Source organism: Crotalus tigris, unplaced genomic scaffold (genome assembly GCF_016545835.1).
Source record: "Crotalus tigris isolate CLP2741 ecotype Arizona unplaced genomic scaffold, ASM1654583v1 scf7180000017585.4430047, whole genome shotgun sequence".
In the NCBI taxonomy this organism is placed as follows: Eukaryota; Metazoa; Chordata; class Lepidosauria; order Squamata; family Viperidae; genus Crotalus; species Crotalus tigris.
In genome coordinates this window covers 3,934,430-3,995,246 of record NW_024096493.1, presented here as the reverse complement: position 1 = coordinate 3,995,246, position 60,817 = coordinate 3,934,430, and the positions used below count along the sequence as shown (strand labels likewise).

The 60,817-nt window shown below is 38.6% G+C and overlaps 1 protein-coding gene across 1 annotated transcript; it reads right to left on the bottom strand.

Annotated features, from left to right (window-relative positions):
- Positions 1-16,838: 16,838 nt before the first annotated feature.
- On the bottom strand, positions 16,839-59,476 carry ALDH1A1 (aldehyde dehydrogenase 1 family member A1). Its single transcript, XM_039361585.1, has 13 exons — positions 59,319-59,476; positions 43,996-44,100; positions 40,028-40,168; positions 38,265-38,394; positions 35,145-35,206; positions 32,553-32,681; positions 28,738-28,851; positions 27,134-27,236; positions 26,866-27,050; positions 23,977-24,141; positions 20,538-20,695; positions 17,956-18,030; positions 16,839-17,306 (listed from the first exon to the last, which is right to left on the bottom strand). The coding sequence occupies exons 1-13, from the start codon at positions 59,376-59,378 to the stop codon at positions 17,234-17,236; spliced, it is 1,500 nt and encodes a 499-aa protein (XP_039217519.1). The 5' UTR covers positions 59,379-59,476; the 3' UTR covers positions 16,839-17,233.
- Between the last annotated feature and the right edge of the window lie 1,341 nt (positions 59,477-60,817).

Sequence of the window (60,817 nt, the reverse complement as noted above, 5' to 3'; positions counted from 1 at the left end):
CCTGATTTATTTAGGACATGGATACCCAAACTGTATGTCTCCCTGAATCTTGGCTTCTGGAGCCATGCCAAAAGTCACATCCAATTGATCCATTCCATTCCATTCTATTCACCTCTTTATGCCTCCCACCTCACTGACTCCAGGTAGCATATACATTTAATAAATAAGAAAAAATAAATATACAGTATATAGAAATATATATAAATATGTCAGAATGGAAATTTAAGTACACAGAATGTGGGTAATTGTGTTTAGCATATTTAATGATAATGATATTTACTTTTCATTCTGGCCTCACAGTCCCTATTATTTATCCCAGACATGACACTAAAAGGGCAAAACAGATTCTGCACCTGTGATTTAGGCTGAAGCTCATTCCTTTCTTACATTACACTGTTCTTGTATACAATATTCCAATATTCTTCATAAGCATATAAATGTCAGTGTAGGCATAAAATGGTATTTTATGATAATAACACTTTTTGTTATTTTGGAGGATATTTTTGTTTTGAAATGTGGCATATAATCCTTCATATAAGAAAGACAATATAAATCTAATAGATAAAGGAATAACTCCACATACCACCTTTATCCATTTCTACATTAAAAATACAGTAGCTAAAATTTCTAGTGCTTCCTTCTCAGCTAATGACATCTTGTCTTGACAGAGGTGCAGATAGAAACCTACATTTTTTATTTTGAATTGATTTTACTTCAGTTATTCATCTTTATATAATTGTATACATTTGCTTTTCCAAAGCTAAAATAGTTTTGCTCAAATTAAATGAACTTCCATTAAACAACCAAACCTCCTCCCTTAGTTCTGATTTTCAAAGTTCATTCAAAGGAAAGACTCAGTTGGGTTTCTGATCTAAAGATAGAAGAGCAAATTGAAACTTTCAATTGGTTTTATTACTGATTGCGTTCTGAGGATGCTAACCTCACCCTGAAACCCCTCCACATATAATCTCTGGTGCATTCTAGTCCTCATGAACTTATTCCACAAAGAACCACAAGAGGATTTAGGAAGGGCTTTGGTTAGGAATTCACATTTGTGCACTGGGTTTTAAAAATTAACAATTCTCTTCCCAAAACCATTTCAGATAAAAACAAAGGAGAGAAGGAGTCGAAGAAGAAGTCACCTCAACAGCAGGAAGAAAGATCTGCTGTAGCCAATGGAAACCTTCCCCCTCCCTGCAAAGGACGAGGGGGTGGCCCTGCACCCGCTCCCCAAATAGCAGTGACACGAGCACCAGCACCTCGAGGCAAAAGCATAAATGGACATCCTGGAAATTCACCTGGTAGAGCTTTTCAGCCAAGGATGCCAGGACCACATCTAAATTACCAATAAGAAAAACTTCCCAGCAATATGTTTCCATATTTGTAATGCTGCAATTAAAAATGAGTAATTATCTAATAATAACCAGCAGGAAGAACCAGTAGGAATATTCAAGGTGGCTCCGCTAAGATTGCTAAATGAACCATCACAGAATGTATCAGAAGAGATCTGCTGGATCAAGCCAGGGAGAGATCTAGTCTAGCTTTTTGAGTCATGGTCTGAATGCATTTGGGGAGCTCACAAGCCTGATCTGGAAGGTGATAATTTCTGTTTATTGCTGCTTCTCAGCAACAGTATTTAAACAATTGTTTTTCAAATTTGACAATTTTAAGATGTGTAGACTTCCACTCCCAGAAGTCCCCACCTAGGATGGGGACCAAATACCTATTGTGAACATGATTCTTCAATTGGACTGGGGTCTCCCTAGATTGGGCTTCCATGGATCTTTAAGCTCCAACATGGGAAACATTATGTACACCACTATATCTATGCCATATATAGTTTTATCCAGTTCTATCGTGTGTCCCTTTCCCCTCTTCATTCCATGCAAGGAACCCAAATGAGTTCATAGGAAAACCGTATATTCATTTTGTTGTTCCCTTTTTGCTCATTTTCTAGATCTATGATTTGTCTGTTTGTATGCAGTGCACAGAAGGGAAACTCCCAAGTGTTGCCTCCCCAGATTTGTGTAAGGGCAATAGTCTATGAATAGGCCTATTTTCAGTTCTCTTTCTAATGATCTCCTGGATGGGATTTGCCACTGGTAGAGAAGTTCCCTGTTGGGTTGATATTTTTATTTCAAGAATTCATCATGTCTGCAAGATCCCTTTCCCACTCAGTCACTGCCAGTTTGGATTCCACTATGACCATTTTTTAAATGACTGTTCAAAATTATGATGGCATTGACTTATCACCAGTTCTTGCACTTATGACTATTGCAGTATACCCCTATAATCTGGTTGTTTGATAACTGGCATGTTTTTATGATAGTTGCAGTATCCTGGGCCATGTAATTGCTATTTGTGACCTTCCTAGCTGGCTTTTGACAAGCAAAGTCAATAGGGAAAGCTGGATTTGCTTTAACAACTGCAAGATTCATTTAACTGTTTCACTTACCAACTATGAGAAAATCAGGGGGAATTCACTTTACGGCCACCTTGCTTAACAACACAAATTCTGGTCTCAATTGCGGTTGTAATGGAGGACTACCTACATTGGTAAGGTCACCGTGCTTGCAACCCTGTGGATCAATTTATAAAACACTTGTCTGTATTTGCCATTTTGAAGTCTGGTCACACAGTTTAGAGTGATTCTTTCAGCATTCTTTATAACCCATTTTGATTTTATAGCCCCAAACAGCTTGGTCTCCAGAAACTTGATCTCTTCACTGCCCACCCCAATGCTAGCTCATGTATCTTAAAATATCCAAGTTGTGTAGTGTTGGTGGTTCCACTGGAAGACTGATGAAGAGGAATCAGATAACGATATGTATCTTTTCCTATTAGTGCACGGGGCATAGAACTCTCCATAGGTTTATATTATCAAGTAATGATTCAGTGTATAGTGCAGAATTAAGCAAGCATTCATTTCAGTCACTAAAGGGTTATACTTGGGCCATATTTTGTTTCTGCCCTGCACCTATGCAGAATAGGGTGATCTTTTCCATCTTTGTTTCAATTAACCTTGAGAAGCAGATAGTTCTCGACTTTGTCTCATCACCACTTGGTACAAACAGACTTCTTACCCTTCATGGTCTCATTCTTATCAGAAATCTTCAGCCTTAAACCTTGATCATCTCATTCTAGAAGGAGGGCAAAGCATTCCAAGACAAGATAGCTTGTCCTCTCCTCTTTTGTAAACTTCAGTGAGATGAGACCATTGCAAAGCTGGTATGCTTAATTATGGATCAGAACCTATGCAGACATTACTTGGCTGGCGAACTGTTGAGTTGTAAACTTTCATCCATACAAACAAAAGTGTCTGAACCTGGAAGTTGGAAGAAGGTGGAAAAGGGTTAGTTTCTGGTGTGTGGTGCATCAGCAACTAACCCTTTCGCACCTTCTCCTGACTTCTGGGACTTTCAAGATTGGATTTATGGGCACTACTGTCTTTCCCCAAAAGTAAGGCCTACTCTGAAAATAAGCCCTAGCTTAATTTTTGGGGGTGAGCCTAATATAAGCCTTACCCCCAAAATAAGCCCCAGTTTTGGGGTGAAGCGCACACCTAAAAATCAAGCTAGGGCGGGAGGGTGGAGCTGCCCTACCCACTCTGCATCCGCTTACCTTGCAGCCTCACCGGCCCACTTATTCTGAGGCGTCTTCTGCAGCCATTTCTCAGTCACAGGCCTTTCCGGAAGGCCTCTGCAGCCATGAACCGATCTATGGATTGAATCCACAGCTTGGTACTTGGCTGCAGAGGCCTTCCGGAAAGGCCTGTCTACGAAATAAAGGCCGGAATGCAGATGCAGAATGAAGCTGCTCCTTCAGCTGCAGAAGTGGACTTGCTGGTGAGCATAAAAGACACTCCCCGAAAATAAGACCTGGTGCCTCTTTTGGAGGCAAAAAAAAAAAAAAAAAAGACCCAGTCTTATTTTCAGGGAAACACGGAATCAGGTTTTACCAGGATGTTGCCATGTCTGTAAGGTAAGAACTGTACTGCACATATTTTTTTATGCTTGCTGGACTGGCAAACAAAACAGGCTTACGAACATAACCTATTCATACGTAGAGCATTGTCTTTATAAACTAGTCAAAAACCTCCATGAGATGAAACTTCAATGATGTCCTAACTAGGAGGGTACTGAGTGTTTGTTGGCTTTCAAAGTGTCTGCTTGCCGTCATCTTTCTGGGGTTCCCTGACTTGAAAAAGCGGCACAAAGCCGTTCTTTCTTTGTTTTCTCATTTTTTTAAACATGGTTCGTGCAGCAAACAGAAACAGCACTCTGCATTTTTAGAAACAATCTGGATGGTGCATGACTACTTGAGTCTGAAATACATGCAAACCAAGCTTACCAAAAAAAGGATAAAGACTTTTTATTTTGCTTTTCAGAGAATTGGCTTCAAAACTAGGTTTATGAACAGAGAGGATTTTTGACTCCTGAAGTTCCTTTCTTCCAACTATCATCTCCTGCACTATACTGAATCCAGAAAATCCTCCCAAGTTTCGAAAGGAAAAAAAAAGGGGGGGGGGCAGTAGAAAAAGAAAAATTGGAACCCATGTCAATTTCATAAAAACTTTGCAAAATATTGTTAGTCTTTCAAGATACCGTATATGCCGGCATATAAGGCGACTTCCACGAGCGCTGAAATTGGCGCCAAAGACGGGGGTCGTCTTATACGCCAAGTCGTCTTATACGTCGGAAATACTGGTAGTTTCCAGTGTATAAGACGACGTTCTAGGAATGCGGCTCGGCGATAAAGACAGGGGTCGTCTTATACGCCGGGTCGCCTTGTACGCCGGCATATACGGTAGATCAGGCTGGGTAACCTGTACAGTACAGTAGTACTTTTAATGTACAGTTACAGTATTATAATATAACTTTGCAAGGTTGAATGTGTTCTCTCTCCATCCCTTTATCTCCATGTGAAGTAGGGAAGAGCTTGTCTGTTTACTCACATTACTTTCTTGGCTTCAACTCAGGCTACTTTTATCTGGCGGGTGTCTTGGTAGTAGCTTTTCCTTCTGTCCATCAAGGCCATTCCTTCTTCCCTTCATACCAGCCCTTCGGTTCCTTTTCACAATATCTCTATGTGCAGGCAACAGGAGCTAACTATATCTTCTCTCCCCAGAATTTTCTGCCTGTAGAGACAACTGTAACTTGATAAACTGCCCAGGAAATACAATTACTGAGCAAAGGAAAGCTGTTATTATCTAAGGCATAAATTATCTAACAAATTAAAAATGAATGGGTCACAGGGGAGAGCTTCTTGTGTAATCAGAGGCATTCTATACAGCTAAGAACTCGCCACAATGAGATTCTCACTTTCTTGCATTGTTATCTTCTGCAATATCAGGATAAGGATTCCCCTATTTTCTTTTTCTTTTAAAATAATCTGTACATGCATGCCCAGGAAAGAGGCTTTTCAATGAATGGGGATCACACCACCAAAGTGGATTGCTGCAATCTGCTCTTGAAGGGGCAGACCTTGAAGATGGTGCTAATGGCGTAACTGTCTTCAAGGAAGTGTCACATAGATAAGATAACCTTTATTGTCATTTTTTTTACTGTGGGCACAACGGCACACATCAAAAATGAAATTTAGTTGCCTACTCTCAAAGTGAAACACATACGTGACGCACACCTAAACATACTATGAACAACATATGTATAGACCCACATCGCTACATATACATAGCAAATAAATATTAAATACTGTCCATCTTGAATATATAACAGAAGAAGGAAGCTTGAGAGTTCACAAGGTTAATGCTGTATGGAATGAAACTCTGGCTGAATCTGGATGTTCTGCAAGGAAAACAGGTCGTGAAGAGGATGTGTAGTGTCTCAGATAATCTTACGGACCCTGCTCAAGCAACACTTCTGTGCCATGTCCTGGATGGGAGGGAGGGAGCTGCCAATGATCTTTTCGGCCATCCTCACCACTCTCTGCACCACCTTCCTGTCTGAAGCAGTGATGCTTCCAAACCAGACTGTGATGCTGTATGACCGGATGCTCTCGATCATCCCCTGTAGAAAGTAGTCAGGACAAGGGAAGGAAGATGTGCTTTTCTCATGTGATGCAGAAAATGCAGGCACTGCTTAGCCCGCTTCACCAGTTTCTCACTGTTGAGCGACCAAACCAGCCTATTCGTTAGCTGCATACCCAGGAATTTGATGCTGGTAACCAACTGCACAAGTGAATCATTAATGCACAGAGAAGTGTGGATGTGCCTGCCTTTTCTGAAATCGACAATGATCTCTTTGTTTTTTCCGGTATTTAAAACTAGGCTGTTTTCCTTACACCAGTTCACCAACTCCTCAACCTCCTTCCACCTTGTCATCCTGAATAAGGCTGATTCTGAATCAGCTGTACTGGTTACCAATGACTTTCTTGATCCAGTTCAAGGTGCTTAAGTGGGTTGTGCATAGATTAGTTTTAAACAGGTTTTAAGAATTAAGCCTAAAAGGAGCCATATTTGGCCTTCAGAATATTCATTGTATGAAAATTAGAAAGGAGTTAAAAATCCAGAAATAGGAGTGGATGGCATACAGTTTTTTTTTTAAAAAAATTAATAGCAAATGAACACATAAAAATAAGAAAGTTTGTTTTGGTCTGAAAAATTATTTTTTCTTCCTTGTCCTTTTGATTTAATTCAGAAATAAAAAATAACACATATAAAAGTATTCTTAGAAATTAAGAAAATCAGGGGATTCATGTTTTATTGAGACTTTGTTCTGTATGTAATAGAAGCATGATACCAGCAGAGGGCAGAGCTCTCTTGCTATGGCTCAAGAAAACTTAAACCTTTTAATAAAATGTGTTGGTCAAAAAAATCTGCTTCTGATTTTATGCCAACTTAGACTAATACAACTATCACTAATACAACTATATTGTTTTTAATAAATGTACAACTCTTGCTGTCTGCTGATGTGCCTGCAGGCCAACGCAGGAGGGTATGGGATAGGTTCAATTTTTTTTTTTTAATGGCATTGAGCCACTCCTCTCCAGCCTACCACCAATGTGTCTTAAAACAGTGGTTGTCAACATAGCAACTTTAAGAAGTGTGGACTTTGACTTCCAGATTTCCCCAGCAGCATGCTGCAAGGAGAATTTTGGGAGCTGAAGTCCACAAGACTTAAAGTTCTTATGGTTAAGAAACACTGTCTTAAATCACTAAGTGCCTAGCTCTTCATCTCACACTATTCACCAGTATATAGCACAGTACATTATTCACCAATATACAATGCGGTATAAGGAAGCCAGGATTTTTTCTTCAATATTCTTGGGACAAGCTATTTCAACCTGGGTTCATATAATTGCTTTGGGAACAAACAAACAGATCAAGGGCCAAAGACCCCTCCCCCGCCAAAAGACAGTATTCCCAGAGACCCTTTTAAGAGAGTTCTGCAACCCTGGGCCACAGTTGTGGCCTATCTGGAACTGGGCTGCGCAAGTAGCAGGTGAGTGTGCTCATGCACGCACCTCCACTTTCACAGAACCGCCCCCTCTGCTCCACTCCCGGCGGCCACCGTCAGTCTGCAAAGGTGGAAAGGTTGGGAACCACTGCCCTAAAGGTCATCACCAAACTGCATTACAATGAAGAAAAATAAGGAAAGTCATTATGCACATAAGGAATAAAATAGTTACGAATGAAGGCAAATACACGTATCCCAGGATAATGTCGCAGGATCCAATCTCGGTCGGTTTAATCTTCTGAATTTTTGGACTCATGCTGGAGTGTGTCTTTGGAGAATTTCTTTTTATCAGAATGTGTGGGTTAACACATTCCCTACACATTACAGTAGAAAGAAGTTCCCTGAGGATGGGCTCCAGCACAAATCTGAAAGCTCAGAAGACTAAACCTCTAGTGCTGGTGACTGACCGAGATTGGATCCTGCAATAAAATAGTTCTTTTACTGTAATGGGGAATATCTGTCGCTCGGGCATAGGATGAGGGCAAAGGTTCATTCTCCCAGCTTGTGGCTTGGTTTCTGAATGTTTTGTTACCAGGCTAGGTAGTGAAATGCTGAAGATGTTACTTAGCCTGGTAATGAAATGTTCAAAAACCAAGCCACAAGCTTGGAGAACGAACCTTCACCCTCACAGTTCTTTTACCTTGAGTTGATTTAATTTAATCTGTTCATTCGCTGCTTTGGTTTACAGTCGTCCAGTGATCATCTGTCAGTTTGCAGTTGAGGTAGGGTAAGTGTAGTGAAGTCTGGAGAGATGCTAATGAAAATACGGACTGCAGATGCAAATGGTTGCAGACTGCAGAGAAGCAATGATACCATTAAGGATTAGCCTGAACATTAGTTATTCCCTGGGTGAAATAGTTTCCTGGTGAATTTAAACCCCTAAAAAAAATTCTTCTCACTCTGTTATTTCCTTTTTCTGTCTAGTTATTTCTTCCTTTGGCAATTTTCTCATTTTTTCTCTTTCTTTTGCTTCCCACTTCCATCACTCATTCTTTCCATCTTCTTTTCTTTTTCTGGTCCTCCTTTTTTGCTTTGTCTGCTGGAAGAAGAAATGTCTCTATATAAGTATTTCTTAACTGTTGCAAGAGTGGCTTGTGTAGTATAGAGTGAGGCATGGGAATTTAATTAATTTCTTTGCACAATGTTTTACAGGTTGTTTTTAATTCCAATAGATATTTTTATTAGGGAGAAAGAAATTTCCAAGGCTGGTTCCATTGATTGGGTTTAGCTAGGATTGGCAACATTCAACTGAAAAGTTGGGAAGTGGTCATTGCACAGAATTTTTGTCTGTGTTTAAAAAAAATATGTCTTGAGGGTGGAGGGATATTCTTAAATGCATAATTCATAACAGCAACCGAATCCCTATCACTATGTAATGAATTAAAATTAAACAGTTTTTTTCTGTTTATGGATACAATGCCTGAAACAATGGAGATGTTTAGTTTTAAATATTTAATTTATTCCTGGATTTTTTTTCAGTTCACAGGTTCTTATGTCTGCAAAATCTCACATTTTGGCCTTCTATTTTGTCATACATTTGCCAGGTGTCTGGTTCAGTGTTGTGATTAAATGTGTCACCTTCAAAATAAATAATTTTAGGTCCATCCAAAGTTTACTGTTTTAAGAAGTGTGAGGCTGAGGAGTTTAAAGCAAGAGAAACACTATGCATTTTTCTTGTCTGCCATTTTTTTCCTCAGATCGCTTTAACCAGTGCAGTGTCAAATAATTTTAGGGAATTCCTGTGAAGACAAAGTTAAAGTCTATGTTTATTGGCCATAGAGTAGTATTTATAGAATGGGTTCTTTAGATATCAATGGCTAAAGACTTGTCATCTGGAGCTTGTCATCTGGAGAACTGACAGTCCAGGTACAAGACCCAAGCTCCCTGCAACAAGGTGAGCTTCTGTTACTTGTTCCAGCTCCTGCCCACCTAGCAATTCAAAGGTATGCAAAGGTGGGTAGATTAATAGGTATCATTTTGGTAGGAAGGTAACCTTTGGGGTATAGCCATGCTGGCCACATGACCACAGAAAGGTCTTTGGACAACGCTCGGTCAAGAAACGGCGATGAGCACTGTGCCCTAGACTTGAACAAAAACTGACAGAGAAATCTTTACTTTTTTATATTCATTCAAATCTCCAAAAGCCTGCATTCAAGAGAAGCCCAGAAATCTAGGCTGGCCATCTGGTCAAAGGGTTTTTCCCCATTGCTGAATTAAAGTAACCTGTGTAAAGTTAGTTAGACCATTGCTCATACCTAGCTGCCTATATTGCTTCTGTCTTGTCAGAGAGAGACTGGCCAAGTCAGGTGGAGGAGTTAAATGGGAAATTAGCCTGGAATCCTTACATACAAAAGGGCAAAATTTGACCCTTCTTTGAATGTTCTTGAACCTTATCTAATCTGGCCCAGCTGCAGACTGTCAGTTTGGGAAGTTTCCAGTGAAATAGGCATGAGCTAATAAGATTCTTCATGTGTTGATCTGGTTGTTCATACCTGACATATCTCTAGTTACAGCTGGAAGACCTAACAGATTTTATATATTTTGACTAACTTCCAGCAGAACGTGCTGCATTCCAAATTACAAAATACCAATCCTATTTTTTTAAATATCACCACTATGATGGTGGCCTTCGTAATGTCTCTTCTACCATCCCCAACTATTATTACAAGATTCTCTCTGCTGTAAGAGTATGGTGAGATTTGAGACTCTACCCTTGAAGAATACCATGGTTTATGCAGGGAGGTTGAAGGTCAGACAACTGTGCATCTTTGGTTGAGTTGCCCACTATATATTACCTGGTATACAGAGTTGATTTCTTTTCTTGTTAGCAGATGCTTGGGTGGGCACCAATTAGAAACATGTATTCTTTATTAAGGGAGCTGCCTAGCAAAATCTCTGGGAAACTCAAAATTTTGCTCTATTGCAATGTCTGTTAGAAGTTGTTGAATCTGATCTAAGAACAAATTTCAACATACAAAGATTTATGAAGTTGGATGGCTGACAAAAGATGTGTGCTTTCATAAGATTGTTTTCAAATCTGGAGGTGATAAGGGCATGAATTACTGTAAGCAGGGCCTGCAGATTCAGGAATGGGTGCAACTGGCACACAAGGCAAAGTTCTACAAAGGCCCTCTTAGCCACAACTGCTATTTGCTCATCAAGCACAAGTAAGTCTATCAAGATCCTCAGATGGAACACTGGGTCTGTCGGGGAGGGCAGCTCCACCCAGCACCAAGGATGGATGGTTTTGGAATCCTTGGGACACTCAGTCTTACCTCACAGCCTCCAGGCACCAGAATAAGATATTTGTGGTGTTGCCTCAAAGCTCAGATACCCTGAGTTTGGCGTGGAGCTGATATAAACTTTATCCCTGAATTTAAGCCAGATATCTTTTTACATTTGCAATGGGGCTTCTTTGCCCACCTGAAAATACGAATCACCAATTCAGTCAAAGTAAAAAGCATTTATTTAGGGCTGGGTGGTGAAATCTTTTTTTTTATAAACATTTTATTAATTTTCTAGTTTTACAGTTATAAGCACTTAATAAACAATGTGTTGTCCTGGGTCCATTAGTAATTCAGTGGTACATAATAATTTCTTCAATCTAGGCCCAATATTACACCATCCAATGCTTCCTCTCTTCTTCCGGTAGTACACATTTTCCCACATTAGGCAAATACAATTCTTATTGTTGTTACTACATATACAATTGAATATCAACATCTTTGTTCCATTTTCCTAGTAATATCAATAATGTCGGTTTAAAATATCTTTTCTAACCAAAATATATATTAATTGCAAATAAATCTTTTTTATAGGATACAGAAACAAATGATACAAACACTTGGTATATGTGGTACTTCAGAAAGGAAGTTATCAAACAATAAAAGACAGGGATTACGTGTGAGACTTGGACAATAAAAAACATTGTTTTGAGACAATGGTCCACAAGTGGCAAATGTACGGATTGTGCTACTCTTTCCCAGCTGGGTTTGTATCTTTGTTAAAATTTACAAGTGTATTCAAGGACTTTCAGAAAACACTCTCTATTGTTTGATGCTGAAAAGACAAGTTCTCAAATACCAAAAGAAATGGCTTTGGTTAAAAAGAGAAAAACACGTTTTCCTGAAGTTTTCTTTTTAAATAAATGCCTAAACTATTACGTTAAAAGTCCTAATATCATTTTTAAATGCTAATAAAGAAGACAAAAATTCCAGGTAATAATGGCATCACTTAGTTTGCTAGAGTTAAGATATATAATTGCATATCATCAGCCTACTGAGATACCTCATTGATGGTGACAGATAAACTCACTCAGTGGCCACATGTAGAGGTTGAAACAGAGAGAAAACACCATACCCTATGGCACCTCATCTAGTAAAGGATTATCACCAACTGGAATTGACCTTGAAGGACAGAGCAGAACAACACCATGCCACCTACTCCCAAGTCTCTGATCTGATCTATAAGGGCCAGGATATATGCACTAGCCCAGTGATGGTGAACCTTTTAGAGACTGAGTGTTCCAAAACTGCTCCATCCCCTGCCCTGCCCCTACCCCACTTGCCCGCAGAGCCACTCACCACCTCCAGGGCCCACTGCAGATCGCCCAGGCAGCCCAGCAGCACCATTGTGGCCACGCCCTCTGCCCACACCCCGCAGCATCAACTGTGCGTGATGGGGTGTGCGGGCAGAGTCTTGTCTACTTGTCTACACGTCCTTGGCTGCGCTGCTCCACGTGGGCCATGCTCGGGGGGCGACTATCCTCCAGGGGGGCTGCTGGTGAGGAGGGGGTCACGGGAGGAGGCAAGGCTGGGGCAAAAGCACGTGTGCCCACAGAGAGGGCTCCGAATGCCACCTCTGGCACCCATGCCATAGGTTCACCACCACTGCACTAGCCCATCCCTTCCCATGCCAGAGGTCATTCATAAGCACAACCAATGCCATTTCCATCCCATAGCGGGTCTCAATCATGACAGAAAAAGATCCATATAACCTGCCTCCTCCAAAGCCTTCTAAAGCTATTGTCCAACCACCTTCCCTACCACCTTTCCCAAATAAAGGGAGATAAGATACTGGACAAAAAATGTTTTGTACAATGGGATATAGCAAAGGCGTTTTAAGGAAGGGGCAAAATTTGTCCTCTTTCAGAGGTAAAGGACCAATTTGCAGGAAAGATTGAAGTCAACATAAAAGGCTCCTTAGGCTTCAGTTTAGTTCAGTGATGACCAATAGGGCTGAGGAATCTGCAGCCTTCCTAAAATGCTGAACTACAACTCCCAGCAGCCTTCAGCATTGTCCATTTTGAATTTCATCCACCCTATTAATCCTGAAACTTTGCTTTCAAATTCAGGAAGGGAACTAGAAGGGAACTAGAAGGAAAGAGTCTTGAAGAAACTCTAACATCCACTTATCAACCTTAACTCTAACTTACATAATTGTGTCAGACATTAGAATACAAGTATGTTAAGGAAACACTTGCCTTATATTATCAACATTTCAGCATTTTGATGTACTTTTGACTTGCTGGAGATACTGTTGTTGAGAAGTACCACAATCACATTTTCATCATCACAGAAGCTTTGGTAATGTCACACACACAATAAACTGAGAGTTTTACAATTAAGACTTGAAAAACAAGCAAATGATCTGCTGATATTTTATACTAGGTGTGATGGTTGGGTTCAAATGTTACAGTCAACCAAAACAAAACAAAGCATCTTTAATTTATGATAACTTCTTCCTAAGTGAATATTTGCCAGCAGGGATAAGAGTATGCTTGGAAGGTTTTCTCTCTCAAAATAGCTTAAAGATATGCACAAATTGAAAATTATCAATAGACACCATATGGCTACAATGTATTTACTATGTCATCCGAAATTATTTGGAAATATATTTCTGTTCAGCTTTGCAATTTTTTTCTCGGATGGTTAGGCACTGTATAGATTGCTAGCCATGTTGCCTTTCAGAAGATTTTTGTGTTAAGCGTTTAGCAAAATTCTCTATTTGTATCTCATGCTAATGTCTGACTAATCTTGCAGTAACTGCCAGGTTGCTGATTTTCTGCATTCAGGCATATTGCAAATGGTCTTTAGCAACAGTAAACATGATTAATCTTAGGCTGCTCTAGAATCAAGAGTTTGCAAAAGGTGTATCTATTTGTTTTGGCAAGATTTGTGGGCAAATTCAGCACATTGGATTAACACAGAGCTGGGCTTGGCTCCAATGGAAAAAAATGTATGCTTAGATGGCATTTAGTGTATGTTTGTTTATAGGTATTAATGGCTAATGTTATATTACCTCTTTTAATGCTTGAAATATTTTGTGATATTTGATTTTTTTGGATTCAGACCAATCTATCATATTGCATAATAAGCCATAGTAGATACCTGCCTTTTAACAGTTTTGAACTCTTCAATGTTCTCTACCTTTTCATACTTATTTTTATGTCAGTGTGTATTATAGTGGATAAGGTAATGGCCCAGCACTGAAAAAACATGGATTTCAGTCTACCTTAGTGTTTCTCAATTTTGGCAACTTTAAGATGTATGGATTGGCTGGAGAATTCTGGGAGTTGAAGTTCACACAAAATAAAGTTTCCAAAGATGAGAAACACTGTTCTACCTTCAGTCAAGAAAGCTCAGTCCAGGATCACTTGGTCCAGATACTTTCTCAGCCCAGTCTCCCTGAGTTCTTGCTGTAGGGCACGGGTGTCAAACTCGCCGTGTCATGTGACATGTCGCGACTTTTTTCGCATTGCCGGAGCTGGGTGGGTGCGTGATGCATGATGCAACCGGCCTGCAGGCCAGCAGCTTGACACCCCTGCTATAGGGGAAAATAGCAGAGGACACCTTAAGATCCTGAATAAAGACAGGATATAAATCAAATACAGTATTTTCAGCTTTATTCTATCATATATTGTTGAATCCTTACTTTACTCCTTGCCTTGTCTATGTACAAACTGAAATATTATTCTACAGCAGACATGTCAAACACAAAGCCCGGGGGCTGGATGCTGCCCTTGAAGTGTTTCATGTGGCCCGCTAAGCCATCCTGGAAACAGTGAGGGAACGGCTGCCTTGGCCCTGGCCCAGGCCAGCCAGGAGCCAATGTGGTGGCCATTTTGGCACTTGCCCTGGTGGACCATGCTTTGGCACTTGCCCCAGTCCCATCCCCTTCTTCCAGAGACCCTCAGATCTGTCCCACTCCTGCCCAGGCCCCCATAGGCGTGAATGATGTAGAATTGGCCACACCCACATAATACCCACACCCACTCCATCCATGCCCACCCAGTAGGCTGCACCCACTCTGGCCACACCCACCCACCCCAGGGCAACCGCAATGCTGATGCGGCCCTCAATGAAATTGAGTTTGACACCCCTGTTCTATAGTATCTCAGCAGGGGCAAAAACCATTTCAGGAGATGTTATGGCTGTTAACAATACAAGAGTCTTGCCTAAAATAGGTGCAAGATTTTTTTTCCACATAAACCCGAGCTATTTCTACAGGTTGAGGTACTTTGATATAGATATGGTAATTAAATTGGTTAAACAAGTAAGTAAGTAACCAATCTATAGTGTCAGCCTGATGAATCTGAGGGCTGTTCCTCTTGTGGAGCTAGAAGTAAAATGGGTAGGGATGCCAAGCAATCTTCCATTTGGAAAACAATGGCCCACAAATGAATGTTTTCTCCATTCCCAAAACAAGGGAAAGAAAAGAGATTTTCTAGACTGAGGAGTGGGAGATTTTGGAGTTGTATGTGACATTAAGGCTGATGTACAAATAATAGTTGTATGGAGGTGCATGGAGAAACTGAAGTGGAGAAAAAGATACAGAGGTACTGGATGCATTTCATGATGTAATGAATGCTTTTATAAGTAATGATAAAAAAATACTGTGCTGATAAAACAGAATGTCAAGCTCCTTTCAAAAGTACAGTTTTTTTTAAAAAAAGACATAATGATTTCCATCAAACATATATTTTGTTTCTGCCATTGCATCACCAAGGCTGTAGTCCAAAAAGACTTTTTTTTGTAAGAATTAAAAATGGAGGCATTTTCATTCTTTTTTGTGCATTCTATTGTGAGCTCCCAGAACTGACTGACATTTTTCTAATTTACATGACACTCTGCTCCTGGCCCTTCCATTTGCAATAAGATCATATTTACCGAATTATAGTGTTGCTTTTAAGCACCCGTGTCAGCCTTCCAAGGGTACTTTAGACCAGGAATCCAATGTCATGTAGATCAGCTTTATTGTAAAGGTCTAGTAGCAGAATCTTGCAAGTCTGAATGTGCCTTCCCTCCCTCCCTTTATCTTAATGAGAACTAGGGAAGGGCTTGTCTGAGATGTTGACTACATTCCTGCATTTGACTCAGTCTTCTTTAATCCCACTGTTGTCTGAGTTTTACCTCTTCCTCCTGTCCATCAAAGCCATTTCCTCTTTCCTCTATGTCCTGAGGATTTGTAAGCAGTAATAAATGTCTGGTTCTAAGACATTCTTTTATCTCAGGGAAATCTGTGGCCCTCTTGTTCTTGTTGGATTATCACAATAGAGTCCAATTATTTATTTTTCATATCTTATTTTTTTATTTTTATGAATAACTCAAAGCAACATACAAATCCAACACACCCTCCTTCTCCTATTTTCCCCACAACCACCAGCCTGTGAGGTGAGATGACTGAGAGAGAATGACTGGCCCAAGGTCATCCAGCTGGCTTTCTTGGCTGAGGTGGTATTTGAATTCATGTTCTCCCACTTTCTCCCCTGGTGACTTAACCACTAGAGCACGGGTGTCAAACACGATCGCGTCACGAGACGTATTTTTTGTCTTTGTGGAGCTGGAGTGGGCGTGGCCTGTGTGTGATGCATCTGGCCCGTGGGCCGCCAGTTTGACACCCCTGCACTAGAGCAAATCAGTGGTTTGTAATTAAAATTAGAGTTAAAGAACAAGAGTGCCACACGTTTTCCTTTACTTCCAACAGATTTTTATTATCTGTATCAGATGGTTATCTTAATTGAAGGGTTGTGGTGATGGTTAGGATCAGTAGTAAGGGACTCCCAACTGTAATTATATATCCAGCCTTTCTTTCATGCAGCTCAAAATGATAAGTCCATCTGAATTCAGAAAAACTGGCATCTCTTTTGCTTTAGGATTCAATAAAGGACAAATGTAGCTTGAGACAGCTCCATGGAATTCTTTTAAAAATTAAACCACTCTTCTGTTTGCGTTTGCTGATATGTACCAATTGCAGTTGGAAAAAAGAGAGAAAGGTTTATAAAGTGTACATCCAGGATAGTTCTGTAATATGAGCAGATTCAAATACAGCAGGAACCAGAAGATTGATATCAAGAGGAAACCATTAGCAAAACAAACTGTTTATTTGATAGCCACATATCAGTGCTTTTGTGAAGATCATACAAAAGAACAGGAAACTAACACCTCTAGAATACAATTTTTGTAAATGTATATTTTAACCATTTATTTTGCACAGCACTACAAACTATTTAAATGGGCAAATAAAATTTGAATAAGGTCCATAAATTGTTAATTTGATTCAGGCATTATGATTCCCCCCTCCCTTTTTTTCCTAACTGAAACCATTTCAAATTTTCTAAATTACGATTCATAACTGTTAAAGATAGATAAAAAAAGGAAATCAAAATTAAACAGAGAAAATAGCCTGCTACAAAGCGTTTCACAACACAACTGGCTTTTGCAGTTTGGCCTAGCAATTGACATGGCTCTGTAGCGCCATTATGAATTCTTCTGTGGAATTTTGATTGTGACTGTCTTGACTTCTGTATATTCGTGAAGACCGTATTCACCCCTTAAAAAAAGAGAAGAGAAACATCATAAGAATAGTTCTTGAAATAATGTTTGTATCCAGACTGTCCTGTATTTTTTCCTATGGGCTGCAAATACTGCAAGAAGGTAAAATTGTCTGATGGTTTATTTGATCCTGATACTATTTTGGGAGGGGGGATATTATTAGGTAAAAATGAGACCAAGCTTTCCTGGAGCCTGTGGACAAGTTGCTTGATTCTTTGATGCTGAATAGAGCATCAGAAAGACTCACTTGCTATTAGTTTACAAGAGCAGACAATGAACCTGAACACCAGAGGAAGAACAGTAAAAATGCCATTTATTTTTTCCCAGCAACCTCTGAATAAAAAATGAAATCATTTCTACTAAAACATGGTTCATGAATATCACAGAATAAAAAGATGTGATGGATCATCACATAAAGTGATGATCGCTTCCTTGTATTTCTTTCTGATAAATGCAATGGAACAGTTAAAAACTATATAGTGTGAAGACAAGTTTCCTGAAAACAAGACTGTACAGTAACAGTCCCATTGTTTTAATACAAAGAAACCTACAACTGACTTATGAATGCTAGTGTTTCTCTGTGTGTCATACGGGTGCAAACGGATCTTTCAATCTGAAGCAAAGCCGGGTGACTATACAGTACTTACAGCTCACGTCCATTTCCTGACATTTTGAATCCCCCAAAAGGACTCTGAGCAGACACCGCACTATAGCAGTTAACCCTGAAGAAAAAGAAGAAAAGATAAAGGCAACTTATACAAAGGGTAGAATGATAAGTAGAATGGCCAGCTTAATTTAGTCATAAGAGATTGCCCTTTGTAAAGAAACTCTGGTCCCACTTCTCCCAAGCTAGCATTTGTAACTTTTAAAAATGTTTACGCAACATAGCAGTGACTCAGCATGTTTGTCCTAATACTTATGTTACAAAATATCTGTAGAGAGTAAGGAAGATGACCTTGGTGAAATTATGTAGCGTTGTTGCCTAGGCAAAGGGGCTAAGCATTTTCAAAGCCCAGAATGTCCAGATAATGGTCTCCTTATTTCACTGAATTGTATCAAAGCAGAGGAGGTACAGCGCAAACACAATTGTGCTGTACAATTGCAAGATGTTATTGTTATAGCCACTCTCAATAAAAGCAGTTTTAGCTCTTGGTGTACCTGGTGGAGCTGATAGTATCTTTTTAGTTTGGTGCCTTTGAATCACTCTTGACTCTTGGTGACTGCCTGGACAAGTGCCTGCAGTTTTTATGGCAAGCTTTTGGGAGTGGTATGCCACGGCCTGCTTTGTAGGGTGTGAGAAAGGGACTGGCCCAAGTCACCCAGCTGGCTTTGTGTCTAAAATGGGACTAGAACTCCCAGTGTCTAGCTTAATGCCTTAACCACTGCACCAACCTGGCTCTCATTGACAACAGCTTACAACAAAATATCCCTTATTACAAATTTCCTTATATGCTCATCTGGTTTCAACTTTCGTTTTTTCAGCCTTAAATAGAAACTTAACCATATGCCATTTCGACATCAGTCTGAAATATTTTTAAAATCTGTGACAAAAAAACCCCTTGAATCTAACACATTTTTGAATTGATAGAAGTGCCTGGTCTTAAAAGTCTCAATTGTGACCCACTCTCTGGTGAACATGTCTCATTCCTTGTCCTGACCCTGGAGAGGGACTCATAAGACAGGTGTTTGTTACAGGTGAAGGAATGTAGCTCTGTGATTGTATTAGGTATTGGCTTCTACTTTCAGCATTGCCATTTATGTTGGGTATCTCTAATTCTCCCCCCTTTTTTTATGGTCCACCTTTTGTTCCTCTGGTAAAAATTGCTGAACTATGTCTTTGGGTCTTTGCTTATGTCACTTGTATATTTCTTTGGATTTTTTTTCTGATTTTGATTTAGAAATTCATAAAAATGTATTGCCTCAGTGGTTGGCAGTATGGGGGGATTGACTATTAAGATACACAAATCTTACCATCCGTGGCCTCATGTGTTTGGAGTGTCCCAGTGCACATATGTGCCTATTTGCCAGAAATGAGTCTCCAGGCTCATTTCAGCTTCCACATCTCTCCAAAGCCTAAATTTTTATTTTATCTGTTTTTATCAAAACTATATTTGTAGGATTATATTTTTTCCAAATAAAGGGAATCGTTGTCTTTTATTCCATTTCTCTTTGAAATTTTTATTCATACTTTCTGCTAATGTTTACTATCTCTGAACATAAGCCAAGCATTTGTAACAAACACCAGAAACAAACTCATAAATTATTTGATCCACAAATTGCTTTGGTTCTCTCCTCCAAACAATCCACTATAAATCATCTTGAGATCTATCAATAGATTTATTGATGTTTTACTCACCTTTGCTCTGCGCCTCGGGTGGGCAAAGTTCAGTGTGTACTTATTAGGAATGATAGAAGGCACTTGTTATTTTAGTGGTTTATTTTATTTATTGTACCCTATGTGTTTTCTACAATGTTCTAGATGGCTCCCAATAGAAAAAATGTTGGAAAACATGGAACTCTAACATAATAAACAGCAATAGGGAAGCCCAAAATGCCCAGAGCTAATTACTTAGGGGACTGTGTTAGCTTAGAGCAGTAATTTTAAGATGTACAGATTTCAACTCTTAGAATTCGCCAGCCGGCATCCTGGCTGATGAATTCTGGGATTTGAACTCCAGACATCTTAGTTGCTAAAGTTGAGAAACACTGGTCTAGAGCAGTGGTTCTCAACCTGTGGGTCGGGACCCCATTTGGGGTCGAACGACCATTTCACGGGGGTCGCCAAACAATGCAGTCCGCCATTTTTTCCCCCTTTTCCTTAGCTGTGCTACTCTCTTTTATTCTATTGGCTTTTGAAAGCCAATAGAATAGATTCTCTTGAATAGAGTCTAATTCTATTGGCTTTCAAAAGCCAATAGGAATTGTCCAGGCTGTCTCTGTCCTGCTGAGCCTGCCAAAAGTCCCATTCTGCAAACGGTGCTGCACCAGTTGAGTAGTCCTCGACTTATGATTGGTTGAGTAGTCCTCGACTTACGACCGGTTGGGGGTCGCGGCATTAAAAAGGTTGAGAACCACTGCTCTAGAGTAAAAGATAAATTGTAATGTATTCCCACTACGTGACTTATGGCACTGGTGATGTGAGAAAGGACCAACTTTGCAGAGGCTTTAAAATTACTGAATTCCCTTCCAAGTACAATTTGGCTCAAAGAAGAGCACCAAGAATACATACCAGACAGTACCAGCTTGAAGTGCAGCTGCAAATGTCAGTGCTTTATCAATGTCTTTAGTAAATACTGCAGCTGCTAGACCATAGTGAGTATTGTTTGCTCTCTTGATAACTTCCTCAATAGTTTTGAATTTCATGATTTGCTGGACAGGCCCAAATATCTGTGTCAATGTAAAGGTAACAATAATTGTGGAGGTCAAAATCAGAAGGGAAAAAATGAGCAGTTCAGTACATTATTTAGGATTTTAGATTCCGCTCAAGCATATTTTTCGCTAGTCTATAAAAAACATTCCCTTTGATATTGGTTTAGCTGATACTGTCTTGTTCATTGTTACTGTATTTTTTATCTTTTGGCTTTGACATTTTGAGCCACCCAGGATTGTGTTGTACCTGTACAGTGCCTAAATCTAATATATATATATATATATAAAAAGAAGCATTCACAATGGTGATAAAATGGTAATTAAAAAAAACTTTGGTTAAAAAAAAATAATAGAGAAGTCTCAATTGTTGTTACCATCCAATTGCAGTCAAGTATATAGTTAATTTAAATAACTTATATGGCTCTTTCCAACTCCAGGATTCATACACCTAAATTCCCTCTACCTAAAAGACAACGTAAGAGAGAACATGGGATGGCGCACAGGGATTGACTCAGTGAAAAAACAATGACACAACCTATTTCCACACATGTAACTTTCTCTTATGCTCACTCTTCAGTCTGTTCCACTGCTCTTCTAAACATTTGTGAAGGATTAGATTTTAAAACGCATTTTAAATGTGCATATACTGTATGTATTTAAATATGTATTGCACTTTGCTTAGATATAAATGCACACAAAATGAAAACAGTAAATCCTGTATTTACCCCTAAAATGATGCAATTAAAACAATTAGTACCTGACTGTGAGCTAAAGAATTACATTAGAACGTTGAAGAAATGCAAAAGCTGAAGTTATAAATTTGGAAAATAAAGTCAATTCACCTCAGAACTCAGATCAGATCGGAGGTCTTATGAGGCCCCAATTTAAGCTGGACTTTTGTGAAATATGAATTTTGCAATATATTAAGAAACATAAGGAAGAAAATACGAAAGAAATAAATGCTCATTGCTTCTTTACCTGAGGGGAAAAAAAACCATTCTTGGGATGCCATAGCCAGATACAGTTCTATCTGGGAGGCTTCCAGAGCAATTTTTCTGCCTTACAAACTAGAATGGGATTTAAATGATCTTGGGGATTTGTTTGTTTTGGTCTCACTTTTCTTCCAGTTTAGATTTCTAGAATTTGTTCACAAGCTCTTTAGTCTTGTGGTGGCTTGTTTTTCCTCTGAACAGTAGACCAGGTCTGTGAGCGGGACACGAATAAGAACAAAAGGCAAGTCTGCATCTGTCCTAATGAAATCTACTGATTTTAATTTTTTTTCATTAAAACAATTAAAATTATAATCTTGATCATTTCTTACACTTGTTTCTAAGGTTTTGGGGATTTTAAAATCTTCACAGCTTATTGCACAATGTTCTTTTTTCATTCTGCTTGCTTGGGCTATTATTAGAAAAAAAAACATTTCAATCAGACTCAGATTTTGGGTTCTTAAGGAGGCATTAGCTAAGAATATTGCCCTCCAATCAAAAAATATCTTTGACCAGAACTTGGAAATTAAGGGCAGATATATATGTAAATATGTTGATTCTATGGATGAGCCTCAGAGATAGTTAAAAAAACAAAAAAGGCAAGGTGACTAAATGAAGCTCCACCCTTTTTTTAACAAGGGTGAAAAGAGGTGGGGTCTGATTGGATGATGCAGTTTCCATCTTGATCTTTTTTTTTTAAATCTCCCCAATCCCCAGGGATATCTCCAGAAAAATGGAGCAATGATTTCACTGGTTCCTCTAAACTGTACCTCTTCAAGGGGCAAAGAAGCCATCCATTAGGGCTCAGAGCTACTAGCAAGTGACACAAGTTAAGTTAAAAGTGTTTTTTTTTTTTTTTGCCCTCAAGATCCATAACTCATCTAACCCCATCCTCATTTGGGCAACATTTCTTGCTAAATGTTATTATTGCAACTGAGTAGGTCTAAGTCTCTATTGAGCTAGATACCTATTCTCTTTCCTTTAATATGGAGTGTGGTGTAGGGAAATCTGGTGCAATATAGGTAGTCCTAGACTTACAACCACAAAATTGCCTTTGCTAAGCAAAATAGTTGTTTGGTGAGTTTTGCCCCATTTTATAACCTCACGGAGGTTAAGTGAATCACTGCAGTTGTCAAGTTAGTAACATGGTTGTTAAATGAATCTAGCTTCCCCGTTGACTACTTGTCAGAAGATTGTGAAAGGTGATCACATGATCCCGGGATACGGCAACTGTCATAAATCCATGCTAGTTGCCAAGCGCCCAAATTTTGATCACTTAACCATGAGGATGCTTGTAATGGTTGTACATGTGAAAAATGGTCATAAGTCACTTTTTCCAGTGCCGTTGTAACTTTGAATGGTTGCTAAATGAATAATTGTACATTGAGGACCACCTTTACAGTGAGACATTTCTAATCCACAATTGGTCATCTAATTCCATAGTGAAAATGACCCTGTGGTCAGCTTGCAGGAGCTCAGTACCAGTTTTTTGGTACTAGAAGTTCTGGTGTTAGTATTTCCCACAGAAATGTTCTGCCCCATTGATTCTGTGAAATAACACCTGTTATTCCAGCCTTGGAGAAGAATCTTAGGCTTATCCGGCTGGATCACATTTCTTTGAAATAAATTAATTTGATGCAGCAGTGACAGCTTTGAAGTAGAATAGGAAGGTCATGATTTAACTCTCAGTCAGCTACACATCTCATGTGATGATCTTTAGCCAGTCATTCTATCTCCATCTAACATACCACATGGGATTGTGATGAGGTTAACATGGGGATGAGGAGAATCATGCACCCACCCGGCTTCCTTGGAGTGACAGTGAGATAAAAATGGTTTATGCCTTTCTGAAGCTACTTCTGCCAAAATCAGCCAGGATTCTAAGTTTCTCAAAAGAAATTCAGGGGGAAAAAATTCCAAGGTGTACACCTCTTTTTCTTTGGAACCACTGGTCTAGGACAGGGGTGGGCAACTATGTCCCCTTTATGTCATGTGGACTTCAACTTCTAGAATTCCTGAGCCAGCATGGCTGACCCTGAAATTCTGGAAGTTGAAACCCCGAGATCTTAAAGGGGACCATAGTTGCCCACCCCTGGGCTAGGAAGAGACTTCATGATTGCTGAAAGCATCTGTTGGCACTGGATAACTCTGAGTAACTAATTAGCTACAATACATGTAATTCAGCTCTGGCTGAAAAAAAAAATCTGTTTGCATACCCTTTAATCCTGCACATTTGCTTATTTAAAAAAGTACATTGTGCTCAGCTGCATACAGTTGCACCGGAATGCCCAGTGTACTGCATCAACTCACCTCCTCTTTGGCGATGCGCATGTCATCCTTAACATCAGAGAAAACTGTAGGCTGAATGAAGAAGCCTTTGTCTCCCACAGGGCCTCCTCCACATTCCAGCTTGGCGCCTTCTTTTTTCCCACTCTCAATTAATGAAAGTATTTTATCATACTGCTCCTTATCAATCTAAATAGAAATATTGCACTGATAAGTCACTTCCCAGCCACTTCTGGGGCTTTAGGATTACAAAGCAGGAACAAATGCTTATATGGGGGGAGATGAAGCAACAACTTGCTACTGAGATATTGGCTTTGGGCCAGCACTTTTCATGAAGTTCAGTAATTAGGATTTAATGAACAGAAGGTTTTTTTTTTGTTTTGTTTTTGTTATTTATTTATTTTTTTGGAAAATCCCTATTGCACTTCAAATGTTCTCATGGACTGGGTCCTTCTTAGATTCTTCTTATATTAATTCCTCTCAAATTATTTTAATTTGGTAGGCTACTTTCTGAAGCACATTGCAGTAATCCAGTTGTGAGATGACTAGGGACTGAACGACTGAGCGTCATGTGAAGGCCTACTTCAAATGATCATGAATGCCAGATGGAAACTGCTTGATAAAACATTTGGAAATTGTTTGACTCATGAATAATTGAATATGGAAAGAAGGCTCACACCAATATCACACATTTTCATAATCTGCTCTTTCCAGGAATATCAATCTGAGGAGTTATTTGTACATAACTCTCCATGAAGCCACCAGCATGTTGACCAGAATTCCTGAGTCAGCATGGCTGGTTCAGGAATTCTGGGTGTTGAAGTCCACAAGTTATAAAAGAGCCGTTACCTACTTCTGATGTAGACCATACTTAAGTACAGGCAATTCTTGGCTTGCACACACAGTTGGGACTGGAACTTCTCTTGCTAAGGGATGCAGTGGTTAAATGAGTCACACACAAGTTTTTTTGCCCCGGCTGTTAATGAAATCATCCTGGCTGTTAATGAAATCACATGTTCATTAAGCAAATCCAGCCCCCCCCACTGACTTTGCTTGTTGGAAGCAAATGGGGGTCATGTGGCCCTGAGATGCTGCAACTGTCATTAATGCACACTGATTGCTAAGGACTTGACTTTTGATTATGTGACCATGGGGATGCTGTGAGGGTCATAAGAATGAGATTGTAAGTCACTTTTAGCACTGTCTTTATGACATTCACACGGTCATTAAATGAATGGTTATATGTCGAGAACTGCCTGAATAGATTCATCTTTTTCATCATTCTTTACAAGGGGTTACCCAAAGTGAATTAAATTCCCCGAGTTCTCAGACTGAATCGAAAGTCAATGTTCCAAATGTCTGGAAGGTGCCAGGTTGAGGAAGGCCGTGACAATGGCGGGAAATTTGCTGTTCTCAATACGGATCCCAATCCTGCCTCAGTTCCTTCCGTTTCAAGGCACTGTTAGCCACCTGACTTACATATAAGGGAAAGTGACAGAGCCCAACAGATTGTATATACTTTTAACTAGTTTGGAGGTGGCTGATAGATTGAAAGCAGGTTCCACCTCCCCTCTCCTCCGCTGTCTGCTCCCATTCGCCCATCTATTTTTAACTAATATTGATGTATTTTCTCTGTTTTCTTTTTCTTGGTTTATTTTATTGCCCTATAATTTAATTTTCATTCTGTTTACACTTCCTTTCTATTTCCTCATTTTTTATTATTATTTTAGGCCACCTAGAGCAGGGGTCCCCAACACCTGGTCCATGGACCAATACCGGGCCGCGGCATGCCAGCAACCGGTCCGCACAAACAAACAAATCCCCATCTGTGGGATGCAGGCAGTACATGAAACCACGCCCCCTCTGGTCTGCAGAAAAACTTCTCTCCATGTAACTGGTCCCTGGTGCCCAAAACGTTGGGAGCCTCTGACCTAGAGCATCCCTTTGCATGATGAATGGCAAATAAAATTTAATAATAATAATAATAGCAACTTATTCTTGGACAGTGTCCAAATTAAGGGGGAAATGCTACTTTAATATTCATAGGTTAAGGGCAACTTGTAAGTATCTCATTCATGGGCTGGAGGTCAGGTGAAGGCAACAAAATGGCATATACATATGTAAGTGGGGAAAGGCTCATTGGTTTATTTCAGAGAGGACAGGCCAAATATTACTATTTCCACATTCCTAAAATAAAGTTTCCAGCTCCCTAGTCACTGAAAAATATACATTCTGCATAAAATATTTTCAACAAGGGCTGACTACATATTTGTGAAGTTAAGCCCTTGCAGCTTTTTAAAGAGTTGTCGAAGTTTCTAAGTAAAAATCCTGGTTAACTGACAGAAGTAACCGAGCTTCTGTCATCCTGTCAGAAACAGAGTAATAGATAATGGCATTGCTACCATCCTACTTTTAATAGGCAGACTGGTTCAGAATAACCATCTGTCAGGAAAATGTTCTTTGTGAAGACAATCTGTGCCTGTTTGTCAAAGAATCACACAAAGGGTGGGACTCTGTGCCCGGTAGGGTTAGGTTGAGCAATTGGTTCTCAAATCTAGCTAGGTTCAGTTGCCTGAAGGCAGCTAGAGCAAGTTCAGCAGGTGTGCAGAAGAAAACAGAAAGCTGGAGCCTCAGAGAACCAGGAAATTGAGACAGCCTCAAAGAGGCAGGTAAGTGTTATGTGAAAATCAAATGAGGAATTGAATTGCATTTGGCAATGTTTTCATATACAAAGACCATTCAAAGGGAAGGAGCTAATCACACTGGAGAGCCGTACTAAACTTTTATAAAAGCACTTTGGCAAGCAATAAGGCTTCAATTAAGCTGCCAGGAATCTCGCATTTGGGCTGATTCTTGACTCTGGTGACTCTGATTAAAAAAACCTCCATGATATTGTGATTAATTAAAACTTACCTGAGGACCTTGATTTACTCCAGGAGACAGAGGATTTCCAAGGACGCTCTTCTTGGCTCTTTCCACACTCCTACGCACAAATTCGTCGTAGATCTTCTCTTCCACAAAAATCCTAGATCCAGCTATACAGCATTGTCCCTGATGGTAGAACACGCCAATGTGTCCGAATTCCACAGCACTATCCACTGCAAAGAAAAGTATTCCTATTATATCTTGATTAATGTTTACTTTTAAAGGATAGTAAATCCTGAAGAAATGGTCCACTCACAGTCAGCATCTGCAAAAATGATATTGGGGCTTTTCCCCCCAAGTTCCAGAGTGACCCTTTTCAGATTACTTTTTCCAGCAGCTTGTTTGATCATTTGGCCCACCTGAAGGGAATACAAATGAAACATTGAGACAGGAAACAAATGGAAATTGAAATGTAATTGACTTCTGCTCTTTTTTTGGCACTAGTTGCACTTACTTTGACCACATCCCTTCAGACCCTAGCTCCATAATTTGGTCATGAGCTTTTGTACTGTGGCCGTGGCCATTTTTGGTTCTGGCCATGGTCATGGTTGGCACATGGCTCCTAACATAATGCCCTTAAAGCAGGGGTGAACAACTATGGCACCTTTATGACCCGTGGACTTCAACTCCCAGAATTCCTGAGCCAACACTGTCATAAAGTTGACATAGTTGCTCACCCCTGCCCTAAAGTGACAAAGCCACTTGGGGGAAAGAAAGTTTCTTATTCCTCACTGACATCCTTTGAATCACTGTCAGCCATCTCGGAAAGGAAAGGAAAGGAAAGGAAAGGAAAGGAGAAAAGAAAGGAAAGGAAAGGAAAGACACTAAATAGAGCTGCACTCTTTCAAGAGAAAGTGCCAAATTCAATCTTAGTTCACTTGAAAGAAATAGGAGATTGTGAATCACAATACTGCCTTGAACAGATAATTCACGGCTTGAGAAGCAAATATTCTGTTTTATAAAAAGGCATCTTCCTATGAGCTATACTTTTTTTAATGTGGAGTGTGTCCAACAAGACAGAATATAAGAATATATATTCTCTGAATGTCTTTTAAAATACTAAAAATGCGAATCCTGGGCATTATGCTAACAGATAAAAGAAAAAACGAACACCAGGATATAATAAACCAGCCTGTTTAATATAAACAAGCCTGTGGTTAAAAAGAGTTACTAAGCTTTCGTCCGGCCAAAAAACTGCCGGCATCATCAGAGTTAGAATAGCAGGAGATTGGGAAGGCAGCTCATGTAGCCTCCTGCCTCTGCGCCCAGCTTCTTGAGCGTGTCATCGGCCCGTTGATTGTGTTAATCCTTATCACACCGAGTTGTTCCGCATCAGGCAAACTGTCTTTGACTACACTGGTTGTTTTACGATCCTCAAGTGCTCTTTTTTAGACCTTTTCTGAATGTCTAAATAAGATTTTCAGATAAAATGAATGAAAATGCAGAATGTGTTTTTTTTTGCATGAACCCAACACTGACTATCTTTTGCAAATAGTGCTGCTGTTCTTCAGATTGACTATTATTTGCCAAAACTCTTGGGGTTTTTTTGGAGGGGATATATTTTATCTACATTTATTTATAAAATTTGTCATTATTTTTTCATAACTCAAAATAATTTGGGGAGCTAAGTTATAGTAAAAAAAGTTGTCGAATTCCAGCAAATTCAAAATAAGATTTAAATACTGCATAGAAAACAAGCATTTGAGATGGCTGTAATCAAAAAATATTTACAGATATATTGTTTAATCCAGTTGAAAATGAAAAAGTCAACACAATTAGACACAAATTAGATGGTAAAGATTTGTCAGAATTGGAATTTAAGCTTTTCTATTTCAGTTCTTCACAATATTAGGAAACTACCTCAGTTGAGCCTGTGAATGACACTTTATCTACATCCATGTGATTGGAAATGGCTGCTCCAGCAGTAGGACCATATCCTGGCACAATATTTACCACTCCTGGTGGAAATCCTGCCTGGAAGGAGAGAATAAAATATTGTCACCTTTCAGTACATTTCCCCCAATTTCTTATATTTTTATTCTTGCTCAAGACCAGGCTCATACATCATTTCAGTTCATGAGTGTTTAAGACAGTGGTTCTCAACCTTTCTAATGCTGCGACCCCATAATACAGTTCCCCATGTTGTGGTGACCCCCAACCACTTATACATCACCGGGTGCCAGGGGCGTGGCCAAAGAAAAGGGGGAAAAATGGTGGACAGCCTTGTTTGGCGACCCCCGTGAAATGGTCGTTCGACCCCAAATGGGGTCCCGACCCACAGGTTGAGAACCACTGGTTTAAGATATTGTGTGATCTCAGCAAACTGTGGTTGAGCAGAAGAATCCAGACAATTGTGGCATTCGCAACATTTGTGACTTAGCACAATGTGTGAGTTTAGTCAAAGAAGCTTAGAAGAGTGAAGAAGGGTCATATTGCCATCTGATATTAAGTTTTCATTCCACTAAGCCTGTTTTTATTGACTAATCGGTTGATCTGCAGTACCAGGGCAAATACACTGAGTGTGGCTACTGTGCTGTTAAGAACTAACAATTCCCTTTGCCTGATTTACAGATGGTCTTCTTTTTCGATACCATGATGATATTAATGCTCATCAAAGAAAGCCATTCTGTAGCTTGCCTGGCAAATACTGTTGTGCTTAAGAACTCAACTGGATACTAGAATGACCAAATCTCTTACTATTATATACCAATCCAAGTGATATTGGCCCCAAGATAAGATTTGGAATACACAAAGACTGTAACGTGTATACTCTTATCAGGATGGATATATCTTCTACGTACCATGGGCATATTAATATAGGGAATCCTTGACTTATGATCACAACTGAGCCCAAAATTTCTATTGCTAAGTGGAAAAGTTGTTAAGTGAGTTTTGCCCCATTTCCTGCCACAGTGCTTGAGCAAAAGGTTGGACTAGAAGATCTACCAGTATCCTTCCGACTCTATTATTCTGTTATTTTGAATTGCTATAGTGGTTAAGTAACACACTTGCAAAGCCAATCTTTCCCATTAATTTTGCTAACCAGAAGATCGCAGGTGATCACATGACCTCGGGACACTGTAGCCATCATAAATATAGGCCAGTTGCCAAGTGTCCAAATTTTGATTATGTGTCCATGGGGATACTGCAATAGTCATGTGAAAAATGGTCATAAATCACTTTTTTCAATGCTGTTGTAACTTTGAACAGTAACTAAACGAAATGAAACTAAACTAAACTAAACAAACTAAATGAAAGCTTGTAAGTAACCTGTATGTTAATGGTTCTCCCACAAATTTCCTTTTCTTCAAGAATGGTACTGTTACGAATGATTCATTATCACCTATTTTTCCATCACTTAACTTTTGTCGACCATTCTCCATAATTCTGAATTAACCTCTGGTTCACATTGGCTATTCAACAAGCAAGCCAGTTGCTGATATGGCATTAAAAGGTGACACTTCTCAACAGAAACTACATTGGTATTCTGCTCTAGTCTTGCTATCTCAAATTACTGATGATACATGACAATGATGCCAAGAAATTAATTGCATGTGGGGCAATCTAAGATGGGGGCTGCCCAACGTGGAGCCAAGACAAAACCAAGTTCTCAAGTAGAAGCACTCATAGACAGAGAGAGAGAGAGAACCAGGCTGTCAGCCATTTGAGGTATGCCTAATCAAGAAGCAGACACTATTCAGGAATGCTACTTTATTGTTGTAAGGCAGGGTTTTTCAAACTTGGCAACATTAAGAGGTGTGGACTTCAATTCTCAGAGTAGCTGGCTGGGAAATTCTGGAAGTTGAAGTCCACACCTCTTAAAGTTGCCAAATTTGAAAAACACTGTTGTAGCTATACCAATGGAATCTTGAAAGCTTGCCCAACTTTCTTCATCCTGTTTTAAAGGAAATTACTCTGAAGGTTTTTTTCCCCTCCTCATGCTTCCTTCTGTCTCTGGGGTGTGTAATCTCCTGACTAAATGCTTCTTTAGGGGCTCACCGCTTAGCACAGGGGTTCTCAACCTTGGCAACTTTAAGTCATAAAGTTGCCAAGGTTGAGAACCCTTGGCTTAGCAGGTCTTTCACACTTTCTCCAAGTAAACTTTACATTCTGTTAAAGCAGTTCTTTGACCATGCCAAGTCCTGATAGTGACCCTAATTTCTGCATTACAAAACTAAATCCAAAGCTTAGAAGGCTTCCAAAAAGAAGAAAATTAATATATTAATGGACCAAGAAACGAGAGGATATTCAAATATGGGCTACCTCACCTTCAAAACAGCACAAATCACTTTACAGAAAGGCTTTGACTTATGATCACAACTGGGAATGTAATTTCATTGCTAAGCAATCAAGTCATTAAGGGAAGAGCTCCTGATTGTATTACTCCCCCCATTCTACAATTAAGTAAATCGCCACAGCCATTAAATGAATTCAGCTTCCCCCATTGACTTTGCTTTTTGGAAGTAGGTTGGGAAGATCACAAATGGTGATCATAAATGGCCATCATGGGACCTTAGGACCTCATGCAAGAGTCACAAATATATGCAGATTGCCAACCCTCTGAATCACAATAATATGATGTTGGAGATGCTGCAAGAGTCACAAGTGTGAGTCCTGGTTGTAAGTCATTTGTCGAAACTTCCAATAACTAAACAAAAAGTTATAAGTTATAGACTTCCTGTATTATTTCAAGATTATATAGAAGTGTACGGGCAATAAAACTCTCTGAGAAATACTTCTGACCCTCAATCTTCGCAGAATACTAGCTGCCCTTTTCTATGTTACTTATGGTTAGCTGCATTTGTGCATCTGGTTCAAGGCCTGCTGTGCAGGACTCCCTCCTCCCAATATTAAACTTGCTTTAAAAATAACCTCAATTTGTAGAAGAGAATCTAGTCAGATTTCTTTCGGTCTGTGCCACTCTGACATGCAATCTCATGAGATCCTGGGAAGAAACAGAAAGCTTGTAGAATTGGGCAGCCTTGGCGGACTTCTTGCAATTACTTTGCCTGCCAGGGCATTATGCAAGATTGTGCACTGAAAGCCAAAGCCTGAAATGTTGCCCACCCCGATGTAGGCTCAGCCCTATTCATTTGATTCAAGTGGCTTCTAAGTAAGGAGGGTTTGAATTACAACTTCATAACAGGTGGAATTTCACCCTGGGCACACCTAGCCTGACACTTGACAGTTTCATATAGCTCATGTTCACTTGTTGGGTAAGGCAAATATTTCAGTGAGAAACTTAAATTAAAACATCAAGTTGAATTATCAGGTTTCATCACCGAAATGCTCATGTGAAACATCAAAACCACCCTTCCCATCCCCTTCCTTGCCCTTCCCTTTGCTTTTTCTGAGCCAGCTCTTCTTTTTTGTTTTGTTTTTTTTGCCTCCCCAAAGCGTGAGGTTTGCCAAGATGTTCTGTTTGCTAAGCTGCTAATGATTTGTTTTCTGAACCATTTAGGCTGGAAAAGCATGTGAGCTTCTAGCCCTTGATCTGCTTCAGTGGTTTGCAATACAATACAATAGCCCAAGACAAGGCCAGGCATGCTGTGAGCCTCTCTGACACAAAGCAGACTAGCCCTCACTATTTATATGCATCAAAATGTAAAGATCACATTTACATCAATTTCCCTTCTTCAAGACCTGCACACAGTAGTTTTGCTATGGCAACTCACCTCTTTAATTAAAGCACCCATGTGAACAGCAGTCAGTGGAGTTTGCTCGGCTGGCTTGACGACCACCGTGTTTCCGCAACAAAGAGCTGGGGCAATCTTCCAAATGAACATAACCAGTGGGAAGTTCCACTACAAAGGCACCGTAAGAAGCCATGACCAACAAATCATTACAACAAGTTTATATTTCCTACTTGTACTTTGTAAACGTCCACCATCCATCAGAAAACAGCCACCAGTTTTAGACTGAGGTTTGATTAATATGCTTCCATTGAGTCCAAGAAGATACAGCCAACCAACTTGGGGCTCCTTTCAGGGACTGGCACTAGATACAAGTCTCTGCTGGCGTGTTGCCAAAGAGCAGAGATTTTTTTGAAGAGATTCAGAAACCATGAGTGCTGTAATTAGTGAAGGTTATAAACTTTTATTAGACTAGATTACATCAAAGCCTAAACTATTAGAACCAAGATTTATGGCTTTTGTTTACTTTCTGTCCTCAGCAAATCCTGGTGAGAATTCAGAGTGACCCTGTCAGAGATTAACCAGAAGCACCTTCCAATATTCCAGATGTTCAAAGGGCACTTATCTAGCTATGGGATATTCAAGTTATGTTCTCATCTATCTATTCAATGTATGCTCTCCCCCTATTCTTTTTCAAAGCAGGAGATACATTTTAGCAAATGGTTAACAGAGACAATTAGATGATCAACCCTACATTCCCAAACCATTCCATGGTACTAAGAGTTATGTCTGGAGGTGACACAGTAGGTATGAAAGCTCCAGAGGAAAGTTTCAGACACTGGCAGAAGTTCTCTACATCAGAGGTTCCCAACCTTTTGGGCACCAGGGACTGGTTCCGTGGAGAAAGAGCGCATGGTTTTGTGTGCTGCCTGCATCCCAAGGATGGGGCTTTGTTTGTTTGTTTTGTTGCTGACATGCCATAGTCCGGTATCAGTCCACGGACTGGGGGTTGGGGACCCCTGCTCTACATAAAAGGTAGAAAGATTCTATGCTACTAACATCCTCCTTGACATTCTTACATCTTCAGGCACTTTCCACCATATTTAATCTGTGAATCTAACCTGAGCTAGAGCTTTTATGAAGAAAATGTTCTGATTTTTAAACATATTTCCTCAAATCTACTTTGTACCATTTTCTCAGCATTAAGTGCAAAGATACACATACACACAAACACAATATCTCAAGTATAGCTATTTCAGGGAAATGGTGGAGCAAGCCACATGGTGGTCAATATCGCTAACACAGTTTCACTCACCATCTGTAGTAATGAAAATTAAATATATGAAAGTCAATTTTAACAATGATTGGGTGAACAAAAAGCAGAGCAACACCCATGCTAATGGTGAGCATCATTCATTGGGAAACTACTGGAGACTTTTTCCCTTTTCCCTGGGGAAACTTGATGAAATAAAATCATCAACTAGGTTCCCCATCCTACAAAAACAGAACACAACACATTTGTATACAGTTCTATTAATGACTAGTATACTGTAGACATGAGTGAAAAAGTATGGAGAATGTACTTCAATTTCCTGATAGGCTTCCCAATTTGTTGTTGACTGCTGTATCAGTTTTATTTAGCTTTCTGGATTTTTTGGGATTGAAGCTCCCAGAACTTCCATTGGTCAAATTAGCTGGGAATATTCTGTTAATTTCTTTTAGCCAAGCAGACATCCTTGTACACTATAAATTTGCTACATCCTTCCTTTTAGGCTGTTTCATTGGCTGAAGCACAAAAGTTCCTGTTTGAAGCACTTTTATTCAGATACGATAACACACTTGGTTGTATATTCTTCTCTTAGATCTCAGAAGGCTGAGTTCTGCTAATGTGCAATCAGTTTGAATTGTTTTCGTGGCCACCAGCAATCTTATCAATATCCCTCCAGATGATGCATTGGTTTCTGTTGTATTTTCAGTTTTATAAATGCTTGTTTTTAAACCCAAATGGTGATTTGGGGGAATCGTATGCCACTTAGAATTAGCTGATTGGAGCAGTCTATATACTCAGAAAATAAACAAACAACAAGCAAACAAGCAAACTAGATTTCCTCAGCAGGTGGCTTCGGGAATGTGCAAACATGCACTAATTCTTAAACGAATTAGTTTAAACGAAGAAACATCTGACTTGAAGTATGAATATACACTCAATCTCCAATCTAGAGAAATTGCCAGCATCTCTTAAGTTCAATTCACAGGACAAAGCAGGCTGTTGGGAGTTAAAGTAAGTAGGCATATATGTATTTTTGGGTATAAGCAGCTAATTCAAGGGTACCCAACCAGGTGGCCTGGATGTGTATTCCTCAGAGCCCCAAAATTATAAGCAAATGACAAGTTTTAATGAGATAAAAGGGAAAAAGCTATTAAATATTGAGGAGTTCAGTTTATGTATTTACTGACAAAAAATTAATTCAAGTTAAATTAAAATTATATTAAATCTATTAAACTGATGCGTATTGTTCCATCGGTTGTTAGTTAAAGCCTCTGGGACATGAAAAGCCTATCCATGAATGGTAATTTATGTGAAACGAAAGACATAACTCATTTTGTTTATTATATACTGTACAAGATACTTACAGGAATGATTTGACCGCAGACTCCGACAGGTTCATGTCTAGTAAACGTGAAGTAGTTTCCATCTAGGTAAAAAAATAAGAAAACATAGAAGATACAGCAAGAATAAAAGAAAATCTGCCTTGTTAATCTGCAATTGCTGTAGGTTGTTGCAGCTGTAGCCTGTCGCTACAGTATAATAAAGGGGTCTTCAAACTTGGCCCTTTTATGACTTGTAGACTTCAACTCCCAGAATTCCTCAGCCAGGAAGTGCCTGCCTGAGGAATTCTGAGAGTTGAAGCCCACAAGTCATAAAAGGGCCAAGTTTGAAGACTCCTGGTGTAATACAAGCAAATAAAATGCAAATGTGCCTAGATTCAATAATATCCAAATATCACACAGTGGGGTAGTAAGCTAGTTAACCTCCCTTTAACTGTGTCACAGAAGAAAGGCATTTCAGCAACTCTACTTTTCCATAAATGTATAGGGTAAAATTTTGGAAGTCTTAAACCATCTTTTTCGGAAATATTTTAAATCTACACAAACTAGCTCTACCTTCTCTCTTGGTGTTGCACTGTGACTGTTCTTGTTACCACCAATGATCTTCTAAGGCAGTGATCCCCAACTCCCGGGCCATAGCCTGGTACTTTTGTGTGAAGCCAGAAAAGTTGTTCTAGGGGATGCCTAGGGGATGCCTTGAGTGGTTTTGTCCTCTACTCTAATTCTGGTAGGTGAGAGAAATAGGGGTCTGAGTACCTGAATTGCTTAAAAAGTATCAGAAAAAATGGGCTCTGTCATGTCAACTCCTGATGCTATGGAATTAACTTGTGGGACTAGGTTAGGATAATCAGTTTTTCTCTTCTAACTGACCAAATTCACAAAGAATAAATAAAATCAAATTCTTTTTAAAAAAAATAAAATGAAAAAAGAATGCAAAAACATCGTCAGTTTTCACAGATTGCAATTTAAAAGGATCTCACTTAAAAAAAATCAATAGAAAATATAAACTGATAATGGAAAGTCTGCTGCAGAGAGATTCTCAGTATATAATAAGCAACTGTTGAGCTGGTTCAGAGAATATAAATACCCGAGAAGCTTAAATAGCAACATATATAGGAAAATTAAGATTAAAATTCTAATTATAGTTTATATATCTGTTCTTGTTTACCTACTCATCCAAGACAATCAGAAGCAAAATCCTCTCATTGCTTCCCTGGATTTTTCCCAGCTTCTTTAATCAGGGCTCAAGAGCACTATGATATTCCTTTCCTTTATTTAATTGTGGTAGCCAGCTTCTTCCTTTGTTCTTAAAAAGCATAAAATTGCTAGCTGGCAGAAATGGAGGTGCTTCAGAACAATCTCTATATATCTGTCGTATGTTTGCAGCTATACAGGTAATCCTCACTTACTGACTGCAATTAGGACTTGCTAAGTGACAAAATCATGAAGTGCACAATTGCATGACTACTCCTGCCTTACAATGCCAGCTCATCAGTTTTGGTTGTAGCCATTAAACAAGTGACATGACACAAGGAAAGGCTGCTGGAATTGGGTATGTCTAGTTTAATGAAGAGAAGGACGAGGGGGGACATGATAGCAGTATTCCAATATCTCAGGGGTTGCCACAAAGCAGAGGGAGTCAAGCTATTTTCCAAGGCGCCTGAAGGCAGGACAAGAAGCAACAGATGGAAACTAATCAAGAAGAGAAGCAACCTAGAACTAAGGAGAAACTTCCCGACAGTTAGAACAATTAACCAGTGGAACAACCTGCCTCCAGAAGTGGTGAATGCTCCAACATTGGAAATTTTTAAGAAGAGACTGGACAGCCATTTGTCTGAAATGGTATAGGGTTTCTTGCCTGAGCAGGGGGTTGGACTAGATGACCTCCAAGGTCTCTTCCAACTTTATTATTATTATTATTATATGAGCACAGCTTGTGACTTCCTGCTGCCTTCTGCATTGTCTTTGCTTGTTGGAAGCTGGTTGTGAAGGTTGTAACTGGTGGTCACATGACTGCAGGATGTAGTGATTATTGTAATGGCAGTTGCCAAGTGCTGAATCACAACCATGTGACTACAGGGATGCTCCAATAGCCATAACTTTGAAGACCATTTGTAAATTTACTTGTTAAGCATTTCTGTAATTCAGATTGCTAAACAAGTATTCAGTCAGTGAGGAGAGCCTATAATGCCTAAATAAGTGCTGGCAAATTCTTATTGGTATAATTACAGTGTGTGTGTTCAAATGAAAGTTTAGGCATGCAAAAATAAAAAAATGCCCAAATTTTCTGTTTATTTCTTTCTTAATTATTCTTTAATTTATTTAGTTATTTTAGAAATCTAGTTTCAAGACAGCAATTAACGTCCTTTGAAATGTGCCTGAACCAGATAAAAACTTGTCTATTGAAAATGACTTCAAGAATTAAAAGGATAAAATAATTGGAAGGTAAGTCTTACATTTGTATATAAGATGATAGGGGAACCAGTTTAGTTCAATCTTATTTAGGACAACTGTGGGGCCGAGTGACAAAAAATCAGTTTGGATTTCAAGAAGCCAAGATATTGGAAGTCAAGTTGTGATCTTTCTGGTCTTCTGGAAGGCTGGGAAGATCTGGTCTTTTCTCAGGATATTAAGATAAATTCCATATGGGTGTCACTTATATGGCTAAATCTGTTACACAGTGTGTGTGTGTGTGTGTGTGTGTGTGTGTGTGTGTGTGTTTATGTGTGTTATTTAATTGTGGTAGCCAGCTTCCTGCAGCCCTAGATATAGTTCTTTTTAAAAGCTTTTTAAAAGAGGAAAAAAAAAGATTGCTCAATTTGTATGGTTATACAATCAGTCACACTGCAACATCACTTGGTAAAGATAATAAAGAATTGTATTCTTACATACACACATAGAGAAAGAAAGAATATAAAAGCATTTATAATAAAACCTGCTAATCCTTACAAGTAAAGAAACTTCAGTTAGGATGGAAAGTTACAGGAATGAATCTTCACTGAAAAGTTTTTACCAATATACTTTTATGTAACAAAATTCTACAGGTTGCATTTTTCTCAGATGAAAAAGTTCTTTAACTGAAGGCTTCTTTTAATTCACATTAAACCAACTTATCTCATGTACGGCTTGTCCAGGCTGACTCACCCATGGGGATGGTACGTCCTTGGATTTTATCAGCCCAGCCAGCAAAGTAGCGCAAAGTGTTGATACAACCCCCCAAGTCCATTAGGTAGGCGGTTGAAAAAATCTTTCCCCCGTTAAGGCTCTCCATTGTCTGAAACAAAGAACAGCTTAAAAAAATTAGTCACTGTAGATAAATGAAAGAATGCAACTGTCTATAACACTGGTTTATTAAGAATTACACTAACTAGGTCATGATGACTTAAGAATGGCCTTGGGAAAGTAAGATTATCCAACTGAGCATTATGATTATTTGAAGAAATGTATGTAACGAACTGAATCTGTAGTTTTGACAGGTTTCTTAAGGAGTAATTCTAGAGTGGCTGTTTTGAGGATAGTTATCTAACTAGAGCTGATACATGATCTCAAAGGATATTGGTCATCAGCATATATTAGCTCTAGAAAGGAGTTGTTTAATCTCAGAGAAGACTGAAGCCAGCAAACATACTCTTTGCTTGACTTTTGCTATATCATTTTGTTGGAAGATGTTGCCAGTACTATTTCTAGAATGGAATTCCCTCCATGGAAAAGGAAAAGACTTTGCATTTTGAACTAAGCTCCAGAATATAATTCTCTATTATTTTTTTTAGACTACTAATTAGGTTATTCATTCACTTCAATTAGATATAACATTTTAGCTATCTAAGACTGAGCAACAGGTTTTTCAAATGCCTGCTTCCCAAGTTTAGGTAAGTTACCAATCTAAAAAAAAAAAAAAAACAACCCACAAATATTCAACAATAGCACAAAAGAGGCCCCCTCTATTAAATATTGTTTGAAATTGCTATATTGTTCAGAAAATGTTATTTCACAGCCCTTTCCGAATGAAGATATTTATTTTATATTCGTACATTTGGTTTTGTGGGCTGAGCAAAGAATGGAAAAGAAATGGTTAAACCCATCAGGATGGGTTCCACAATCATTTTTATTCCTTCATCTGAAATACACCCACATTTTTGGAAATTAGTCAATGAATTCATTCAATTTCTCCATTTTTTTCTCCTTGTTTGAGAGATGATAACCTCTGCACCAAACGTATATTTGATGTTTTTTTTTAAAAAAAAGATTAAGGCTTTGAACATGTAACTGAAGATTGTACTTTTCATTCTCAGATCCTGGGGTGAACAGTGTCAAACTAGAAGGGCTTGTGCAGGAAAGCAGCCAAACAAGCCTAACATTCTTGCACTTCAAACATTCTTCTAAAATTGTGGTTGACCTAAAGGCAACTTGAAGAAATTTTGAGACTCTCCTCAGTACAACCTGGTTTTCAAATTAATACTGGGGGCATTACCTGGTGACCTCTTCCCTTCATTATTTTTCTTCAGTGGCAGTGATGAAATGTTACCTTATGACACTAAGCAGTGTTTCCCAAACTTGACAATTTTAAGGCATGTGGACTTCAACTCCCAGAATTCCACAGCCAGCGTTGCTGGCTGTGGAATTCTGGGAGTTGAAGTCCTCATGCCTTAAAATTGTCAAGTTTGGGAAACACTGCACTAGGGGACTTTTCTGTCTTGCTTAAGGGAGATGCTAATCTACCTTGTATAACTGACTGAACACAATAGGCCAGTTTTTTCTGACAAAGAAACAATGCGGGTTTTTCTGATGAACTATAATTTGGGGTTGGTTAAACTCTCTTAGAACAAAAACATATCATTTCACTGGAGTACTCAAAGGCATTGAAAGAGTCTCATCTTAAAAAAGATGAGTCAGCATATTAGACTTACAGCTAAGAGAAGACGGTCTCTTTCAATTAAATCGGCCAGTCTGTTCAACAGCCTCCCCCTTTCTGAGGCATCTGCTGTCCTCCAAGAGGATCCAAATTCAAATGCTTTCCTTGCTGCTTTAACAGCTTTGTCAATGTCTTCCTGTGGGGGAAAAAAAACACTCGCGCATGTCACATCAATACTTTTCATATTGTGATTATTAGTGATTGTTTTTTAGAGTAACAATTCTGCAAATGCCCACATCAGCACAATTCCAGGTATTTTCCTTTCTTAATGCTAGCATTAGTACACATTAATATCCTCTTTTTCTCCAGAAAATATAAGTGTAACATTTTCTTCCGCTTCCATTCAATCATGTCCAATTCTTGGAGGCTGCATGGACAAGTCCTTGAAGTTTTCTTGGCAAGGTTTTTCAGAAGTGGTTTGACATTGCCTCCTTCCTAAGACTCACAGAAAGTGACTGGCCAAAGGCCACCCAACTGACTTCATGCCAAAGTAAAACTAGAATTCACAGTGTCGTGGTTTCTTGCCCGATGTTTTAATCACTACACTAAACTGGCTTTCAAGAATAACAGACCCGCTAACCATTTTGATAAAACAAACAAGTGTAGCTCACTGAATAATACTGGAAAATGGTGTCCCTGCTGAAATCTATGCAAGGGAAAACATTCTTTTCTTTTTCAGCAAACATCTTAGCAAGTCCACAGCATGCTGTGAATTTGCCTGTTCATGAATTAATTTCATGGTAGAAAATTAAAATTAAACCTATTTGGTGAAAGAACGATTATTAAGCTCCATGGTGCTAAATAACAGAAGTCCATACAAGTGGAAATAAACAAATTACTATACTTTTATTATGTTTTTAATGAGACTTATCAACTATCACATTATGACAGTTTAAACTACCCATAAATCAGCAGGACAGGTATAGGATTGACATCTAATTGTCTATGGGGATTCTCAATCATCCAGGTCATAGTTGTTTCAAAAGTGCTTTTTCAAACAGGCAACTGGACTTCCTTGCTTTTTTCCCGAAGAAGCTTCTTGGATGTGATGTGAAACATTTTTCAAAGGAAAAAAAACCCCAAGAAAGTCCAGTTGCCTTTTGGAAAAAACACCTTTAGGATTGACATCTAAGGCTTAATAGGACTTTAGATTTTAAATGACCATTTAAAAATATAATCCTGTATAAGTCTGTCTTAGTGATTGTAGCTTGAATGAACAAACTGAGCAGAAGGATTTATTTCACAATTCCACCTACTTTTTTGCCTTATAACTTGATTTTCTGAGCAAGGAAAAAGAGCTTTCTAAAATGACCAATCCTTTGTTGTGTCAATTGTAAGCATGGATTGAAGTCCTAACATTTATTGGTTCATGTACTAAATGCAAGAATCTGGAGTTTACATTTATTTGTATGATTTGTAGATTTGTCCGCTTCAGAAAATGATTTAATTATTAGCAATTGTTGACACTATATGGCTTAGGACATGGTTATCTGATAGACTGCTTCTCTCCAATGGTTTCTACTTGTTGGGTATGTTCTGGCAGTGGATGTAGGAGAAGAGCAGGTAGAATTGGGGGAGGTGGAGTTAAACACATCATCAGGTTAGAGTCATTGCATTCCCAAAAGCACTCCAAGTCCAACCCCTCCTGAATGCCGTTGACCTTTATTTGGCACCAATTTAGTGTTGAACTTTAATCAGACAGATTCATGAGTTATAAGCTTGAATAAATCTTCTATGCTGCAACCCAAGCAATAGTCCTTTGCACCTCACAGTGAATGTGCTTCAGGTATTCACTATTAAATGTTGTCATCTTGCAGGACCAAGTGTGCCTTCTCTTTCATGGCCCCCACATTCCCGCAAAATCATCCCCCCTTTTGAAAAGCTTTAGTCTCAAGCCTTGGGTTAATGTATTATTGTGTTTTGGGAGGGGTGCATTTTGTTTGTTTCGTATTGCTTTTAAGATCATTTTAGTTTGTGCTCTCTGTGTGTTTTTATGTTTTGTCTGGGTTTTTTTTCTCTACACTATCCAGAGTCCATCAAAGTTGGGCGGCTATAATGAATTTGAATAAATTAATACAGATATTTGAAGGGGAAAAATACTTAATAGAAAATTAACCTGAATGGTCACTTTCTCAAATTGTTAAAAACGTTTTATAAAAGAACAAAAATATCTAAATTATTGTAACAAATTGAATTGTTTAACTGGAGGCAGATGAAATAGCAATTGATTTGATTTGTCATACCGTATTTTCTGGCGTATAAGACGACTTTCTAAAGCGTGGAAATCAGCGCCGAAGTCGGGGGTCGTCTTATATGCCAGAAATTACGGTAGTTTCCGGTGGATAAGATGACTTTCTAGGCATGGAAATCGGCGTCGAAGTTGGGGGTCGTCTTATACGCCGAGTCGTCTTATAGGCTGGAAATTACGGTACCTTTTTTGCATTTATTTAAGAGGAGGTGATAAAATGAGCAGCATAGTTAACCATGTCTTTGCCCTCTTTAAAAAGTACTCCTGGATATGGGCGTATTAGTTAATTGACATTACAAGGGGAGATCAGTCACTACTAAGCAAATGTGCAGTTTTAAAAATACTTCTAACAGGAATCTTTGGACTGAATGCAAAGAGCATACTTTCTAAATGACTTTCACTATTCTAAAAATTAACATAAGGCTTCATCAGTCACAGAGTTTTTTCTCTGTACTGTTCAGGACAGACAGGAGCCCCACTGCTGCAACTTCAATGCTTTTTTGCAATCAAACCAGGACTTTTCACTTAGATGCATACCAATCTGATTTTCCAACTTTGATTGAGTATCTTCCTATATTATCAGGGACTCCTTCTTTCATCTAACCTTAAGGATTAGAAACAAGGTTAAAACCAAAGATAAGATAAACATATGTTCTCTGTTTCTAGGGACAATCCTTATTTTGGGATTGTCCTGGGCACTAAACATTCCCTATCAAATGAAGAAAATGTCTGTTTTCAGTTATCTATTCAATCCGTCTAGCAATAGCAAGGAAACAACTTTTCTGTTTGCTGCTCTTTACAATTACAGCATGTGAGCACTTGAGAAAGGCTACCATATATGGGCTACAAAAATCTGGATCATCACTAAAGGGCAGCAAAAATAAGTACTCAGAAAACTCTTTTGCTGCCTTATGATTTTTCAGATATCTGCAGCCCAGATCTTGTGGTCCTCAGTCTTCAGATATAGTGGAAAGTACAGGAAACAATAGGCATAACAATGGCTTTAGCCTTTCTTGGCTGGGTTTTTCTTTACTCATCAAGTTTAGCAGTCCTGTCTGTTAGGAATAGGAGATGGGGAGGGAAGTTCATGTCTTGAATGACAAGGGAGCAATTGCTTGTTAGCAATCTATTAACAATAATTAATATTAATTTATTTAATTGATAAAACCATCAAATCAGAAATGATTCTAAGGCAGCAAACAATAGATCTGTGTTTTTCAAACCTGACAACTTCAACTCCCATCCTGGTTGGGGAATTCTGGAAGTTGAACTCCCCACATCTTAAAGTTGCCAAGTTTAAAAAGCACTGTAGATTGAAACATCATGAAAAACATAATGCCACATGTAGAGATGCACAGAAATAGAAAATCCCAGCAACCACTCAAGAAGGATGACAAATCAGCTTGGTCCACAACCTGCTTGAAAAGCCAAGTCAACCATAGGTTTGACTAGGAAAGCATTTTGCATCCAACAGAATTATGAAAGTGGTTGGAACTGTTGAAAGCTTATTTATAACTGAGAAATCCTTCCAAGTATTAACCATCTCTCTCGCTACATGTGTCTTTGCTATATTTAGCTCAGAAACCTGAGGAAATGAATTATGGGTTAACTTAAATATGGAACTGCACATAAATAGATGCTCCAGTTTTAGTCTTGACTGTTGGTTAGGCTAGCCGGAAAGGAAATCCATGACACATCAAAGATCAAAAGTATACCTTATCTCCTTCTTCCACATCACAAATTTTCTCTCCTGTTGCAGGATTATAGACAGGAAATTTTTTGCCACTGGCTGAATTGTGCCATTCATTGTTTATAAATATCTGTAAGAAAATACACAAAAGTTGACACTGATATTATTAAAGATGCCTGTTGGAAGAGATAGTCCAAGAGTTCTGTTTTCTTAAAATGCAAAGTGGGGTGGGTCCTTACAGAGAGATTAATTTCGGTTTTTAAAAATTGCTCCCGTTCACATAGCTTTTCACTCAAAATGGTAATTGGAAGCCAATCTACAATCATAAGCGTGTTTGTCTTGTGCATGTGTTGAAAAAATAAGAGGGAGGGAAGAGTCCTTTAATCAAAGCTTAATGCTTGGCTAAACTGTCCTTAGGACTGACTGAGACTGAAGAGAGTTTTTAATTTGGAACCAAGAGATGGAATTAAAAAAAATATTTTCCTTGCTCTTCATTTTTCAACAGCTCACTGACCACTAAAGATCACTAAAATGACCAGTGTTTGCTTTCCAATCTTTCCTCTCTATAAATCTTATTTTATTCAAGCCTCTCAAACATTCCATAAATCAGGTTTTCTCTGCATGGGATATGCCAAGACATTCACAATCTACTTCCAGGGTGTGTAGATAGATAGCTAGATATGTATGTTTTTAATGAATCCCTATGCTGCCTCCATCACAAAAGTAATTTGTGGTGACTTACATAATAATAGTGTCAAAAACAACATTATAGTCATAAAATAAATTGCAATCTCACGGTGTGCAAATGGCATGCCATGTTGTTTTTGGCTCCTACCTGTAGTATTTGTAAGTTACAGGCGGTAACCTAGGTGGATTAAAAATAAATCAGTGCTTTACTAACCTGTTTTTTTTGTTGTTGTTGCTGTTGAAATTTTTAATGTCCTACCACCAAAATACTCTTTTCTAGGGCTAGTCTAGCTACTCCTAGTGAGGGGTGGATGGAGTGGAGATACAGGTGAACAACAAAATAAAAACAGTTCAACTCAGTTTTTATTGGAATTCGCTAAATCTGTAGTCATGTACCATTTCGTCAGATTTATTTACACTGAAATGTAAGAAATGGAATCGGTGATAGTAATTCTAATTTATTATGACCAGTAATGGTCTCTTCACTTTAGTATAGCAATGTAAGGGGGAAACATATTCTCTCCAGTTAATTTCTAGTACCCTTGTAGAACATAAAATTCTCTCTCTCCCCCCCCCCCCCCCGCTCTCATATCTACCCACCTACCCACCTACCTATGTATTAGATATTAATCCTGCCTTCAAGGTTTCAAACATACATAATATTCTTCCTCCTCCTATTTTCACACAACATCCCTGTCAGGTGGGTTGGGGTGAGAGAGAAGGAGTGGCCCCCAGCTGGCTTACATGCCTAAGGCAGGTACTCATACAACGCAACATGCACAGGCTACAATCCAGTGTTTCCCAAACTTGACAATTTTAAGGCATGTGGACTTCAACTCCTAGAATTCCACAGCCAGCAACGCTGGCTGTGGAATTCTGGGAGTTGAAGTCCACATGCCTTAAAATTGTCAAGTTTGGGAAACACTGGGCTACACAATGAGGCTCTCCCTTTGTTCTTCCCTGCAGTGCAATATTACATCACCACCTGGACAGTCAGAGATGAGGATTCAGCGTGTGCTCCATTTTATGTATATGGGATGGATGGGATAAGATCATCTGATCCAGTCCCAATTCATCATTTCATCCTATTGGTTTAGCTTTTTTTTAAAAAAAAAAAAAATAAATTTTTAATATTTTTTTTACAAAGATTTTTTACAACCTAAAAATGATACCAATTTAAAGAAAAAGGAAGCAAACCAAAGTAAAAGAAAAGTGATTATTAAACAGAAAAGAAATAAATGAAAAAGAAATAAAAAGTGACTTCTGATCTTCTTTATAGCAGTTATAAATGTATTTATAGCAGTTATAAATGCATTTCCAAGATTAAGCCTAATTTTCAGATGTCTATGGAGATTCTCAGTCATCCAAGTCATAGTTATCCCAAAGGTGCTTTTTCACGAGGCAATTGGGCGTTCTTGAAAGAAAGGTTCGTGAAAAAACACCTTTGGCTTAATTTTTAGACTACAAATAAATCATGAAATTGGCCTCTCTTTTACCCACACCACGAACCCATCTCTTAAGAACAATAATGGTACTAATGGTGTTACTTTAATATTATACAGACTATGATTCGAACAATTGGGAAATCGTACTGATTTCTTAAAAGTTAGATACATAATAACAAGGGCACTGAGTTTTAAATCAAATTTTAACCTTGGGCAAGCAGTGGAAACAAATTTGGTTTCAAAATCTCTTTTATGCATAAATTTGGTATAAGTTAACCAATTAAAGAATCTAATGGGGAACCTGGTAACTAGGCCCAGAGGCAGATATTGAATGAATGAATAAAGCCAAGAGTGATCGATTCACAATAAAAACTAAATCAAGCATGAATGAGTAACAAGCAGAATGTTAAATAAAAAAAAAGAAGTACTTGGCAGCACATTTAGCTCCTAAAGACAGAGAGTAAGGTAAATATTAATATAACAGTGCCGTGTCTATGAAATGACAGTATATCAAATTAATGTACGTTTGTAAAAAAGAAAATGATGAGGCATGCCTTTTTTGGAAGTCCTCATAGCATGGATTTGTCACCACCTGTAGCCCATTGGCTCAGAGACTTAGATGAGGTACTTTTCATTATTTCCTCATGTCATTATTTTCAGTCACAACTTGGTTATAGCAGAACCAATATGGATTGGAGAACCAAATTTTTTATTTAGTTTTACAGGGAAGCAGCATGATGGGAAATAGAGACCCCTAAATTTATTTATTGAAAAATCTGTACTCAGTGTGCCCCTAATTTTTTTTTTTAATTTCCATGGAACTTAATCTTACATTAAAATAACATGAGTTCCCATGACACTATTCTAGTCATATATTGTATTCAGGGAACAATTTGTGGATAGAACCTCTGCTCCCCATATCACTTTCATTGTCTCCCCAAATGTGTTCATGAACCTCCAGACCTCTCTGGAGTTCTTGGGACCTATGAAACTAACCACAAGGAACAAGAAAGGGGGAACACTTGTGGCACAGTCAGGAATCTGATTCTGTCTCAATTGGGTTATAGAGAGCCAGGATGGTAGACAGTTTAGCTTCCAATGATGGCTTCAATATATTCTATATTAAATTACTCAGGTTTTCAGTTACCTTGATCTGGACTACCATATTTACATTTCATGGACAATAATAGCTTTTATCTAGAAACCAGCCAGAAATCCCTGAAATTCTTTAAGCACAAATTAGTAAGTGCTCTCTGCAAGATTCAGTTATCAACATCACGTCTGCATTCTGGATTTTCTTTCATTTTAGAAGACCCTCCAAGGGATTCTCATTTAGAATGCTCTAGAAATGGTCATGGAAGATAGGAGTCAAAATCTTCCTTTATCAATAAAGATCAGAGCTGGAACTACAACCCAAGTTAGTGAAGAGCCCATCTGAATGCATTGTGCTCTAACCTGTCAGGAATAATACCACCTGGAATAGTCCAACAAGGGTAAATTCCACCATTTTCTCTTGGCCAAGATATTAAGCAAAGCAACTGAGGCAATATCATTTCAAGGTGAGGTTGAAATGGATCTAGATATCATTCATTAACTTTTGGAGCTGTATTTGGTGTATCATCATAAACCATATTTCATTCAGAAAAGGAAAACTAGATAAATAATTTAAAAGGCACCTGAGATCTAGAGAGATCTATCACTTTTCGAGCCCCACATTACATGACACAATCAAAGAAAGAATCCCCCAGACATCAATAAGGAGCTTTAATGCAAGAACTGGAAGGAAAGTAGAATCTTGGAAATTGTAGTAGAAATTTCTAGGTTTCATTTATTATCAATTTATTATTATTCATTGAAGCAAAAGTTTCTTTAAATGTTTTTAATTTCTTCTTTCTGGGCTTTTGTAGCTTGGATTGAATTTCTGTTTATGAGATAAACTTTTAACAAATTTCACCAGTGACAGATCAGGAATCTGGTTGTCAACTCAGACTAGGGAAGGTCCTAGGAGAAGATCTAATTCCTCCAGAAATGATTGAATATAATTTGAACTTCTGGGCCCCCACCTTGTCCATGTCCTTTACTAACATTAACACCTATGGACAAGTACTCAAGGATTGGGGGCACACAATCATTGTTCCTACATGCAAAAAAAAAAAAAAGGAAGAAGAATGCTGCTCGATCACTGAGAAGGATCAGCCTCCTCAATACAAGGAGACATACTTGTAGAAGATCAAGCCAAATTTAGAGAAGGATGAGCTACCATAGACTAGTACTTGGTCTTCCAACATCTCAATGAAAAATATGCGTCTTGCAACACTGCTTTTATGCCGCTTTCATAGACTTCAAAGCAACTTTTGATTCCATATCACAAGCCAAACTCTGGGAAAAACTAGAGGTCTCCTTGATTGACTTCATCTAATATGTATGTTTCATGAAGGGACATCACTCAAAGCAAAATGTCATCCCCCAGAGCCATCTCCCCCAGTGCCACTGAAACTGAGAAAGGTTTAAAGTAAGGCTGCATATTGGTCCCATTCCTATTCAACATCTCTATCAATTCCATGGTGGACCATCTCCTTAATACATACTTTCACTCCCCCAAATTAGCTGGAAGACACATCTCTGTTTATGCAAACAGCGCATCGATACTCTCAAGAACATCTACTGGTCTTAAAAGCACTAGCACAATATTGCAAGGAAGACCAGCTAGAATGCAACTGTCAGAAAGCATAGCATTTGCCAAAAGAAACCACACTTAAAGGATAGATGGCCACAAGATTGATCAGCTTACCTGTTTCAGATATCTGGGAGTCATCCTACACTCTGCCAATACTAGGAACCCCCATCCTCTGGGAACTATGTCACTGAAAATGCACAGAAGAGCTCAGCTGCCATCCTTAAATTCCTCAAGTTAAGAGGTGGCCAGCATTCCAATTATTTGAAGCCAAGCCATTAGCACAAGTTCTCTATGTTCTCAGCTGAGTCCCTTCTCCAATTAGAACTTGTTCAGTCTGATTTTCTAAGATTGGACATTCAAGCCACCCTGAAGCAGGCCTTGTGAAAGCAGAGGCTGGAATATGGATGACCATACTCAAATACTGGTTCAGACTATCATTTCCCCCCTTGGCCTTGTCCCACTAACTGTGTGATGATTTCCAGGCCACATGGAAAAAGACAAGGGACAACTAAAATCTCATACTTGGGCTTCTCTCTAGGTTTTCTATTCAGGATGGGATATAATCAGGCAAAGCAAAGAAAACCAACTGGACCTAACCAGGTCCCCATCCTTTATTGCCAGTAAACCCAATAGATATTCTACACTTATATGGCATACTTAACCTACATTGAAATACCTTTACTTACTCTGGCACAATGTTGCGCCCTCCCCTCAGTTGTCCTTGAAGATCAGTGAAGGAAGGTCTACTCAAGTAGATAATGACCCCACATCTCTGGATACATCGAAACTACAGAATGTTTATACTCTGGTGCAGATACTACAGATACATTCATACTAGCCTTACCTCATCATTACTGCATAATTACCCAGAATGCACAGGACAATTGTATAAGTCTCTGCTATTCTCAAATACCAAGCCTGCCAAAACATACAGTGTTGCCAGGTTCTGTGCAGCTGCATTTTAAATTTGTCAAAAGATGACCTGTGCCACAAAACTGTTTTAATGAGCACCTAGTCTGTTACTATAGAGTACTCTGTATTATGATTTAATTTGCCATGTTTCCCTATGTCATCTATTGTTCTTACCTTTTCTTTTAGACATTTTTTATTTAAGATTTTTTTAAAGAATTGTTTTAGTTTTTAGCTTTTAAAGACTTTCTAAAACTTTTTTTAGTTTTTAGTTTTTATTTTTTTTAGCTTTTTATATATAATTTTATTTTGTTGTATTTTTATGCCTTTAAATTTTTATTCCCCACCCTTCTTATGCTACTCTTTGACTGTAATAAAGATTTGATTTGATTACTGGGAAATTTTACTTCCATCTGCTGGTTGTTTATATCAGGGATCTCAACCTGTGGGCCACGGCCCACTACTGGGCCGCATGAAGGGATGGCCAGTGCATGCCCATGTGCTTGTGCACTCACACCTCCCACACTCGTACTAGTGGCGAGCATCCCACTGGTGCTAGGGCTGCCCTGAGCATCCCGCCGGCGCTAGCGCCACCCTACCCGCCAAGTGTCCCGCCGGTGCTAGTGCCACCCCGGCCCTGAGTGTCCCACCAATGCTAGCACTGCCCCACCCAAGCAGGGCAGTTCATGAAATCATGCCCCCTCTGGTCCGTAGAAAAAACACACTCCACAGAACCAGTCCCTGGTGCTCAAAAGTTTGGGGACCTCTGGTTTATATGTAACATTTCTTACTTCAGCCTCCTTCCAATCTTTTACACCAGCTCCATTGAGCTAATGTAGCTACATGCTCCTGTAGTAAGGATACAAAACTTTTCCTAGAACCATCTAAAAGACCCTACCTCAAGTTCAAATGTTGTTATCTCTGATAAGCAATAGTTCAGTATTGTTAGCTCCAATGCACATTCAAACACAATATCCACATTTTTGCATTACGGTCATGAAGTTTATAGGAACATACAGTATTAACTGATACAGATCATTGCTCCATCTAGCTCATTATTATCTGCACTGACTCGCTTTGGCTCTTTAGAGTTGTACATATTGCTTTTCCAACTCTAAGCAAAGATGCTGGGATTATTCAAAATGAGAAACTTTATGCAGAAAGGAGATGATCCTACAACTGATTGTTTTTTCCAACAACCAAAACAGAAGTGCAAACCATGTGAGACTTATTAGAGTAAGTAAAAGATAAAATCATGCACAAAATGATTTGTAAACAAATCACAGATTCCTCAGCAATTGAATAAAACCCAAGTAATTTTGTTTTCCATCATTATAAAGTATTTCATACTGTATAGTAAGTCATGTTTGACTGGACTTGCCTGACGTTTATTTCCATCTTACCTATTGCTTTATTACCCCAAGTTCAAAGAACAGAATTGGCACTGATCAATGGGAAAGATGATAATAAGACAACTGTAATCTTCTAACCGTTCTACTTCAAACACTAAATAGAGATTTGGTAAATACATCAACCACATAAACAGGAATTTCTTGTAGTAACCATGCTAGCTTTAGAATCTCCAAGCTGGAACTCACGAAACACCCAAGGTTACTATCTGTTACTCTAATCTAAATGAATTTACTTGGCAGGAAAATACATACATTTAAACCCCATGCCCTGAATATCTTGTCCTGAAAGTAAATTACAAATCTTTATGAAAGATCAATTTATAAAGCAATTACCAGGGAACTTTCATGCCCTTCTTTAACATGTGAGAAATTACTATTCCCTTCAATTTTCATTCCCTGGGACTTCTTTTTATATAAATAAGGTTCTGCTCATTTTACCTACATTTTCAACCTAACCTTTCTGAAATGACACTGAGGGTGGCAACCTGATATCCCCTTTCCTTGAGTATTTTGAATATTTATATCATCTCTGGTGAATGCTTCTTGAATTGTTGGAAACAAAGTCTGGAGGTATCAGTCTGCTTGTCTCCATTCTAAGCCAACAAAAGTGTGCTTTTTGTGAAATTGTTCCTTCATCCTTCATGTCTTGCTGACCAGTCTTGTTCCCCTAGAAGCTACAGAAAGCACAGGTTCCCTGGTTTGATCCTAGATGTTCCAGGTTTATAAAATGGATCAGGTAATGGAAAATGGTAAAAGCTCCCATGAGAGTGGATAATACTTGACTATTGAAAAGACGGGACTTCTTGGGAAGGAAACAGTTCCTATGTTCCTACAAGCTTTCCTTTCCGGGCATGATTTGTCATGGGTGATTGGCAGCAGTCAATAATTTATAGCTTGCATAAATGCATAAATATTGAGATTTGCACAGAACTGACATTAAAAGACTGGTGTCCAACTGTCTCCTCACCAGGTCCTTGGGATTAACATGTCTTGATGGAGAAGTTCTCTACTGTTGCTCAAACAGCAAGTGAAGAACTCTCTCAGATATAAGAGATAGAATCAAAGGGGCTGGAAGAGCTTCGGATGTCTTCTAATCCAATCCTCTGTTCAAGGCAGGAGCCTTATACTATCCCAGTCAAATTATTCTCTAGTCTATTTTTGAACTCCTCCAGGGACAGAACACACACAACTCTGGAGGCAAACTATTCCACTGATTAATTGTTCTATCAGAAAATTCCTCCTTACTTCTAGGTTGCATTTCTCTTTAACAAACTTCCACTCATTATTTCTTGTCCTGCCCTCCAGTGCTTTGGAGATTAAGCCAATTCCCTCTTCTTTCTGACAGCCCCTCAAGTGCTGGAAGACTGCTATCATGTCTCCCCAATCTTATCTTTGATAGGCTAGACATAGCTAACTCCCTCAGCGGTTTGTCATACAATTTAGCCTCCAGATCTTTAATCATCTTTTTTGTTCTTCTCTGCACACTTTCCAGGTCTCAACATCTTTTTTTATTGGGGTGATCACATTTGGACACCCCAATTTAGTACAAGCAGTACAAGCACTTCTCATGATCTTGAAACTATTCCTCTTTTGTTGCTGCCTAAGACTGGAAGATACCATGGTGGCTCAATGACTTATTACTGTATAATATCTCCAGATGTTCTAGAATATCTTCTCTTGCTACCTCACTTTGTGTTGGTCATTCCAATGTGCTGCCCCCATTGAGTTCAGGCTCAGATTATGTATTTGGTCCATTTTATATCTTCTGTAGCAAAGATGGGGGCAAAGACCTCATTCAGTTGTTTGTTTGTTTTTTGCAATCTCTGTATCGTCCTTAGATATCCCCTTCATATCTTTGACATTTAGCAGCCCAACAGCTTCCAGTCTGTTTTTCTGTGCATTGTTTTTTAAACTGTTTTTCCCTATGTTCCACAAATTCTTTTTTTCCAGAGGTAATTGGACTTTCTAATTTTTTTAAAGATGTTTTGCTGCTCATCCAAGAAGCTTCTTCTTGAATGAGAAGTGAAATGTCTTAAAGAAAAATCAGAAAGTCCAATTGCCTTTAAAATAAAAGCACTTTTGGGACAACCATAATCTGGAAGAATGAGAATCTCCATAGATGCTCCATTTCATCTAGATTTCCTGATTAGGGCTGAATTCCTATTTCCAGAAAGAAACTTCCTTAGCTTTTATAGCTTCTCAGTCACAGCCAGAGACCTTGGCTGGTCTGAATAACCTCACTTCAAGCAGCAGTATTCACTTCTGGAAAGGCAAGTACACATCCCTTCTTTTGAAAGGTGGAAGACAGAACAAATAAGGTAGCAAGAATATCAACAGCTGTGCTACCTCTGTCTGAACTGGCCCTCTTTGCTCTGAATAAGCAAGAACAAGTCCTGGAAAGTATACGATGAGGTGTCTTCTATGGTGTTTACTTTGCTAATTGTGGTTTTGGTTTCTCTCTGAAGCCTCATGAAACGTGGATCTTCTCTTATGCAGTGTGTGAGTCATTGACTTTGGATTTGGGGAAAAATGTTTAAGAAGAACTTTAGCCTAAAATATTTAGCTATATAAAAGTTTTTATCCCAGATGGGTGGTTTTAAAAATATTCAATATGACTTATACCAAGGCGTTTTATTCTCTTTGATGGTTTACCTGTTCCTTTCTTGAGGCCACAGTTACGTACACAGAGCACCATAGCTCTTCTGGCTCCTATTGGTTAAGCTGATGTGATGTCACAGAAAGAAATTCTAGTAGACATTTCGCTTTGAAAAACTGCTTAGTATAAGGTTTCTCTTTGCAGGGACATAGAGGTTCCTTTTTGGGCTGTTGGTGGCAGCTGACTTTTGCAAAGCAGTGCTGGAGCCACAAGTTTTAATCGCATATCAATATTAAATATCTTCAAATGGATCAAACATATTTGAACTGTGATTAATTTGCTGATAATTTCATTAATAAGCAAATAATCATGTAACATTACTTTTCTTTCCCAGTTCGTCTGTAATGGATGACTTCATCATTCGAAGCATAGGGTTATCCGTATACATGTACTCACATTCTCAATGACACTTTTTATCCTAAAGCTGACTTCCCCAAAAGAGGTCAAGTAGTGTGATGATGGTGATGATGATAATGATGTTATCCATCCAGTTGTGTATGACTCTTGTCTGAAATGGTAGGGTTTCCTACCAGAACAGGGGGCTGGACTAGAAGACTTCCAAGGTCCCTTCATTCTATTCTATTCTATTCTATTCTATTCTATTCTATTCTATTCTATTCTATTCTATTCTATTCTATTCTATTCTATTCTATTCTATTCTATTCTAGTCCCAGTCCCAGTCCCATTCTTATTCATCAAGCCTATCCACATCTTCTGCTCTTGCACTACAACAGTATGTGGGAATGATGTTGGAAGACAGGAGGAAGAGCCACAGACTAGACAATAGTCCCATAAATGAACTCTGAGTTTGATGAGGGTTTGGCGTGGAGAAAGCATCTTAAAAGAAACCCTCTCTAGTTTTGGGGAAAGTAAGGCAGGGATAAGGTATTTCCAGATGTGAAAGTTTCTGTACTGCAACTTTACAATAAAGGAAGGCCAGCACAACTGGATGAACTAATTCTACTTTACTGTAAAGCTATATTAAGAGAATCTTGCAAGTCTTAAAGTACAATTCTACCATTGTCCCCTTGACGGCCCCAAAACTAGGGAGGGTGTTTTCCGAGCCTCTTGCTTTGCTCAAATTCCTGCTGTGGTCTCATCTAACTTTTATCTGATCATTCTCTTGGCTAGTTTCATTGCCCTGCCTCCCAAGGTCATTGTCACATACCATTATAGGGCTTAGGTGATACAGCAAAGGACACAGCCACTATATAGCTCAGATGCCTTTTGCCTCAGTAAGTATACAAATGTATAACTTGCGTTGCCATACTCTATTAGAATATGTGCACATGTGAAAAAAATTATGCTGACTTTGTGTCACTCAAAAAGAATCTTAAAAAGACACATTATGGATAAAAATGCACCCAGACTATTGAAGAGATTCATACAGACTTGTGTAAATTTAAATTACTAAGAAAATACAGCATAAATGGATATAAACAAGAGAACATGAAAACTGAGTAGAAAGGAAAATGACAGGATTGCTATTGTTCATTACCTAAGAAAAAAGATTGGACAATATTGGGCATGCATCTTTAACACTTTTCAACGGCTAATAAAACAGCTAATACTTCTATTTGTGTTGTGCATTTCATGCTTATCTAATTAATATGTTTTTGTTACTTTCAATTTAGCTTCACAAAGGGTGACAAAGAAGTGCATTTTTCCCTTTCTGTGCATAGTTACAGATTGTGCAGTCTGCCGTGTGAAGCTATGAATGCATTTGCAGAAGCTCTGAAACCTGAATACTAAGTAAAGATATGTAAGATTGGAGGCATTTCTTAAAATGAAAATTCAAAAAAGTGTTCATAGGATGGATGACGTTAAATAATCGTTGCTAAAGTTTAAGCCACAACGAGTAAAATATTTACTAGGGGAGAGATATCTTATCAGCTCTTTTCAGTACTTTGCACATTTGTGCATAAAAAGGCACAATGTTCTTAAGGTTTTTGATTGATCATTGGTATAAATTTGAGGCATGGAAGGAATGCAGGACAAAATATTTTTTATTAATTACATGCGCTGGTGAAATCAATGGAAATGATTGATGGGGATTTAAATTAAATTCTATTGATTTCATCAAGACTACGTCTAATACAATTTATATTAGATTGAGTTGTTAGCATCCATCTGACAGTTGTTAAAAATGTGAAGGTGTAGTGTGGGTTTCTTGCAGAAGAGTCATTTTCTCTTCATGAAAGCATCAGGTGCCTATCACTTGTGCATTAAAGATTCACCTCCTGCATCTGCCCAATCAGTACTTCAATTCAACTGAAAAAGGGATGAGATAAAGTGTCAAAATGATTTGCTGTACCACACATCTGTTCAGCTGTTTTGCACCTATACTCAGGCCACAAAAACTGAAACTGATCTCACAGAGAAAGACTACATAAAGTGGCTGAACAGCTTATTTCGAAGAACAACAGTTTCTGGCAGTTTTAGACTGTGATCCTTGGAACAATTGCTCTTAAAATTTATTTTTGGGTAAACATGTACACAGATTCAGTAACATTGCTTCTCTGTGTGCATTAGCTTTTCAGCTATAAAATAACATTCTGGAGAAAAGTGATTGTTTTCAGATTCTACTATCATATAGATACATAGATTGCAACTCCCATCCTCTCCATCCAGTTCATGGTTGTGCTAAGTGATGATGGAAATTATGATCCAGCACATCTGGACAGTAGCTGATATCATATGCTACATAACTATAACAATATGCTTTTGAGAGACGTTTTTGCCTTATCAGTGCCAGTGCAAATAAAATAAGAGTACAGCTGAAGTCTTGGGTCCATCATATATTATCTTTTTATAGCTGTCAAATTATATCAGGGCAAATAATTACTTTAAAATTCCTTGCACTGAAAAAAGTGAAATGACGTTAGCATACTCTAAGAAATCCTATGGAGTTCAATCATCAGAGTAGACTTTAAAATCTCCTTATATTCAAAAAATAAAATCATCCCCTTCTATTTGACCAATTGTAGGATTCAAGTGTTTTCCTGCAAATTATGCACATCATTTAGTCAAGGAAAAACTTTGTTAAATATTATCAAATACATTAACAAACTTTTCACAAACTAAAATAACTAAAGATGATCTAGGACTGGCTTTAAAGTGGAGAGGCTGCCATAATTTCATATTAATGAACAAATAGGTCAATTCCCTTTTTTTTCCAGTTGCTTCAACATGCCATGATTTGATTCTTAAACTGGCTTTCTTGGCCTTGTGAACGATTATATAATTGAGACACATACCAGCCAAAGTTAAAGTTTCTGTGGGAGTGTTAAGTCTGGATTTAATTTTCTACCACTAAAATCACTTGAACTTTAGAGTGCTTAACTTTGGCTTAAATATTCATTCCCGACTTGAGATGGTCAGGAATGTTATCAAATGCAGAGTTGTCCACACCTTGCTTTCTTCCTTTAAAAGCAGCTTAATATGCAGTAAAATTATCACATAACCTTTTCTCCAGATGAAGTTAAATAATCAAGCCTGATTTACAGCATGTGCACATGCATGCAGTATTGGAAATCCTGATGCATCTAGATGGGAGCATTGGTTTCCTTCCAAGATCCTCACATGCTCAATAAAAAAATACAAAGAGACAAGTAATAAACCTCATGATGAGCCCATGCAAGAATTTGAACTTGAAGAGCAAAATATACATCAGAGAATGCACCTGCCAGAAATTCTCTGAATCACTTTTGGCCCTTCAGATCTAGATTTCTGTAGAGCCCTCCTTCTGGATAAGAAAGCTATTCTTCACTGTTCCTTCCCACCCAGACTCACCTAAAGGTATTTGAAAATTCAGGGGATTCTGCCAGCTGCCAGCTAAAGTTCAGAGGTATTTTGCAGCATCGGTCTTGTGTAAGAAAAACGGGGGAGAGAACTGGTTGAAAAATTAACCAAAATAATATGTCATGTTTCCTCTTATCTATTTCTGCATGACCAGAGAAAGAATTTACTAGATACTTGCAAGGCAGACTTGTTTATAGCAAGATGCTTGACTGGATATGCAAGCTTGTCTTCAAAGACGTATGAAGAATCTGAAGCAGTATTAATTTCCTCAAGAATGTCTTCCATTCCTAGGACACTGAGATTACATTGTTTTTCAAAACCTACTGCACTCTTAAGATCCATGAATGTTGAAAGTTCTTTCTTCTGACTGGATATAGAAAAGATTGCACCGCACTATAATAGAAACCCATTCACCTTCATCCAAGTCCATCTGTATTTTATGCATTCAATATTATTAAGTAGCAGACTGGGAAGGACCTTGCAATTTACATTGCCATTGAAAATATAGACAGGACGAGTGCAAAAGCTTATCATAAACCTGTACTACAAATTGGAATACACCATAGTTGTCACACTCTTTGGGGAAAAAAAATTCTGAGCATTAATATTCTTTTGGAATGAAACCACTACCTAATATGTTCTGGCGTGTGCAGCATAAGTAAAATCCTTATGCAATATTATAAATCCATCTTCTTGTCTAGAGGAATGCCATTGCATTACTCCCCTGGCTTAAATTCAGACTTCATAGCTCAACCGGTTTGTGGATCATGTTGCCAACTGTCATAGATAAGCTTCTTCAGCTTGATTGCAATGGACTTAGCCAAACCTCATGTTTTCAGGCCCCATTAGCTCCACTTGAAGTAACATTCTGAATCTGAGCTTATTTGAGAAGAGTGAATTGTTTTTCACTTCATGTAGCACTAGAGTACAAATCTACCTACCTTTAGGTTTTCCAGTTTAACTGAGTGAAGGATAATTGATTACTTATTTGAACGTCATGGCTTTGTAATTCTGTGGACCGAGGCTGCTTTCAGCGTCTATGCACTTATTGTCCAGCTATACCTATATTCTTTATCATTGATTTTGATGAAAATTACTTTTTTTCAAGTAAGTATTTATATATTCAAACTGCAAAAATCACAGTACAATCAAGTTTCATTGATTGTTAATATATTCCCTTTTTTCCCTTTGCTGATCTGAGAAACCCAATCTCCTGTTTAACCTTCAGCTTAATGGACAGCTGTGGAATCAAGGATATAATTTCTGCACCGTTTATTGTAAAAAACAACAACAACCTTACTGATTTTTTATCATTGCACTTACAGCTATGTTTATTCCCTCCAACCTTTCCCAACCCCCATTTAAAGTTCTAGTGAGACCCAGTGAGATTTATTGGATGTAAATGTGCAGAGGTTAAGCTCAGCAGGGCACAATTCCAAGAATTCACATGTAGTTTTGCACCTGTATTTAACATTAAACCTTTTGAGTTCATATAAATGCAGTTTCAACCTTGTTCCACTCCTCTGCAATACCTTCTGGAGCTAGAAAATGATTCAAGAGCTCTATCAACAGGGCAATGGATGACAGAGGAGAACCCAGGAATAAATGTGCAGAGCTAAGGGCAAGGCTAAATATATAAAGGAATAAATCCACAACTCACTTTAGATCTGAAGAAGAAACAAGAACGGCAGCAAGAACAAGGACATTCACAATTTGGGGGTGATCGTTTGAATAAAGTTAGCCAAAATAAATAGAACTAACCTTAGTATATTGAATCTTCAGGTCACTGAGGGGTGCCGGCAAAGTCTCTGCAGTTGACATGGTTTGAGCCGTTCCTGCAACACAGGTGAAAAGCAGGCTTTAGAAAAGTTCACTGATACGGGTATTTGCCCTGACTGAGTACTTAGGTTTAATTGTGCCTTTTTTTATCTGAGAGGCTATAGTATATTTGCATGGAAGACTATGATTGGATGATCCACCACATAGCAAATTTTGTGTGTGTGTGTGTGGGGGGGTGAAAGTACAAAGAAAGTGTAACACTTAAGAAAGCAGGCAAAAGTCTACACGAGTTATGGCAAATAATCTGAGCCTTTTCTCCCTTAGAACAGAAGTTTATATTCTAATCCAAAGCATTCAGTTGCAAAGGTCTGAAGTAATTTCAAAATGCATGTGTTTTTCTTTAATCTTCTGTATTTTCTTCTAACTGAGGTATGACAGAAGAATGTTGTTCCTTTTTTTTGTTGTTGTTGTTGCAGAAATTGCAGAGATGAGAACACTGGGCTGTTAAAAATAGGAGTATCCCATAGGGGAAAAACAAACATCCTCCAAGAGCCAGCCTGCAGGAATAAAACCAGCATTTTTTTGCAGCACCTTGAAAATAATTGGATTTTGGATAACGTTTCTCAACTTTAACAACTTTAGGGTGTGTGGACTTCAACTCTCAGAATTCCACAGACATACTTGGCTAAGGAATTCTAGGAGTGTGAAGCCCACTTCTCTCAAAGTTGTTGAGGTTAGGAAAGACTATTCTGTGGCATAAAAATTTGTGGATCGAAGCCTATATTTGAGGTACAGGAAATAGGTTTGTAGGTTTGTGTGTCTTTTTACAGCAGCTCTATGGATTGTTTTGGAGGTAGAACTAATAAATTCGGAGGATTTAATTTCTGCTGAGTAAAAACCATGAGGGTTATCTGGACTGTAGTTTGTGAGTGACAATTCCACACAATCTTGCATGAAAAAAAAGTCGTTTGTCACTTTTTCCTAGTGAGACAGTTGTATTCTAGCCTGCAGCCCTGGACTTCCAGATGTCCTTATTTAAGTCCTAACTATGTTTGGCTTTCTAGATCAGCCAAAAGCAATGTGGGGTTGGCTAGCTGACCGGAGGATTCTGGGAGTTGAAGTCTACACATCTTAAAGCTTCAAAAAACAAACGTAACAGCAAATCCTATCTCCTGATAAGAGTGTCCATATTTAAACGTTAAATAAAAAACCCAGCAAATACAGTATCCTCTCTCCCAACAAAGAAGGTTAATGTAGAAAAGGATGTACTGAGAACAAACATCTGCCTGGGAAAAAAGTAACAGCTCTATTAGTAAGTTGTATGTGGAAATTTCTTTTCCTTTCCTTTCCCTTCATGCTCCCCTCCTCCCATAACACGCATTTCTGTGGAGCTAACTTCACGCAGGGTGCGGCAGCTTGAAATATTATCAAGACTTTATATATTTAGCCTTGTTCTTAGCTCTGCACATTTCAACACAAGG

What these genes read in the sequence shown, in the direction of transcription:
- ALDH1A1 (XM_039361585.1), bottom strand. Translation starts at nt 59,378, where the DNA reads ATGTCAACTGCAGAGACTTTGCCGGCACCCCTCAGTGACCTGAAGATT. An exon ending in TGAAGATTCAATATACTAAG is followed by an intron (nt 44,101 to 59,318) that starts GTTAGTTCTATT and finishes ATTTTCTTACAG; the next exon opens with ATATTTATAAACAATGAATG. An exon ending in CATTTTTGCAGATGCTGACT is followed by an intron (nt 27,051 to 27,133) that starts GTGAGTGGACCA and finishes TTTTCTTTGCAG; the next exon opens with TGGATAGTGCTGTGGAATTC.